The 72089-nt window shown below is 38.7% G+C and overlaps 4 protein-coding genes across 4 annotated transcripts; 3 read left to right on the plus strand and 1 right to left on the minus strand.

Annotated features, from left to right (window-relative positions):
* Positions 1–26982: 26982 nt before the first annotated feature.
* Positions 26983–27441, plus strand: LOC120632758. The gene has a single exon (XM_039902747.1). The coding sequence runs from the start codon at positions 26983–26985 to the stop codon at positions 27427–27429; it is 447 nt and encodes a 148-aa protein (XP_039758681.1). The 3' UTR covers positions 27430–27441.
* Positions 27442–31083, plus strand: LOC120632847. Its single transcript, XM_039902885.1, has 3 exons — positions 27442–27578; positions 27751–29862; positions 31080–31083. Exons 1-3 carry the CDS (start codon positions 27442–27444, stop codon positions 31081–31083), a joined length of 2253 nt encoding a protein of 750 aa, XP_039758819.1.
* A 1212-nt stretch (positions 31084–32295) lies between these two features.
* LOC120632848 lies at positions 32296–45957 on the plus strand. Its single transcript, XM_039902886.1, has 11 exons — positions 32296–33103; positions 33182–33291; positions 33363–33505; positions 35194–35359; positions 37670–37899; positions 39091–39389; positions 42595–43203; positions 43327–43449; positions 44337–44443; positions 45581–45746; positions 45779–45957. The coding sequence occupies exons 1-11, from the start codon at positions 32296–32298 to the stop codon at positions 45955–45957; spliced, it is 2940 nt and encodes a 979-aa protein (XP_039758820.1).
* A 3349-nt stretch (positions 45958–49306) lies between these two features.
* LOC120632849 lies at positions 49307–54839 on the minus strand. The gene is made up of 6 exons (XM_039902887.1): positions 54447–54839; positions 53891–54031; positions 52924–53017; positions 51796–51989; positions 50876–50981; positions 49307–49771 (listed from the first exon to the last, which is right to left on the minus strand). Exons 1-6 carry the CDS (start codon positions 54837–54839, stop codon positions 49608–49610), a joined length of 1092 nt encoding a protein of 363 aa, XP_039758821.1. The 3' UTR covers positions 49307–49607.
* Positions 54840–72089: the final 17250 nt, after the last annotated feature.

The following is a 72089-nucleotide window of genomic DNA, read 5'->3' on the forward strand; positions in this document are numbered from 1 at the left end:
GCCTGCATCCGTGGTGCTACGACCTTTAGTAAAACCGTACTGCTCCGGATGTAGTAAGTTATTTACATTGAAGTGATTCAAAAGTTGATTTAATATAATTTTTTCAAAGACCTTACTAAGAGCTGGTAAGATTGAAATGGGTCTGTAATTGTTAATGTCGTTTTTATTGCCAGATTTAAATAGAGGTATAAGTTTACTATGCTTCATTAAATTTGGAAAAGTACCTCTATCAACACATTCATTAAAAAGTATGGCTAAGTAAGGGGCAATAACGTCTATAATGTTAGATATTACCATTACAGACATACCCCATAAATCACCGGTTTTTTTCTGTTTCAACAACTTAAAATTCTTTATTATATCATATGCAGATATATGTTTAAAATTAAATAAAACGTTGCACTCATTAACGTTGTTCCTCAATAAACTCTGAGCTGCAGTAGGTGAAGAATTAAGTGAATCAGTCAACAAAATAGGAACACTCTGAAAAAAGTTTTCAAAGGTACTTGCAACCTCACTGTCAGCGGTAACTTTATTATCATTAATAATTAATTCAAAGTTTACGTTGCGAGATTTAGCTTTCCCAGTTTCATTATTAACAATTTTCCAGGTTGTTTGTACTTTGTTATCCGATTTTATGATTTGATCCTTAAAGTATAGCGACTTAGCATGAAAGCAAACGTTCTTAAACGTTTTAGAGTACATTTTTACGTGTTGTAGGAAAGCTGGAGTATGGTTATATTGTTTTTCACTATAGAGCTCATACAAATTATCTCTAGTTTTGTATATGCCAATAGTTGCCCAATCGCTAAACTTTATTTTTTTATTGAAATCTATATGTTTGAAATTGAATATTTTGTTAAATTCATTGTCTATGATATTAAAGAGCGTACCATAAATGCTGTCAGGATGACCGTTCTTAAAGACAAGGTATAATTATTAACATCATCAGTACTTCCCCCCTTATGGACCGGTGTTATAACGGTTTTTTTTTAAGATTTTAGGAAAACAACCCAAACTAAAGCAAAGATTGACAAAGTGCACAAGTATGGGAGTAATTATGCTGCTTGCAGGTTTTATAAATTTAGTTGGAATATTATCCCAACCTGGTGCACTTTCCGTCTTTAGACTCATTAGAATATTCCCTACTTCATTAGAATCCGTGTCAAGGAGACCAAATGATGAATAGTGTGAATAGGGCAATGTTACTGAGTCAGTTGCTAGATATTGACGACTATCCAGAGGAACGCTTTCCGCAAGTTTTTTTCCAATACTCGCAAAATAGGCATTAACATGATTAACAGATTCGATAGGGGTGGACTTAATATTTAGTAGATTTATACTTTTATTGTTTTGGTTTTGTTCAGTTAACCGTCGATAACTGGAGTTATCGACGGTTTAATTATTCGCTTACTTTTCGGAATCAGTATATTTTTTGTGTTTTCATCTAGAGAATCTTTAATTTGATTTGTTAACTGTTCAATAACTATCTCAGGTCTATTACAAGATAGAAGCACCTTTATGTATTAGCAAGACTCTTAACAGCTTCATTGAAATCTATAATTGTTTTTATTTTAGAGCATCTTGTTTCTGTATTTATGTTTGATAAGTTTAAAAGTATCATAGAGTGATCAGTAATAGTGGTATTCAGTACAGCTATAAATGCACTTAGTTTAGTGTTGTCCATTTTTAGAAGGAAATGATCAAGGCAATTATTTTCTCTTGTTGGTAATGAATGCCCCGGAAGTAGTCCATGGAGGGTGATCATGTTTAGGTAATTTATTCTATTATTGCGTTCATGGCCATGTTCTATAAGTTTTGGAATAATATTTATATTGATATCACCTGTAATTAATATATTTTTATACGATTTTATCTTTTCCAAATGTACGTTAAGAGATTCAATAAAGTCATCAGCGTTGGTCTTAGATGGTGAACGGTATATACCTAGAATTATGTAGTTATTATTTAAAGTTATTTGTAAGCAAGTGGCATGTAATAGTTGTATTTCATTAACTTTAGCTTTATGTACTTTTCTAATATAGGCAACCACACCATCATTTTGATTTGAGTTCAGAGTAGTTTCATAGCTAGTTTAGTGGTAAGGGTTTGCCTTGGTTCAGCCTGCATTCAGTTAAGATTACAATATCAGATTCAAAATGTAGCTGGGATAAAGACACCTGCAAATCGTCAAAATTTGAGTAAATACTTCTAATGTTTTGTGTAATAACCGTAATATCTTTCTTTTTTATGCAAATATGTTTAGAAATATCTACAATATCACATTGCACTGAGTGTGAAATTTCTGCATGGTCTAAATCTGTTTGTGTTAATAGTGTACTATTCATTATTAAGATAAAATCTAGGTCTGAAGGAAGTAGCTATACTTGAGAAATGTTTAATGGAATACAATTTGTCAAATTGCAGTTCTTTTAAGTTTGATGATTGAATATTGTTTATGTGATGGTACGTGGATAGTATTTTGATTGAATGAGGTGTCGTTTTTGCGTTATTTTGTATGAATTTGTTTGATGTGTTAGAGTAAGTTTTGTCGTTCTGAGAGTGGTTATAATAAAAAATGAAATCTAGTATCATTGGATGAAATACATTGTTAATTTGTTGTTTACTTAGGAAAAACATAAAAAGCTCTAGTAGGCACAGTCAAATTTTTTTCAGAAGGTATGATATTTGAGTTTCATTTTTTATTGTTATGATAGGAGAATTTTCATCCTTTCTCACGAGCACTTTGCCATAGGCTGTCCAACAAAATCGGTATGCTTTTGTTCTCACTAATTCGCGGGCAAGAAAGTAAAGGCGGGCCCCTTTAGGGGTGAGTTGTTCAGAAACAAATATGGGTGTGTCTTCTGAGGTGCGAAAACCTAAATGTTTGGCACACAGCTTCGATTTATGTTTCACGTTATAGTTTTAACACATCTTCAATAAATCAGTTTTAAATATAGCGGACGAAGTCTCTACAACAATAGGTGTATTGCTTATATCCTCTCTCTTGCCACGCACTCTGTATATATCTTTAATATCAGATACCGCAAAACTCGTACCAACGGACTTCGAAAGACAGTTCACCATTTTAATTAAATCTTCTTTGGTCTCGTTTACCTTTTTTGGCACATTTTTTATTTCAAAGTTGGCTTTTCGGTTTCCCCTTTAAAGATCTTCTAATTTCTCTTCCAGAACATCAATGTATTTTCGGTCTTCCTTAGCTTGAGATTCCAATTGCTCAATTTTTGCCTTAAATTCCTCACACTGCTAAGTCAGGCGCCGTGATATACCTATGGCCGATATCTTCAATATTGGTTTCTGAGAACGATTGTCCATCATATTAATTATTTTGAATACAAAATAAAAGCAGAAAAAATTTAAATAAAAATAATAATAATAATAATTGAAATAGAATAGTTTAAGTTGAAATTCAATTGTTAATTGCAGCACTGAGTGTTCATAATTGTAGTTAGTTCAGTTACATATCCATTCTTTTGTGTATCAGTGACACTGAGGTACCAATACGGCAGGCTGGCTCATTAAGAGCTGTGTCACTAGCCGGTAGAGATCAATGGAGGACTTCGGTTGTATAATGGCGGACAGTGTGTTTGTTGGCGCTCGCGCACCTTCAACGCCTCTAAACAAGATGGTTTCACAAGTGGGCGGAGTATATCTGGGCCCCAAGTCTGCTATTTTACAAGATTTGTCATTATGACACCATTCCATTGCAATCCAATTATCATTGTGCCCAAAGTCGGTAGTCTACTAAATTCACAATGGTCTTACAATTGGATTGTAATTGGATGATAATTGCATTGTGGTAGAAAGGGAATCAGTGTTGCCATTTGGTCAAACTGTGTTTGAGAAGTAAAATTAAAAAGACTACCATTAATTAATAATGTCCAATTAAGCGAATTTTTGATTAGAAATATTTTTAAATGTTATTGATTTGTGTACTAAAGACGAAATTTGTATCACATTTGGTAAAACAATCGAAGGAACCCAAAAAACAAATATTTTGTGTGCCAAATTTTGTCAAAAATAATTATATTTAATCTGTAACTGTCGAATTGACATTAAATTTCATTGACGTTATTTTGTGCTAGTGAAAATATATAAATTATAATCAAAACAAACAAAATGCTCCTCATCGAGCAAACTTCGCTGCTTTTGGAGAGTTAGACAGATCAGCCTGGACACTGCAGCTGTACCAATAACGGACGTTGCCCGGCGAAGCGACATTGGGTTGCGTACCTACGCTCAAATTTTATAAATAAATTCCCACTGAAGAGCGAAAGTAAGTAATGCAATTTTGTACTGTTTAAGCATGATATGAAGTCTAAGTAGGTATCAAATTGGTGTGTTTCCAACAGTATCTCTGGTAATTTAATTAAAAAAAACACAAATATGGGGAGTAATCAAAAATTTAATAAAATTCTTAAATTCTTTATTCATGTACGCTTATCACAGGTGCTAATTAACTTGTACTCATCATGGTGGTGCTAACTACATTTTTTAACTTAAAACTAAAGCTAGGAGGTTTTCATTCCATTCTATTTTCTTTAAAAAACTTTATCTTTTATTAACTTGTGGACCCATTTAAGGTATTGCACAAATTGTGACCAGCATCCCTGTAACAGAGTAAAAAATTGTTGTAGAATAATTAAAAACAATAGATTAATAGGACAAAACACTATGTTTAACCCTTGGAACACATATACTCATAATATATGCCTTTGTCCACAGTCTTTTGACAAGAGCCTGCTGCAGTGCCCAATCTTCAAGCAGACCCTGGTTTACTCGTTAAGTCTCTGTGAACCAAGTCCTTATGTGATAGAGCTTTCCAACTCGGCTCTAATCGCGAACAAAGTGATTTGCTGTTATCTGTTGAAGAATTCTGTCCTCTATCTATAAGGAACTTCATCAGATAAAATAAATAACTCTTGGAATGAATATAAAAAGGGTAACAATAAAGGTTTGGATTTCAAAATGAAATTTGCTAATTAAAGAAAAAATTATATCCTCCTGCTTTTATTGGAAGCCAGCTGAAGAGTCTTCATTTTTTACATGTATTCATTTGTAAACTAAATTACTGTAAATAAAAATCATTGTTCAGTGTCTTATCTTTATTAACTTGTATTATTTGTCTCCTCATAGATTTATAAAAATAATTTTAATAACACACAAAAGTTAAATGCCTCTTGCAGAAGATTTGCTTTAATTGTGTTGTGGCTTTTATATTGTGCTAAACACAACATGCATCTGCCAGCAGTAAAAGATATTTGGAAATAAAACACTTGACCATCAAACTATGTACATGATTTAGTACAGTTTTCAATCTAGGAGACCCTAACATGCTATCTAAAGCATTTTATTTACTTTACCTGAAACATTCTTCCAATATACTTTTACAGCACTCTACTGTATTGCATACAGTCACAAGTTTCATGCATAGAGTAGTGTGGTGTATCTCCCCTCTATAGTATTTAAGTTGTGGTCATCATAGATTTCCACAGAGGAAAAACTCACCTGAAAATCCAACCAATATTAACCTTGACGATTAAAAATCTATATTGGAATTAATTAAAAAAACCTAAAATAAGTAATACCTAAGAAAAACTCATGCCCCATTATCATTTAATGGAGTTAAGTGTTGGCTGAGTGGGTGACTCTGCCACACATTGGAGTTAAGAGCAGAGCCTGGGTTGCAGGCACAATATATTTAAATCTGCGTCACAGATTGTTAAATAAATTGAAGATTATTGGCTAGATATATCACATAATATTAAAATATGAGTTCAATATTAAAGTTATAACAGTTAGGGAATGGAATACCTTAGTGTTATAATATTGCCTTTCATGAACATTTGGCCTTATTATTGCCACATGTGTCCCATCTATGATATCTGAAGTAATTTTTTTCATAGAAGCTGAAAAAGTATTCTTCTTGGTAAAGTACTCAGCATATAACTGGTAAAATATAATTTCTTCCTTCATCCATCACTCCACTTCAGCATCCTTATCACTCTGGACATTTAACACTTTTTATTAAATTTGGTGTTAAGCACCTCCATTATTTGTCCCACAACTCTTGAGGCAGTGATCTGAGAAACATTGTGGGGGGCTCTCTGCCCAATCGTTATTTTTTAGAGCCAGATGCATAAAATGCTAGTGCTACCAGTAACTGCAACAGAAATACCAGCATTACAGCCATGCCATCATAACATATTCTGAGATATAGGTACTATACTTAATTAAAAAGCAACGAAAATTAAAGTTGTTTTCTTACCGTGGTTTGGGAATGCCTAAGTGGAGCGAGCTCCCACACTTGACTCATTACAGTCTGCTTCCCAAGCAACTCCTTTTTTTATAAATTCCGCATCGGGAATATCCTAAAGTAGTCTACATTGTTTCTTAGCAAGCTGCGGGCTCGACGGCGCCTGCTACGCTTAATCAAATGGTATTGAAGAACATCAATAGTCTTAGCCAACTTAAAAATATTCCACCTTAATCTGAATATTATGATCTCACACTTCACAATTTAATTGTAATCAACAATAATATTGCTAAAAGGCAATGACTGCAGAATTACGTCTCAATGGTCTCACAATGATCAATAGAACTGTCAAAATATTAGCAGACTACCAATTCGTGCGATCATTGAATTGTCATTGTGCAGCAGACTAGCAAATGTTCATTGAAGTGTCAGTGGTTTTCCATCGGAAAATCATAATGACACCATAATGACACCATTGTGTTAGCAGACTACCAAATATGCCAAAATTGACAATTATGAAGTCCGAGGGAAGAGGGCAATAAATAATGAACGTAAGTATAAAATGTACTTAAGTGTATAGTATATAATATATGGATTATAAATATGTTTATATAATGTGTTAGTGAACAAAAAAAAAATGTAAACATATTTAAATTGTTTTTTATATATTGAAATATGAATATGAAAACTATTGAAACTAATTGTTATTTTACAATATCTTCTAATATAAATAAGAGTACTTTGTAGTGGTACGTTTTGTTTTTTGTTTTTATTTTTTTTAAACGGAACTGAACTTAAGTTGGGCACCCGTCTTAGAATAGAATAGAATAGAAAAACTTTATTGCAACATAACAAAAAAAGGAAAATACAAGGAAAACAGTAATAGTACTTAGTGCTAGGGTGCAAAGGCGGCCTTATCACTAAAAGTGATCTTTTAAAGGCAACCTGAGCGTACGAAGCCGATAAAAGAGTGGAAAATGGATGGTGCATAAAGTAAGTTACAAAAAAAACAAAAAAAAAAGAAATGTAATATAAACTTACATGAACATACATACTACATTTACATATTAACTACACAAATACCAACATAAATTTATATATACTATGATAGATATATGTGATATATATTTATGCTATTATAAACTTACATACTACTCAATTACATAGATAAGTAATAATTCTTTAAGCGATGTTTAAACAGGTGAATGGTTTCGGAATGACGTATTTCCCAGGGGAGCGAGTTCCACAGTGTTACAGCTTTAACAGTGAATGACTCGTTATAGCGCTGAGAGCGAGATAAGGGAATCTCAAGCTTGTTGTCATTCGCCGACCGGAGACTGACAAGATGCTGAGAAAGGAAAAACGCTCTTTAAGGTAAAGCGGAAAGATAGGACTATATAGAAGAGAATAAAGTAAAGTAAGAATATGGGTATTTCGCCTATCATTAACAGTTACCCACTTGAGTTGCTGACGGTAATGAGTAATTTGGTCAAATTTCTTAAGCCCAAAGATAAATCTTATGATTAGATTTTGGAGCCGCTCAAGTTTATTAAGAAGGTACTGGGGTATATCAGAATAACACGTGTCTGCGTAGTCCACTATAGGAAGTAAAAGAGAGTGGGCCAGACAAATTTTGGTACGAATAGGTAAAAAGTATTTCCACCTTTTAAGCCTACCAATTACAGCGTAGATCTTGCGACTAAGCTCGGATATTTGAGGACCCCACCAGAGCGTATTATCCATGATAATACCCAAGTTTTTAACAGAACTGCTGAACTCAAGTATAGCGCCATCAAAGACTACAGAAGGAAGAGACGAGAAGCTAACTTTAGAGATTTGCTGCCGGCTGCCGATTAAGATGACCTGGGATTTACTAGCATTTATAGACAACCCACTCGATTTACTCCATGAACTAATTAAGTTCAGGTCCGAATTCAAACGAGTGATAGCCCCCGATATGTCATCAACAGAGGTTGACGTATAAATCTGCAAGTCATCAGCATAGAGACAGCGAAAGCAAATCTGTCAATGAGTTTATAAAAATGGAAAAAAGTAGTGGAGAAAGAACACCACCTTGTGGGACACCAGCACTGAGACTGCACCAAGAAGAACACTTACTATCAATACGTACACACTGTTTACGGTCATAGAGGTATGAACGAAACCAATTTAAATCATTACAGGATATATTTATGGAATCAAGAATAGCCAGAAGAATTTCAAAATCTACTGTATTGAAAGCATTAGAGAAATCGAGTAATGCTAAGACAGTTACTTTTTGTTCATCCATACCGCATCTAATATCATCGCAAATTTTAACAAGGGCTGTAGTAGTACTGTGTCCAGGACGAAATCCAGATTGATAGGGACTTAAAATGTTATTTTTCCTAAGAAATAGAGATAGTTGCCCATGAACAATGCGCTCCAGGACTTTTGACAGGAAAGGTAAAATAGAGATAGGCCTATAATGAGAAAAAGATGAAGGTTGGTTAATTTTCGAAATAGGTATGACATGTGCCAGCCGCCACACATTAGGGAAAGAGCAAGAGAAGAGAGAACTATTAAAGATATGGCAAAGTACAGGTAATACATAAGCAAGAGCTTAATAATAATCGCATAATCATCTTGCGACTAACACCATCACTACCAATGGCATCAGATTGGATAGCCATAATATGCTTTTTGACATCATCAGCAGTGACAGCGTCAAAATTGAATACTGCATGGTTAGGTTTAGGCTGCAAAGAAATTTTATTCAGGGTCCGAGCTCTGGTTACGTCATCTAATATTGTTACTGTGGATAAATGTTTGTTAAGGGCATCAGTATCAATATTGAAACCAGATAGGGATAATTTACGCTGTCGTCCAATGCCCATAGCGTCAAGAAATTTCCATATCTTGGCTGAATCCTTGCTATCCAAAGAAGTATGTATAAAGTTACGCTGAGCATCGCGACAAGTCTTGTTGCAAAGGTTACGTGCCTTTTTATATTTTTGTAAATTTTCAGGTGATGGATTGATTTTAAATTTCGACTTAGCAGCATTTCGCTTCGCCATCAAACCCCTTATTTCTACAGTGAGCCAAGGAGCTGGAAGATGTTTAAGTTTAATTGGCCGAAGAGGCGCATGCACATCAAAAAGATCAATAAGAAGAGAATTAAAGATTGAAATTTTATCATTTACATCCGGGGCATCCAAAATAACATCCCAGTCAATCCGGCTAAGATCATGCATAAACTTATCATTATCAAAGCTCTTGAAGCTTCGCCGCATCACGACTGTAGGTTTAACCCTGGGCGGGCGAATTTTATAGGATAAGAATACTAAGTCATGATATGAAAAAGCTTCGGCTGGAAGCTGACCATGCACATTAATACGCTCAGGTGAAGAGACGATCATTAAATCCAGTTGTGTGTCCGTCTTATTCATGTTCTAACCCAACTTAACCTATCCAAACCATTTAAAACTAGTTTGGATTCCTTTAACCTAAGCCCACCGGCAACTACGACTAACTAAACACTGATCTAGCAATCTGGCTTTCATCAGTGCATCAACACACAATGAACTTAAGTTAATTCAAATTCAAAGTCAAAAATATCTTTATTCAAGTAGGCCCACAGGTGGCACTTTTGATGCGTACATAAGAACCACACGGTAGTGAGATGATGGCGATAACCACATTCGTAAACTTAAAACTAAAGCTACGAGGGTTCCAAACGCGTCCTGGTCTAAGAAGAAGCCCACAACAAACTTAGCCGGGTGTTTTTTTTTTTGTTATCTCCATCTCACAATGTCATTTTAAATTATTAGAAGAGCAACCTGGTTAGAGCAATAATTTACACCCAAGCTTTTTTATCGTTTACGTAGTCCTTTATAATATAATAGGACTTTTCTATAAGCTTACGTTTAATACAAACTTTGAACTTTTTAAGAGACATCTCCAAGATGACAATTGGTAGTTTATTGTAGAATTGTATGCAATTTCCTTTAAACGAATTATGAATTTTATGTAACCTAGTATATTGCACTGGAAGTTTATTCTTACTTCTAATGTTTAAATTATTGCAGTCACATTTTTTCTTAAATTTAGAAATGTTTTTATGAACGTACATTAAATTTTCAAATATGTACTGACTACACATTATTTTAAAATCTTTAAATTTATCTCTCAATGACTCTCTCGGACCCATTTTGTAGATAGAACGAACAGCCCTCTTCTGCAGCACGAAAATAGTGCTAATATCAGCAGCATTACCCCAAAGTAAAATTCCATATGACATAATGCTGTGAAAGTAACTAAAATATACCAGTCTCGCAGTTTCTACGTCGGTCATATGGCGTATCTTCTTTACCGCATAGGCAGCAGAACTAAGCCTGTTCGATAAATTATTTACATGAGGGCCCCATTGAAGATTAGAATCTAACGTTATTCCTAGAAAAACTGTCGTATCCTCCAGTTTCAGTTCCTCATTTTTAAGTAGTACAGTGGTTTTCACGTGTTTAACATTAGGTAAAGTGAATTTTATACACTTGGTTTTTTTCCGTTAAGAACCAAATTATTAGCTTCAAACCACTGTACCACTTTAGCGAGAGAGTTGTTTACGTCGTCAAAAGCTAGTTCACGTCGATTTATTTTAAAAGTCAGTGATGTATCATCGGCAAACAGAACTATCCCGTGTTTGTCCTTGGCAAGGTAAGGAAGGTCATTAATGTAAATAAGGAACAGAAATGGTCCTAATATAGACCCCTGTGGGACACCTATTTTCATAACTGATCTATTAGACCGTTTTCCATTCACGTCGACTTTCTGAATTCTATCACATAGATAGTTACTCATTAAGTCTAGAGCTACACCCTGAATTCCATAGTGGTGTAGTTTCCTAACTAACGTTTCGTGTTGAACACAATCAAACGCCTTAGATAAGTCACAGAACACACCAAGTGCATCACGTTACTCCTCCCAGGCTTCAAATATGTTTTGTATTAGCTCAACACCTGCGTCGATTGTTGAGCGACCCCGTGTGAAACCAAATTGCTTAATATGAAGTAAATTATACTTATGAAAATGGTAAAGTAATTGATTTAAAATTAGTTTTTCAAAGATTTTACTGAAAGTGGGTAGTACGGATACTGGTCTAAAGTTAGTGGGGTCAGAAGTACTACCCGATTTAAACAATGGAACTATTTTACTAAGTTTCATTAAGTCAGGAAACACACCACAATCTATACAATTATTAAATATTAAGGCTAAATCGGGTGCAACAATATCAATTAATGATTTGACAACGTTTACGGAAATGCCCTACAGATCATTTGTTTTTTTATTAATTAATAATTTAAAGGCTTTAATAACGTCAGAGCCACTAACATGCGTGAATTTAAAAGAATGGTTTCACTCAGGCACATTTTCCTTTAATAGAGAGAGAGCCATATCTGGTGAAGAATTTAATGATTCTGTTGTGGAGACGGGAATGTTGGTAAAGAATGTTTCAAAAGCAGTAGCCACCTCGAAATCTGTTGTTAAGGCTTTATTATCTACATTAAGTTTAAAGTTAATATTTCGTGGTGTTACTCTTCCCGTCTCCTCATTAATTATGTTCCAAGTAGTTTTGATTGTATTGCTGCTATTTTTAATTTTATTTTTGATGTATCGCGTCTTTTCTAAGTGACAAGCGCGTTTAAAATTCTTGGAAAACAATTTAACATAATCCCCAAACTTATCACCAGTGTTAAATTGACGTTCAGCATACAATTCGTACAGCTTTTGCCTATTTTTATGAAGTTCAACTGTCGCCCACTCACTAAAATTTAATGTATCAGTAATCACAACCGACTTACTAGTAAATATAGAATGAAATAGTCTATTAAAGGTATTGAAAAAGGAGCTGTACATTGCATTTGGAGTCGCCCCTGAGGGTAGGAATGGGAGGTCATTTACTAGGCTAATTCTCATTTTCTCTATGCGGTTGGATGTTACAGGAACAAATGTTATTTTACGTTTAGAAACATTTTTCTTCACATTTTCAAATTGAATAATTTGACCACAATGATCAGAGTCTAATTTACTAATAATATTTTTGCTTATAGGAATTATATTTGTAAAGATGTTATCCAAACAGGTGGCGCTAGTAGCAGTTATTCTTGTGGGCTCCATGAATATATTTGATAGATTGTAAGTTTTAAATAAATTCAATAACTTGATACTTGAGTTATTTTCTAAAATGTTTACATTAAAATCTCCGCATATTATTAACTTTTTATTACACTTTGATATTTTAAATAACACTTCATCCATTACCTTTTCAAAAAGTTCAAAGTTTGACAAGGGTGGCCTATAAACAGTAACAATTATAAATTGCTCTAGTTCAACCGAGGCTAGCTCTATTGTCCGTTCAACAGAAAGGCTAACAATATCGTTTCTGTTTTTAAATTTTAAATTTTTATTTAATAAAATTAAAGAGCCTCCATGAATCGCTGTAACCCTGGTGAACGAACTACCAACCTGGTGGTTACCAAAATTAAACAAATATTCATGGGTTTTCAACCAGTGCTCAGTTATACATAAAATGCTAATGTTAAAATCATTTAAAAATAATTCAATCTCTAAGTCTTTTCCTCTAATACATTGAATATTTTGGTGTACGAAGTTGATATAATTAGAATTAGATTTTTTATTATATTTGGTTCATTGTGCGACCCCTTACTATAATTTTTTTCATATGTGCCTGAGGGAGACTCAGTTGTCTGCTTTTCTAAGCAAGAAAAAACCTTTGTTGTCTCCTTAACTAGTTTAAACTAAAATGACTTGGAATAATTTCCAAGGTTTTCATGTCAAAATTATTACACTGCTCAATAAAAGCAGCTGGTTTAGCCAAGTTCTGTTGTTTAAAATAGTGTGATAGGTAATATCTATCTCGGTACAAATTATAAGAAGGATTAGCACATTTGCTAAAGTCTATAACATGAAATTTCTTATTATATGTACATAAATTCTACAAAGTCATATTTAAATTATACCTAATAGTATTTGCTTGGTGTGGCAAGTTATGAAAATAAGGAAATGTGTATAATACAATACTATTTACATTTAATGTATTTAAAGAATCAATAAGTTTAATCAGCTCAGGTTTGTTAACATTCCCTCTATTTCCCATTATGATAATTAAATTAGTTTTACAGTCAAACATATTCCTATTTCTACAAATTGCAGCTACAATAGCTTTTAAATTTTAGTTGGGTAAACAGTAGTTCAAAACTGTGTGTCCATTCAACTGAGAGTTAAGATATAAGCCCATGTTACATCCAATTTCATCGCTGTACATAATTGTTTTTATTGAACTGCTACTATGAGCATTTGCTTCAATAAAGGAATTATTATTAATATTTATGTTTTGTGATTTTGAGTTACTTAACCTGACACACACCTTTCTCACATTAGAGGGTGAAGACACTGATGACACAGACTGGGGATGACTGCCTATACTATCAAAACTATGGGTAGATAGTGAAGTTAATTTACCACTGGGTTGTTCTGTCTTATGCCATTCATCTGAAGTCTGTGTGTACTCAGATATCATTTGCCTTTGATACATGTCAAACTTTACTGCCAGGGTACGTAAAGAAGTCTGTAATCTGGCTATTTGTGCTTCTAGGATTTGTGTGTCAGATTCATAACTTAATCTATTACTTTCTAACTGTGAACTATACATTTTAATTTCATTCAATAATTCTAAACGTTCTTTCTTTGGTTTCAGAGATTTAACAGAATTTTAATGTACTTTTAACAGTTTCTGTGTTTTTTAATATATCGGTTAACTTTGATATACTTTTTTAGTTTCCTACTGCTGCAGGGATTGACTACTGTATCTGATTTGACTATCAATAAATTAGAGAAGTTGGTATTAGCAGTAGACATGTCAGCAGCAGCAGTAACCAACTGCGGGGCCCTATCAACTAATTGGTCATGGTCGCTGTCAAGCTGACATGTCGTATAATCAGCTGCTCGTATTTTATTTATAATTTAAGTTTTAATTTTAGTCTTAATATTCGCAAAACTGTGTAAATTATTTGTAAATAAGTGTTTGTTCATTAGATAAATAGTCATAAAAAGTGTAATCAACTCAGCGAGCACAAAAAGCGAACTATCCATGTGACAGGAGGTTCGTTCGGCGAGAATTCAAAATCCAACATCTGTAACGACGTATGATTTACGTTCAAAGGATTTTACTGGGGAGTATTGCTTTTATTTTCTTTATCGTTCTCTGTTATCACGTTATAATATCCCGCTAGCTATTAAATACATTACTCCCTACACAGTACATTCTCGTTGATCACGAGACACGTCCCTATATACACTCTGACAAAATCATTCTTGCTTTACTTGACGGATTTGTGGAAGTGAAGAAAAAGAATTATTGAAACTGTCTCAGACAACATTTACAGCATCTACTCATGCACACCTTATGATATAGGTCACTGTTCTAGTAATCTACTTTAGTAATTAATACATTTTAGAAATAACTTCAATAGTCAGCGCAAAAAAATAGTATTTGTAACTGTTGGATATGCCAAACTAGTATGTTTTTAGATCTTTAATATTACTCTGTTTAATACTAATTTGAATCCTACTTTTATTCCTTTGGTCTCTCTCTTCTGTAGGTCATCTATTTTCCTTCACTTACATACACTGTTTGGTGTGTTTCAGAGACAAGTTCTATAAAATGGCTCCTCCAATGTTAACCAGAAGAGCGGCTGCATTGGAAGAGCAATTGAAACTAAAGAATGCCCTCCGTGAACTCAAGTCACTCAAACAAGTAAATGCTGACTTGGTGAGGGAACAAGATAACAGTGAAGTTGAACTGAGAGCAATTATAGCCAAGAACTCCCAACTGAAAGGTGAACTAGCAGAGTTAAACAGTGCACACAATCTGGTCATAGAGGAGCGCGACCAACTCCAGAAGGCAGTCAGCTCATTTGAACAATGCATATCAACCTATGAAGAAGCTCTAGGGAAAATTTCTATGTTGGAGGGAGAATTAAGTAGGGCATGTTCAACAATCAATGACCTTCAGTCACAATTACACAGTGCTGAAATACTATCAACAAATAATCTGTACGATGAACTTGTTGCTTCATCCTCAACAATGCCAATGTGTATCGATCTGACTTGTGATAGTCCTTGTATTAAAAACCCCAAGCCTCTGCAACATTCCTGTTCCTATTTAAATAGCCATAACAAAATAAAAAAATACATTAAAATAAGTAAAATAATTAAAAAAACTCAAACTTTAATAAAAAAACAAAGGGCTGGCACAAAAAACCTGGCATTAAGAAAGGAACGCTCAGTTTTAGTAAATAAATTAAACACCCTTTCATTATCCTCTCAGAGAAGTAGAGAAAACTATGAAAGTGAAATTCAAAGCCTCAATGATGTAATTAAACAATTGGAGGACTCACTTAAAACTGTAACCATTAAATATGAGCTATCACAAAGGCAGATTGATGAACAAATTCTGGCAGCTGATGAGTTGTTAGCCCTAGGTACCTACAACATGGCTCGCTTTGAGTCTTTAGCAAATAAATGTAACTGTACTCATGAGATACCTATGACTAACCTAAAATTATGTGATACAGTATCTTCCAACCAATTAGAAACATGCCTGGAGCAGTGCACAACTGTCATACCAGACCCTTCACCTTTATTAAAAAGTATGCCTGAAAAACAGACAATTATATTTTCCGACATGTTAGGTAAAGGTTTTGGACCTATTATGAACCATTACCTTGATCACTCAGTGACTAATAGATGTTCACCGGGGGCTAGTTTCGATTATCTTATTAATAGTTTGAATAGTGACTATTTAGATGTAAATAAAAATGTTGTTCTCTTGATAGGAGACAGTTTGAATGTCAAAAAGCATCAAATTATAAGATGCATTGATAAATTACTAGCTTTACATAGTAAAACTCAATGTAAATTCGTTATGTGTGCCTTTCCTTACTGTGGCACATTTAGTTCAAAGCAGAATGAACATATTTATAATTTAAATTTATTAATTTATAACCTGACATGCCGTCATAGTGACGCAGTTTTTTATTTTGACATCAATAAATCCATGTCATCCCTATTGTCTAGAGATAGTTTAATTTTATCTAAGAAAAGTAAGCATCACTTAGCATCTTTACTAGCTTACAACTTAAATGATACTGTTACAAGTATTGTAACTAAGTCTATTGACACCTCTACATATTGTACTTCAAGTACCACCAATATTTCTAATATTGACCCTAGTACTTGTTCTAGTACTATAATAAATAGTTATTTAAACTAGACAGTGAGACAACGGGGAAGCTCTGTAATATGAACATTGTACATCAAAACATACAGAGCTTCACCGGCAAAGAATTAGAAATAGAACTGTTTGTTGAAAAATTCAATATACACATATTGTGTATAACTGAGCATTGGCTCACTGGAGCACAAATATCAGTTAACATCAATAACTTCAAAATGTCAAGTGTGTTCTTTAGAAAGACTGCTATTCATGGTGGATCCTTAATTTTTGTACGCAATAATATAACATGTAAGGAGCGAAAATATATAGTTAGTCTTTCTGTAGAGCGCATAATTGAAGTGTCTTGTGTGGAGCTGGAGCGTTTTATAATAGTGTGTGTGTACCATCCCCCCTCAGGTGATTTCAACCAATTCGAGGATGTAATGGAAGATGTCCTTAAGCGATTGTGTATGTCTACTAAAAATGTAATAGTATGCGGGGATTTCAATGTTGATATCTTATTACATAATACTACTACGACTAGGTTGTTAAACTTATTTAAATGCTTTAATTTGAATAATGCTTTCGATGAACCTACTAGAATCACAGCAACTTCAGCATCTTGTTTAGATAATATTTTTTTTAACTGTGATATCTTAGGTAAATCGATATTAAACAATTTAAGGTCAGATCATTGTGGCCAACAAATTACTGTTGTTGGTACAAATAGAAATAAACGTATTGTTAAGTACAGGCCGATTACTCAGAGTAAACTGACGCGATTTGAAGGTGAAATATCAGCCCAAATTCCTGCTCTCCTTTTTGAAAACTGTCATCCCGACAATCTTTATCGTACGCTTTTCAATGAAATAGAAAGTGCATTTTATAAAGAATTTACTTTTAAATACATAGATTCTAATAAAAAAATGAGGTTTAGTGATTGGACGACAATAGGCATTTACAAAAGCAGGGATAAGTTGTATGAGCTATATGATGAAAAACAATACAATCAGACTCCAACTTTCCTTGAATATGTAAAAAGTTACTCCAAAACATTTAAAAATGTTTGTAGACAAGCTAAGTCGCTATACATTAAAGATCGGATAGTAAAATCTGAAAACAAAATACAAACAACCTGGAAAATTGTTAATAATGAATCTGGGAAAACTAAATCTCGAGACGGAAATTTTGAATTAATTATTAATAATAATATGGTAACTACTGATACAGAATTTGCTAGTACTTTTGAAAACTTTTTTCAGAATGTTCCTATTTTGTTAACAGATTCACTAAATTCCTCACCTACTGCAGCTCAGAATTTATTAAGAGGCAACATTAATGAGTGCAAAGTTTTATTTCATTTCATAGATGCATCGGATATCAGTAAAAACTTCAAGTTGTTAAAATTAAAGAAAACAGGTGATATATGGGGAATGTCGGTAAAGGTAATATTTCAAATTATTGACGTCATTGCTCCTCTTTTAGCCATAATTTTCAATGAGTGTGTTGATTTAGGTACTTTCCCGAACCTAATGAAACATAGTAAACTCATTCTTCTATTTAAATCTGGTAATAAAAATGATATAAACAATTACAGACCTATCTCAATCTTACCAGCTCTTAGTAAGATATTTGAAAAAATTATATTAAATCAACTCTTATATCATTTTAATGTAAATAACTTACTACACCCTGAGCAGTATGGCTTCACTAAAGGTCGTAGCACAACGGACGCAGGCGCTAAACTTATAAAACATGTTTATGATGCCTGGGAATGTTCACTGAACGCCATGGGTGTTTTTTGTGATCTATCTAAAGCTTTCGATTGTGTTGATCATAAAACCTTGCTTCTTAAGCTAAGCCACTATGGTATCCAAAACGTTGCACTAAATTTGGTTGCCTCTTATCTCAGCAATAGAACCCAAAGAGTTTGCATAAATGATGCAAAGTCTCAGGGTTCAAATACCTCAATGGGTGTCCCACAAGGCTCGATTTTGGGTCCTTTTCTATTTTTAGTTTATATAAATGATCTACCGTACCATGTCAGTGGAACATGCGACATTGTATTGTTTGCAGATGATACATCTCTAATTTTTAAGACTGATAGGAGTAAAGATAACTCTGACGAAGTAAACCGTGTTATGTCGCATGTGTCGCACTGGTTTACAGTTAACAACTTACTTTTAAATGCAAAAAAAACAAAGTGTGTCGAATTTATCTTACCAAATGTAAAGAAAATTGATAAAAATATAATGATAAATGGTGAATCACTAAAAATAGAGACTTCCACAGTTTTTCTGGGCGTGACCTTGGATAATAAGCTACAGTGGGGTGCCCATATAGATTCACTAGCGGGTAAACTAAGCTCGGCTGCCTACGCAGTCAGAAAAATTAGACAGATTACTGACGTTGAAATAGCTAGGCTAGTTTATTTTGCGTACTTTCATAGTGTTATGTCCTATGGAATCTTGTTATGGGGTAAAGCAGCTGATATCGAAACTATATTTATATTGCAGAAAAGAGCTGTACGGTCAATATATAAACTTAAATCACGCGAATCCCTCCGTGAGAAGTTTAAAGAAATAGGCATACTTACTGTAGTTTTACAATTTATTTATAACAATATAGTATTTGTAAGACAACATATTAGTCTTTATAAACAAAAAGTGGACATAAACAGTCGACTTACAAGAAATGGTCATAAATTAGTGTCATCTGCATATCGTCTGCGTAAGGTACAGGGATCATTTGTGGGATTGTATACGCTTTTATAATATGATTCCTAAGGTGATTTTGGACCTGCCAATGCACAAGTTTAAAGAATTTGTTAAAACACATTTATTAGAGCGAGGTTACTATACAATTGATGAATTTTTTAATGACAAGGTTGCTTGGAAGCATCCGGCTCCGCTTTCAGCTCTCACAAGATAGAAAAATGAATGCTAAAATACAAAATGTAAATTGTTGATGTTGGAAAAGAGCAACTGCTGAGTTTCTTGCCGGCTTCTTCTCGGTAGAATCTGCCTTCCGAACCGGTGGTAGAATCACTACAAACAGACAGACTTGAAGTTTTAAAAGTGCTTATATTAGGCCTACTTGAAATAAATGAATTTTGAATTTTGAATTTTTTGAATTTTGAATTTTTCATATAGGCGTTGAGTGTGTATTGCTGTTGTGTTATGGGCAGCATCTTCCAGTTCGGTGATCTGGTGGTGGGCATCACTTAGCTCCCGCTGCAGGGTAGTAATCTGGCTCAGAGCCTCCTCATACTCAGCACGGCACTCATCAAACCTATTTACTAATAACTGAAGTCTATCCCGCTCTTCTACAATGTCTACATACTTTATGTGCAAATCCGATAGTTCTAATTTTAGTCTATTATTATTCCCAAGGACGTCTAATAATTCCTTTTCGTTTTCGTCTCTTTCATTATTCAATTGGGTGCATAGCTCCTTACTTGCCTTTAACTCTTTCAGGGCCAATTGTAATTTGGATTGCTCCTGGCGCGCTAAGGCTCTGCGGGTCATCATTTTGTAATTAATTAATTAATGAAACAAGGAGTAATCACCCAAAGAATGCGAAATGACAGGTAGGTTTCGGTATTGTTATAACAATTGCAGCGTTACACTTGGATAACGGGCAATTGCATATACACGTATGTGTTTTTTATGCGCTAAATAGTTGTGTCAAAGCCAAAACAGCTACTAGCACTCTTTAAAAACACCAAAACAGAAGTTTAAAATTCAAGTTTTACTAACCTAACTGTCACTTGGTTTACATCGACGAAAACTTTTCTTACGCACTTTTAACACTTAAACTATTAATATATACTACTATTTATTATATAAATTAGGCGATTAAATTTGGGCACTAAAAACACAAAAAATTAATTAAAATAACAAAATAAAGTACAGAGATCTTTGAACAGCTGTTATAGGCGGTGTTGCCACACCAAGATAGTATGTTATGTACTTAAGTACATTATATACTAAGATACATTATTTACTAAATAATGTACTTAAGTAATTAATGTACTGAAGGGTCAGTGAAAATAAACACAACTTTCTTCTTTTAGTATTTTAATTGTAATTTTTCCTTTTTCTTCTTAATATTACACACTTTTTGTATTCGTCTTTCCACCTTCCTACTCGACTGCCCGTCATCAACGTCGATATCTTTATTTTTGTCGGTCCAATCACCCCACCGCCACCGCGGATTGTGATTGGTCGATGTTTTTCTGCATCGATGTCATTATTAGATGGTTAGTTGGCTGATTTTAATGAAACCAGCCAACTAACCATCTAATAATCTAATAAATATTCTTGACGTAGTTAAAATAAAAGTAACAAGTTCTACATTCTAAAAGTATTAAAACATTTTTAAATATTAATAATTTATGTAGGATGACGGTGATTTAAAATCCGTATTTAACCGATCCTAACAGTATTAACGTATATAATGTACTTAAGTAAATAATGTTCTTAAGTATATAAAGTACTTAAGTATATAACGTACTTAAGTATATAATGTACTTAAGTAAATAATGTATTTAAGTATATAATTTATTTAAGTAAATAATGTAGTTAAGTATGTAGGGGCCAGGGCAAGTGAAAACACATGGTTTCTTTAGGTGACTTGGCTGACAGATCGTGTGTAGCGGTTGGCAAAGTTTAAACGATGCGGCTGCGGTCGGTTGCGGTGAACGTCTACAATTTGAACCACCGCGGATGTCAGAATAATGGTTTGCCGCCCCCGCCACCTACGTTCCGTTTTTAGCACATTATTTATTAAAACCATAGACAATCATTTATTGCAGCGAAAATTATATAATATTAATTATTTATATTTTATTAATGAATAATTAACTAGAGGGCGTCGATAACATATTCCCCCCCAGTGCTGGGCTCAGCACTCTTCTCCAACAGGTAGGATTGTGACGCGTACTGCAGGTCTCCTTAGCAGCCCCGACTTCGTCCGCACGTCCACCACTCGCACGCGCTCGTCCCTTCCTGGCAGCACCGCCTCGATGATGCCTCGGGGCCAGACGCCTCGCGGCATATTGGGATCGACGATGACGACTAAGTCGCCGATCTGTAGTGGTTGGTCAGCCAGGAGCTGTGAGATGCGCCACTGCTTTCTCAGGAACAAGTCAGAGTCATCAAATGCCCCGAGCAATGGAAGATTCGAGGAAGTACCTAAAAGAAAATGGTTAGGGGTAATCGCCTCTGTGGTAGCAGGCTCAACAGAGACGTGAGTGAGAGGTCGACTGTTGACTATCTGTTCGACCTCTGCCATCAGAGTGATCAAGACTTCCTCTCTTGGAACTCTTTCTTTGAGGATAGCCTTGAGCGACGTTTTCACGCTTCTAGTGCATTTCAAGCATAGTGTAATTTTTCCTATAGTGACTACATATTCAGTGACATTTTGAACAGTTGGATTAGATATTAGCAGGTCTTCAGGCCAATCAGCTTCGTTGCAACATAGAAAACTAGGGCCGTACAGCCATGCGCCTTCTAATATAGCCATGTCGCATTCTTCCCTAGTGGCAGCGTCTGCGATGTTCAGCCTGGTAGGCACATAACGCCATTCGCTTGAGCAGGTAAGTTCATCAATCTCCCCTAATCGATGCGCTACGAACGTTTGGTAATTCCGAGCGTCGTTTTCTATCCAATGCAGTACAGTAGTTGAGTCACTCCAAAAGTATTTATTTCGTGGTTTTATTTTATGTTGTGTAACTATAGTGTCCGCCAATCTAGCGGCCAAAACTGCAGCCTGAAGTTCAAGCCGTGGTACCGATAGTGATTGTTTTATCGGCGCCACCTTATATTTGCTCGCGATGAAAGCAACGTATATTTTATTGGGCTTTTTGCGTCGCTAACACCCCCTACCTCCCCCCGTGCGGGGTACAATATTGATATGATATTAAAAAGTACCATTAATAAATAACATAATAAAAGACCACCACTTTTATAGAGACATAACGCCACATAATTATAAAAAGTATAGTGTGTGGATCTAATCAACCACCACTGGCACCAGACCCTCAATGCCCTTAAATTTTACCTCGTTAAAATATTTAAAGTGTACTCATTCCGATTGCGAGACCTCGTAAGAGTTATTTTTCGTCACTACCTACCCGTACCTCCCCCCTGTGCGGGGTACAATATTGATATGATATTAAAATAATACCATTAATAAATAACATAATAAAAGACCACCACTTTTATAGACACATAACGCCACTGTGTGGCGCCGCCATCAGTCTCCTTAGACTCGGTACTTTGTCGTCGCCGTCGACTTCGCACCTTCGCCCCATATAGTAGTGGCGCGGCGCGACGGGCCTAATGTGTAAGTGAAAAAAAAAAAAAAAAATTAAATTATTTGTTATCTTACAATATCTTCTAATATAAATAAGAGTACTTTGTATTGGTACGTTTTGTTTTTTGTTTTTTTTTTTTTTAAACGGAACTGAACCTAAGTGACCGGCCTGCGGCCGGGCACCCGTCTTATTCATGTTCTAACCTAACCTAACCTATCCAAACCTTTTAAAACTAGTTTGTATTCCTTTAGACCTCAGCCCACCGGCAACTACGACTACTAAACACTGATCTAGCTATCTGGCTTTCATCAGTGCATCAACAGCAGCATAACTAGTATTAAAATAGTAATGAGTTTTTATTAATGCATATATTCACATTAAATCTTGAATCTAAAGTCTAAAGGTGTCAAAACTAGATTTAGGTTAGGTTAGGTTAGAACATGAATACGAGGGGTGCCCGGCCGGCCCGGTATCAGACCATGCCGAGTGGAAGAACGGAAGCGAGGCCTTTGCCCAACAATAATCAGACTGCAAATAAATGATTAAATAAATTGAATTACTCCAGCGCATCGCTAGTACTCAACTGCAGCGGGCCTGGCGCGGGCGGCTCCAGGTCCCACACGGCCGCTGCGCCGTCATCGCTGGCCAGCAGTAAACGCAGCGGTCCCCGCGGGGACAGCCGCGCGTCCCGAACCCCTCCGCCCCCGCCGCCCCCGCCGCTCCCGGCCCCGCCGGCCCCCACCGCGCCGCTCAGCCCAGCCGCCGGAAGCACCGCCAGCGCGCAGCCCGACTGCCACAGAGTTGCACTGTTAAGCGACCGCATCCGCCTCCGCGTGCGTGTGTGCGACTTTCAAACAATTGCTTAATCCACACCTGGAACAAGGCCTTTAGTCGCAGCGACGTGCTACTAAGCTGGTGCCATAAATATATGAATGTCAAAAGGTACAGGTTATAATAAGTAAATAAATATACTACGACAATACATACATCGCCATCTAGCCCCAAAGTAAGTGTAGCTAGTGATATGGGTATTCAAATGGCTGATGAATATTTTTATGAAATTGAAACATAAATACATATAATATACAGAAACACTGAAAACATTCATGTTCATCCAGAAACATTCTCCAGTTGTGGGAATCAAACTCACAGCCTTGGACTCTGAAAGCACCCTGTCGCCGCCCACTGCGGTTATCGGCCGTCAAAAAAATTAAGGTTACAAAAGATACATTTGATTCTTTGTTGGTACGACGACAAAGGATATTTATTTGGATGCTGTTACGGATTTGACGACTGAAGCTTTTTTTTCAGCGTTTTAAAGGTTTGCAGCCCGTCGTGGCCGAAGCATTTCTCAATTCACGACCAATGTATGTGTTTTCAAATCAAGAGGATTCGTTACCTCTTACACCGGGTCATAGTGAATGAGCCGCTAGTGTCAATGACAACTCCCTGATAAGCTGAAGGCTCATTTGAAACGATGGCAGTTAATTTATAAACTCATTTTTTACAGAACATTTTTGCAATAAGTGCTCTGAGGAGTATCTTAGTACGCTTCACAAATGTTATTAATCTTGTGTGCCATATGAATTTATTCATTTCAATAGTCCACTTCTTTCGCGCACGGTTGTGGCCAGAGGTGGGTGCAGAATTTGTAGCGGTTGCCACCTGCACAACAATCTCTGGCCTAGATGAGTAAGATGATGAGGAGCTTAGACTACTTCAAATGAGTGTGGGGATGATAATGGAGAGTCAAATTATTATTATTATTATATATATCGATATCAGTTTAATGTGACCTATGAAAACGATTGAAACTAATTGTGATTTTACAATATCTTCTAATATAAATAAGAGTACTCTGTAGTGGTACGTTTTGTGTTTTGTTTTTGACGTGACAACGTCTTATAAATTGGTTTTCCGGGTGACACTTCAAGAAACTGCGTTACGCTCCGCTCACGTTATGCGCTCACAATGAGAGCGAGTGAGAAGCACGCGCCCGCCTAAGAGCGAGAGAAACAGACATAAAAAGTGAAAGGCACGCGTCCCTTTGTAGTAAACGCTGTTTCATTGTACGCAAATGTATTGCAAGTTATTGGATGTATATTTGTATATAAATACGTATGTATGTGTAAAGGTAAAAATAAAATTTTGTTAATATGAAATTCAGTGCGAGATTCTTTGTATAAATTAATGTTTTAAATATAATTCTTTGTATAAATAAATGTTTTAAATTGTTACTATTATTTCATCCTTCTTGCTACTATACGAATGAATATTCACATTAAAATTATTTTACCACTCAAAGTCGTTGTCACGTAAAACTTTCGCCCGTATACCGACTTTACAGGCAACCAATTTTTTTTTTAAACGGAACTGAACCTAAGTGCCCTTCTTATTCATGTTCTTACCTAACCTATTCAAACCTTTTAAAACTAGTTTTGATTCCTTTAGACCTAAGCCCACCGGCAACTACGACTAACTAAACACTGATCTAGCTATCTGGCTTTCATCGGTGCATCAACAACAGCATAACTAGTGTTAAAATAGCAATGAGTTTTTATTAATGCATATATTCCAGCGAACTAAATTATAAACTGTACCGCAAACGAATCTAGTTGACTCGCGACATTCGTCCGTAGTGGCGGCTAAACGAATTGCGTAAAACTAGATTTTAATAATTCAAAATGCCTTTATGTGTTGTGAAATTGTGTCGAAATCATACGGATCATTACCACAAGGATAGTGGAATAACTTTTCACGTGTAAGTACACCGATAACTATACTAAAATCTAAATAAATACAATTACGTATTATCCTTATGGATGGTGTTATGCCATATGTAGTTAACACGTTGGCTGCTGAAAACACAACGTTTGTGTTTCAAAACTACGTAACGCGTGTACGGCTCGAACACGCTAGGCGTGTTAAAATAAATGTACCTACAAGGATGCGGCCGAACACGCTGGGCGTGTTTTTCCGGCGTTCTGCGAGTGCGGCAAACACAAACGCTGTGTTGTTTTAAATATACTGCTAGAGCGGCATTTACGCAACAAGTGTGTTATACGTTACCGCAAGTATGTTTTATTAAATATTAGTTAAACGTTAACGCAATAACGTTTTATTATGTATTAGACAATATACCTACTTAAAATTTTTTGTTTTGTGAGTTATCTACTCATTATACATGAGTGTAGATTTCTTAATAAGTCTCATGCCATCGAGAGAATCAAGCATCACACGTATAACTATAATAATGTTATAATTACTATAATAAAATAAAAAACATGTTTTCGACCAAATATTTGAAACAATAGTAGGTATAATACCATCAATCACTAATAATACCTACCTAAACAATTGCATTGTTTTAAAATATTTTATAGGGACGCGAAATAGATATTGATATCGATATAGGATCGTCGTCGTATATTTTAGCATACTCTTAAATGTTTTTCTGCAATAAAGGTTTCCGCAACATAAGTTTGATGTCTATTTGTATATTTTTTAATATTAGTACACCTGAGTTCGTCTGCACTATTTTCACTGGTATTGTCGATAATTTATTTTATAAACATCGGTTTGCATTCCATTATACCGACAGAAGTACAAAACGATGCATCCGCATCCCTAATTTTTCTTATCGTCTTGAATAAACCTTATCGGTGCGGCCAGCGGTACCAATAAACTACTTAGTAATGAGCTACTATTGTTTGGAATTTAAAGTAAATTTAACAATGGTTCTGTATATTTACTGGAGGGATTATTATATTTAAATCGGCGTTTATTATGACGCTATTTTAATCTAATTTATTTTGCTCTCCTTATTGCATAAAATCATCCAACGATTCCAGAGACTGCTGATTGGTCCTGCGCAGCCGCGGCACTACGTAACTACCGGCCAATCACGCTTGGTCCCGTGTGTGTGTGTGACAAATAGAAGAACCTATTAAGAGCTCTTTGCGACTCAAGTTCAACTAACTGAATCTAATAAAATACAGGGTGGGTCACGGGAATAGGGCCAAAAGTAGGCGGGGTTTTCTTCGAACAGGAAAGGAGAAGGGAGGTCGGGGAGAGCTCATTCGAACCGTCAGGTCATGCCATTTAGTTACCAGTATGGAGCAGTGGGGTGTTGTTCACCGCGTGTTTGCATACGACGAATTTGTGAAGAGCAATGAATCAGTCGTGGCGGCGCAGCGTGCATTCAGACAACGCTTCAACATTGAACGTCATGGTGCTATTCCTAATCGGAAAACCGTTATGAGGTGGGTCAATGCTTTTAGAACAACTGGAAACATTATGAAAAAAAAACCACCGGGCCCCACTCGTACTGCTACAACTCCAGAGAATGTGGAGAGGGTGAGAGCAGCTGTCGTTCAGAGTCCAGGACGTTCGGTGCGCAAACAAGCTCAAGCCCTACGGATTGATCGTTCCTCTGTTCGTCGTATCATCAAACGTGAGTTGAAATTCCATCCTTACAAGTTGGCTATTGTTCAGCAACTGAAACCTACTGATTACCGTCAGCGTTCGGAATTTGCATTAGACATGTTGTCTTTATTCTAGGTGAATGACGACATGGTGCTTTTGATGAGTGATGAAGCACACTTTCACCTCAACGGTTATGTGAATAGGCAGAACTGCCGTTATTATGCTGCAGAGAACCCTCAAGGTCTGCACGAACGACCATTGCATAGCCCCAAAGTGACCGTTTGGTGTTCAGTTTCAAAATCATTTATCATTGGTCCCTTCTTCTTTGAAGAACAAGGAAACACTGTGACAGTCACTAGTGCCCGTTACATTGACATGATTAACAACTTCTTGGGACCCGAGCTGCGCAGAAGAAGGGCACTTGTCAATCAAACGTGACACAGCCCAGTGAAACAGCCCAAGCACTATATCATACACACCATCTTCACGCACATCGTCACCATCACTACCATCGTCCCCTCCTATAGCTATTTTAAATGCAAATCCATCCATACAGACCTTGAATGTTGCGCGGGAGGCAAGTACCTTCTTACCCGCGTCCACCAAGGCTGGGAAAGCAAGAGTTCGCATGAAATGGAGCAGAGAAGTAAACATATTCATCATGCGAAACTACCTATATATAACGAAATTAGAAACAGATTTGACCACCTACAGACAACGTTTACATGAACTCTTTAAAGAACAATACCCATCGATTATCGTTTCCGAACAAAGAATTTCAGATCAAAGAAGAGCCATAGTAAGAAATAAACTCCTACCTCAAGACATAATAGACCAACTTAAGATAGAGATACGTAGACAACTAGAAGAAGAATCGAAAAGTAATACAGACACTAACACTGCTGCACTAACACAAACCAGATCCCAGAATATTCAACAAATACAACCCTTACAACCTAATACACAACAGCAAACATACAATCAACTGCAACCATACTCACAAACATCACACACAGCTACACAAACTGAAACTATAATCTTGACGATAGAAAATGACGTTGAGCACTTAGATAACACAGATAGGAATACGATTTCAGAAAAATATGTACAAGAAATTCTTAACAAATTCAACACAGCGATCACACAATATTCTGGGATGGATCCAGCAGCTAGGCCAAAACTCCCTAAGCTAAAACACAGTCCTAACCTTTTTCGATTAGTAAATATCTTCAACGAAACTATACTTTACCAGTTTATGTCCATCGATACACAATTAATAGATATACACACCGTTATATACTGCACAGCGTTAGTCATATCTGAAGAGCTCAATTTTAAAATCACAGAATACACTGAAAAGTCTAGATCAAGACACAATAATAAACCACCATGGCAACAAAGATTAGAAAAAGACATTGAAAAATTAAGAGCAGACTGCGGTAGACTTACACAATACATTAACAATAACAGATCAAACAAAGTAGTTAAAAGAGTTGAAGCGATTTTTAAAAGCAATTTTATTCACACAAGACACGAAAATAGTAATACAAAACCTGAAGAATTCTTAGATACATTCAAACAAAAACTTGCCCTCAAGGTTCATAGGCTCAGAAGATACAAAAAAGCCCAACAACGCAAAAAAGATAACGCCATATTTGTTACAAATGAAAAAATGTTTTATAGGAACCTAAATAAACCACACACCGACACAATATCAGATGAAAAAATTGAAACACCTACTATAGAACATTTAGAAAATTTTTGGTCTGGCATATGGGAACAACAAGTGGAACATAACAATGAAGCAGCTTGGTTAACAGAAGAAGATTTTAAATGGAGAGGAATAGATGAAATGGAGTTTAAGGAGTTTACGGAATCTGATATCACAATTATTACAGCTAGATTACACAGTTGGAAATCACCTGGAATAGATAAAATACACAATTTTTGGTATAAAAAGTTAACCTCACTACACAAAATTATAGCAAAAGTTTTTACTGATATTGTATTAGGACGTCAAAATATACCTGAATTTATTGCAACAGGAATAACTTACATGCTACCTAAAACTAAGTACACAACACAACCTTCCCAATACAGACCAATTACATGCCTACCCACTATTTACAAAATTTTAACATCAGCAATCACAACTAAAATCAACTTGCACGTCGAACGCCACAATATAATAGCAGAAGAACAGAAAGGATGTAGGAGAGGCCACATGGGATGTAAGGAACAGTTAGTTATAGATTCAACTATTCATAAACTTGCAACAGCAAAAAATAGAAACCTTCATTGTACCTATATAGATTACCAAAAAGCATTCGATAGTATCCCACATTCTTGGTTAATAAAAGTTTTAGAAATTTATAAAGTTAATCCAAAAATAATCAATTTTTTGCGTAGTATCATGTCACATTGGAAAACTACATTACAGCTAAGTAACCGCCTCAATACACTTGTATCTCGACAAATATATATTAGGAAGGGTATCTACCAGGGCGACTCACTGAGCCCCTTGTGGTTTTGTCATGCTCTAAATCCCTTGTCAGACCTGCTGCATAAGTGCCGGGCTGGATATAGCTTTAAACACAACTCCAAGGAAACCATTATTTCACATCTTATAAACATGGATGACATTAAATTATATGCAAAATCCGAAAAAGAAATGAAAAACCTAATAAATATAACTACATAATTTAGTCAGGATATAAATATGCAATTTGGAATAGATAAGTGTAAGGCAGTACATATTATAAAAGGTAAAATAAAATCCGGTGATTATATAATTAACGAAAATGATACAATTTCCTCTATGGAAACAACAGATTTATATAAATATTTAGGTTACAAGCAACTGAAAGGAATCGACTATACAGCAGTCAAGCAAACACTTAATACAGAATATCGAAGGAGAATAAACGCCATTTGTAAAACACAACTATCAGGTAAGCATCTGATAAAAGCACTTAATACATTTGCCATACCAATTCTTACTTACTCATTCGGAGTAATCAAATGGTCTAAAACAGACATCGAACAAATAGAAAGGATTACACGCACTACACTAACAAAACACAACAACCATCATCCTAAATCGGCAGTTGAAAGACTCACGATCAAAAGGCAGAATGGAGGGAGAGGCCTCATTGACATTTATCACCTTTGGCAGAAACAAATATCTAGACTAAGAACATTTTTTCATTCAAAATCTCTCACTAGTGACATACATAAAGCTATTACTATAATGGATCTCAATTACACACCGCTAAACTTAAACGAAAAAATAGATACCCAGAACACAAGTATCACTGACCCGCAAAAACAAAAACTAGAAAACTGGAAAAAGAAAGTTGTTCATGAAAGGCATCGCCATGACTTAGAGCAACCCCATATAAACACAGTAGCCTCAAATAAGTGGTTAAAAATAGGAAACCTGTTTCCAGGAACCGAAGGATTCATTATAGCCATACAAGATCAAATCATCAATACCAAAAACTACAGGAAATATATCATCAAGGACTCTACCATTACAAGCGATAAATGCCGAAGATGCCACATTCAATCAGAAACCATTCAACACATTACAGGAGCATGCACAACACTCACTCAGACCGACTACACTCACAGACATAACCAAGTCGCCAACATCATTCATCAAAAACTGGCACTCAAGCACATGCTTACACAAAACACTAACACACCTTACTATAAATATACCCCTCAAACGATACTAGAAAATACCACATACAAACTTTATTATGATCGCGCTATTTTTACAGATAAGACCATACACTATAATAGACCAGATATAATTCTACAGGATAAATTAAGAAAAACCACTTACCTCATAGATATTGCAGTTCCTAATACCCATAATATACAGAAAACAGTAAGTGAAAAAATTAGCAAATACACTGAACTTAAAGAAGAAATTACGAGAATCTGGAAACAAGCCAAAGTGTATGTGGTACCTATTGTTATCTCTACTACAGGGGTTATTCCCAATAGTCTTCTACATAGCTTAAAAATAATAGGTCTGGAAGAATCTCTCTACATCGGTTTGCAAAAAGCTGCCATTTTAAATACGTGTAGAATAGTAAGAAAGTTTTTGCAGGTTGACGAAAGTATTGGTTTAACATAAAAACACACCACTGCATTTACTTGGTTAAGGCCCGTAAATGCAGTTAAAACCAGCCAAGAGCTGAGAAATACAAACACTTCCAAATAATAATCTCTTTATTAAGACAACTAAGGTCCACCTTTGTTAGTAATACAACTTAAACGACTATGTTAGTATTAATTAATTATATTATATTATAGAATTATATTATATTATAGGATAAATTCAATACAATTTGCTTCACCGTACAAGCACCGACATGAAGTGTTGCAAGATAAGTGAATCTAACTTTCCAGCTAACATATTCATGCCGTCTTTTTCCTTATAATGGCGTAAAAATCATCGATTCGCTCCTGAGCGAACATCCCAGACGCTGAACAGAACCTCGGCAAACCCAACTGGTCCCTCCCTAAACCCATTATTAGACTGTACCCGTAATGTGTTCAGTGCCCTTTGAGTATATTTAACCCACAGGCCTCCCGTGTACGTTTATGAAGGCACTGCACATACCTTCTCAAGCATCAGCCACAAACAAATGTCCTCTATGCAACCTAGATCATGGATTATTTTATTGTAAAAAGTTTCTAAGTATGGCAAACGATGAAAAGTTAAGTATGATTACGAAATTTACTGGTATTAATTAGGTTTTCGTTAACCTAGATTTATAAAATCTATTATATTCAGGTGCTGATTTAAATTCAAATTGAGTTTGAGCAAAACGAGTGTTATTCCTCCGTACTGGAAATTTGGCAACACTAGTACCGTTAACCTTAGCAGCTGCTACTCGGTCACTGCTAAATGGCTCACGAGGTGTCGCGTATACGTGACACGAGGTAGGTCGGCACTCAGTCTGACGCGCTGCCGTGTATCTCTGCATGAATAAGTCACAGCGGTGTCGCGACGCGTCCGAGGTCGCAGGCGATCGATCCGACGCGCGGCACCCGCGGGCGACACTCGGCGTGCGGCGCTCGGGGCGGCGGGCGACCCGAAGAACCCGTGGCATGCAGGGCGAGCCGGCGCTCGTGGCGACGCTGAGCGTGCCGCGCGACGTGGCGTGCGTGGCGGCCAGCGGCGCGTGGCTGGCGGCGGGCGGCGACTGCGGCGCGCTGCGCGTGTGGCGCTGGCGGCCCGCGCGCGGCTGGCGCCCGGCGGCCGAGCGGCGCGCGCACCGCACGGGCGTGGCGGCGCTGCAGTGGGCGCGCTCGGGGGCGCTGCTGCTGTCGGCGGGCGGCGACGGCGCGGCGCGCGTGTGGGCGGCCGCGGCGGCCGGCGAGCTGCGCGAGCGGCGCGTGCTGGCGGCGCCGGGCGCGGCGGCCGCGCGCGCCGCGTGCTGGGCGGCGGGCGAGCGCGCGTGCGTGGGCCACGCCGACGGCGCGCTGCGCGTGTGGGCCGTGCGCGCGGGCGAGCTGCTGGCGCACGTGCGCGCGCTGGACGGCGCGCTGGTGCGCGTGAGGCGCGTGCGGCGCGCGGGCGACGCGCGGGGCGTGGTGGCGGGCGGCGCGCTGGCGGGGCACGCGGCGGCGGTGACAGCGCTCCGGCGAGCACGCGGCGTGCTGGCGTCCGCGTCGCTGGACCGCACGTTGCGTCTGTGGGCCGCGGACGGCGCGTGCCTGCTAGTGCTGGCGCACGAGCGCTACGTCACGTGCGTCGCGCTCTCGGACGACCTACGCTTCGTGATCACAGGTCGCTAACGGCATCCGCACTCCAGATATTGCTTCATTTCGCGTTGCGATCGGTGATCGTCATGACCGATTCTTGCAGGTTCCAATGACAAATCGATACGCACGTGGTCTCTTCGCGACTTCTCGCTGGACGACGACCTCGAACCGCCTTGTACGCCTCTGCTTCACTTCGGCCTCGGCGATCTGGAAGTATGTGCTTACGTGAGATGTTTGTGTTTACAATCGCCATGCCGTTTCCACCGCACCTCTGTCCCGCGCAGGGCATCGGCCCGGTGCCCGACGCCGCCGCAGACGCGCCGCAGCCGGCCGAGGCCGCGGAGGCGCGCTGCGTGGGCCACGCGCCGCACGCCGCCGCGGTCAACTGCGTGGCCGCTGCGGGGGACCACGTGGCCACGGCTTGCAGGTAAGAACTTCAACAAAAGATAAACCAAGTTAAGTGGCCTTGTTTGAATTCCCAAAGATATATCCTGATATACAATTTTTCTTTATTAGTACTATTGTATATTTTTGCAGCGGCCAGCATAAAGAGGTATGAATAGACGAACGTGTAAGTTGTTGATGGATTAGTCTATCAACGCCTAGTTGTGGCCGAATTGTATAAACTGTTCACATGTCTTCTTTTGAACTCATTTTGACAAATACAATTACTTTTCAAATCCAATGACATACAACGAACAAGAATATTTTTTCTGATATTGATTATTTTTTTGTACTGCAGAAGAGGGCTGTTCGTGCAATATATAAAATCGGCCCGAAAGAGTCTTTTAAGAGATAAATTTAAAGAAGCTAAAATTTTTACGGTGCATATTTGAAATCGATACATAATTGAAAATTTAAAAGAAAGTTGACTTAACAATATTAATATTTTATTTTTGCAGTTTACTAGGCTACATTAAATTAGTAATTCATTTAAGGGTAAATATGATGAAATCCTATATCCAATAAATTAAAAGTTTATATAAAACGTAAGCTCATAGAAAAATCCGATTATAATATTAAGGATTACATTTAGGATAACAAAGCTTGGGTATATATATATAGGTATATAGGAGAAGGCGTCATGCCGTCGTTTAAAAAAAATGCTGAACCTAACTTGGGTCACCCGTTCTGCCGGTTACACTGTTCATCGATATTAAAATGTAGTTCAAAGCAAACGAGATTATTATTAATCATAAATTATAAACCAAAATACAACTTATTTGTTTCTTAGAATTATTATAATTATTCTATTGCGTCTATCACGTTTGCACATTTCTTCAATAATAATGTCACCGTGAGCGGGTCCGCCACTGCGCACCACGTCTTCTGTAAAAACTAGCGTAAGCGTGGTCAACTTCTATTGGTCGTACTCGTTCAATCAGTGGAAACAATTATTTTTGAAACTTACTTATTCTAAAATTAAACTAATTACAAATGACATCGAAACATCATTATAAATTAAAAAGTATTTATCCCAGATTTTGCTGCCAGACAAACAGCAAAGTTTTGACATGGAGTTATTAACATTTCACAACTAGTGCCGCCATCTATTGAAACGAAACAACGAGTTCTTCAAAAATTATAATCTTACTTATTTATTAAAAGTAAGTTATTGACAATTAAATTACATTAAAAATCATTAATAAAATGATGATTTTTGTTAGATCTGAATGGCAATCAGACATAAAATTCATTAAGAGTATTTTGTCGCTGATATTGCCATCTGTTGTTACAGCGTAGAACTATCTCACAAAGTGTAATAGTTATTTAAATAACATTACCAAAGCCAACATCAAACCAGTTGGCTTTATTAAATGAGGTTTTACGTTACAAAAAAAGTTGAGAGTTAAATTAATAAATAAAGTTCTTCAAATAAACGTCCGCTCAGCCTCCGCGGCGACATATATATATATATATATATCTAAGTTCATAGCTAAATATTAATTCGACTGTGGCTGTGGGTGGTATTAATGACAAACAAGGCTAAGTTTGTGGCTTGCCAAGCATATTTTTTGGCGTTCACGTTATACACATCCGCCGAGAATACAATTAATCATCTTCAATCAGTATCATCACGAGAACCCACCCACTACGGTGGGCATGTGCACGCAGCGACGGGCGGGTGCGCGTGTTCAGCCGGCGCGCGGCGGGCGCGGCGTGGCGGGCGCGGCTGGCGCTGGGCGGCGGGTACCCGGCGCTGGGCGTCGCCTTCGGCTCGGGCGGCGCGCGGCTGCTCAGCGCGGGGCTGGACGGCTGCGCGCGCCTGTGGGACGCGGAGGTGGAGCGACCGTCGCCTCTTGTGTTCTTACTAATTCTATGGCTAAAAAGTATACTCTTGCACAGAAATACTGAATATAATAATATTATTTTCCGCCAGTTATTTTTTTGACCAAAATGCTTGAAATAATCTTTGCTACAGTTTGGGAAAAACACATCATCTATTCATTCTAACTTTCAATTTTTTTTTTCCGACTGACCATTTTTATTGCATTTGTTTATCTATTTTTTTTATTTGGTGAAGATTTATGAAATCAAATTGGCGACAAAGGACTAACCTCCTCAACAGATATCAGCAAACCCTTCACATATGATTTAAGGATACATACTATGAATAAATTAGCAGGAAAATTGTTTCCTCTGCATCGATCGAGTCAACAAAGAATTAGTTTAGTTTGTAGCGGGCATCCGCTGGCAACCACTATAGGTCAAGGATCCTCATTCTGCGCACTGCTAATTAGAGGTTCAAATCATGCGTGATTAAAGCTTCCACTTTAGTTATATGTAGTTGATAGTAGTTTTTATTAATATTAGCTTTTTCACGACATCCGTGTACAAGTTTCGATAAGTTTCCCATTTAAACGTTATTTGCACAATATACTCCGAGAGAATCTTTATATGTCCTGAAATAAATACATTTTCAAAATTTATTCGAAATAAATACTTCGGGTACCGCGCCCATGAGTGAACAGTTGCACGGCTTATATTTGTTGTAAATTTTAATGTTAGTTTGTAATTATTATTATTCTAGACAAATTATTATTCATATCAGGTATTATAATAAATAAATCAGCTTGAAAAATGGATTACTTTCCTACAAACCCTCTGCTTAAAGCATCTGGGGTGTTTATAAACTTTAAAACCTTTTTAAAATTTAAACTTGCTTAAGTACGATAGCTTGTTAGTGAAAAATAAAACTTTACTACTCAAATGCCAAAAAATTAGTTAATTTATTTATATTTTGCCGCAACGGAATTTTTACATAACTTCTTTACTTTAATATGACTTAATTTATTTACCAGTCAATTCAATTCTTGTTTATGGCTTTTGTCTGTGCCAACTCTTGTAGATGGAGAACCGTAGGGGATTGATCGGTGAAACTAATGAAAAGTTAATTTTTAATATGTAGCTAGAAAGAATTGTTGTGATTAGTTTGTTAGTTCTTAACCTAAGACAGCACAGACAACACAAGTATGAATATGCTATAATATGGAACTTTGTATACATTATACTTTAATTTTTTACTTTCTATATATTTACATAAAAATCTATAATAATGACTGAACACAAACATTTAACGCTCAAAGAACGGGGTACTTTAGGAGAAAGAACGTTATAAAGAGGATAGGTAAGTTTGGGACAGTTTAAAATAATGTAAATTATAGTGCCCTTATCAGAGCCACATTCACAGGTAGAGTTGTCTGTCTGTGAGTGTGGATTTTGGAATAGGTCTTAAGTAACTACTAGAGTAATGTAGACTTTAATTGATTTGAATAAGACAACGTTAGCTATATTAAATTCTGGGGTAATCTTTGTGCATTAATATAATTTGTGAAGCGTACTAAGATACTCCTCAGACCACTTACTGCAAAAATGTTTTGTAAAAAATATAATAGTTTATAAATTAACTTCCATCGTTTTAAATGAGCCTTCAGCTTATCAGGGAGTTGTCATTGACACTAGCGGCTCATTCAATATGACCCGGTGTAAGAGGTAACGAATCCTCTTGATTTGAAAACACATACATTGGTCGTGAATTGAGAAATGCTTCGGCCACGACGGGCTGCAAACCAGCCAGTTAACTTCAGTCGTCAAATCCGTAACAGCATCCAAATAAATATCCTTTGTCGTCGTACCAACAAAGAATCAAATGTATCTTTTGTAACCTTAATTTTTTTGACGGCCGATAACCGCAGTGGGCGGCGACAGGGTGCTTTCAGAGTCCAAGGCTGTGAGTTTGATTCCCACAACTGGAGAATGTTTCTGGATGAACATGAATGTTTTCAGTGTTTCTGTATATTATATGTATTTATGTTTCAAATTCATAAAAATATTCATCAGCCATTTGAATACCCATATCACTAGCTACACTTACTTTGGGGCTAGATGGCGATGTATGTATTGTCGTAGTATATTTATTTACTTATTATAACCTGTACCTTTTGACATTCATATATTTATGGCACCAGCTTAGTAGCACGTCGCTGCGACTAAAGGCCTTGTTCCAGGTGTGGATTAAGCAATTGTTTGAAAGTCGCACACACGCACGCGGAGGCGGATGCGGTCGCTTAACAGTGCAACTCTGTGGCAGTCGGGCTGCGCGCTGGCGGTGCTTCCGGCGGCTGGGCTGAGCGGCGCGGTGGGGGCCGGCGGGGCCGGGAGCGGCGGGGGCGGCGGGGGCGGAGGGGTGCGGGACGCGCGGCTGTCCCCGCGGGGACCGCTGCGTTTACTGCTGGCCAGCGATGACGGCGCAGCGGCCGTGTGGGACCTGGAGCCGCCCGCGCCAGGCCCGCTGCAGTTGAGTACTAGCGATGCGCTGGAGTAATTCAATTTATTTAATCATTTATTTGCAGTCTGATTATTGTTGGGCAAAGGCCTCGTTTCCGTTCTTCCACTCGGCACGGTCTGTTGCTGTTTGTGACCAGCATTTAGATAGCCTGAATCGGCCTTGGCGTCTTTATCTGTTTCGTGGGACCCATGTTATGCGCATGACTGATGAATTATGGGCGAAGACCACCCCGGTGTTCGCCCATAATTCATCAGGCATGCGCATAATACGGCTTGCCTAGGCACACTTTAATTTGTAAGATTTTTGTCCCTCATCTATGGTTTGTTTTTTGTAGGGCAGTTTGGTGTTTTATTGCAATAAAATAAATATTAGGTGCTAGTAATAAAAGCCCATAAACGTAAGGAGTTCGAAAAACTACGCCATAGCTACCAATTGACGACCGACTTGAGCAGTGGGCAGCGATTTCTACGGTGCGGTTCGATCACTACCTACTGGAAAATGTGTGCGTATGATAAAAATGATTGTTTTTCAGTCTGGGTGTTTATCCGTATTTTATAACTATTTATGTATATTATGCATAAAAAAATTCATCATTCAAAGCCATGCCTTTGACATGGTTTCTATTTAAATGACGGAACAAAACAATCTCTGAAGCACTATAAGTATCAGTTGTATCAGCTTTCAAGAGTTTTGATGTGAATCCGTTATCACCTTGCAACATGCCCATAAAGGTAAAAACTACATTATTACTAACAAGATCTAATTCTTTAACGAGCACCTGTGTTGTGTTGTGTTGTGTTGTATAACTGTCCATAAAATTTCTTACCCATGATCTCAGAAAAAGAAATGAAACTGTTGACTTTCAATCTTGTCAACTCTCCGGTGACACTCATCTCGTGAACACTTCGGAGCCTCTGTTTTGCACAATTTTTCTTTAACCACGCAAGCAAGAATATGCAGGTCGTATATCTGTGATGCAAATATCTGTATATTGATCCGTCGGTAAGCAGATGCGTCTGCTGGAGACTGTTTTCTCATCTCTAATTTTTCTCGGTTCAGAAACATTCTTCAATTTTACGGTTCTTATAAAACTTAAAGTCGACCGTATAAACAGGTTTCACCAGCCTGGTATTCAAATCACCTGTTTTGTAGTTCCATAAGAAAGCTGTCGAGGTCTCAATATGAGCACGAGTCGGTCGTGTCATCAGTCTTATCCTTTTCAGCCGATACAACTTTGGGACTGTCGGTTATCCAACTGCAGGTGGTAGAATATGTTGCCGGATTCTAGGATTACCGAGACCTCACCCGCTCTTCAGACTGCAGACAATCCTACATGAAGTGCATCGGTTCCCATGGCCTGTGTGCAGCGTGTACGCGGCGCTGGCGGCGGGCGCGGCGTGCTGCGCGTGGGCGCCGGACGCGCGCGCGGGCGCCGTGGGCGGCGCGGCCGGCGACCTGCGCGTGCTGGCCGCCCCGCCGCGCGCCGCGCTGCTGGCTTCCCACGCGCACGCGCACGACCAAGGCGAGTGGCCACGCCCGCGCACCGAGCGGCTCGCGTGCACCTCTAGTTGCATCCCGCACTCTTGTGATGGAAAAGCAGGATTAGAACTATTTATACATAGAGACCTGCCAGATACGTTAAAATAATATTAACTCTGTTTGCTACTACAATATAGCAACATCGGTAAGTTAAAATAAAATATACAGCGACTGAGTTAAATACAATCTTAATCTAAATATTTAAAATCAAAATCACAGTGACTCACTCGCTGCCTGACCGATCATGAAATCTCAGGAACTATTAAGTCGACAAGCTCAAAATTTGAAAGGTAGGTTCTTTCTACATCGTAGACAAGTTTATATTATTGAAAACGTTTAAACGTTTTTAATCTCGGTTTCATAAACTGGGCTGAAGCTAAATCAAACTTAGCTATAACTTTTACCCAGCCAACTTATATTAACTCCAATTTAGGGCATCTTCTCACAGATTTTATCAACCTACATAATTTTAAGCAATATAACAGCATTGTCAACAAAGACAATAAAATCTTAGATTTAATTTTATGCAATGGGGCATTACAAGCTAGAGTATGCTCTGCAGATGTTTCGCTAAGCAAAATTGACCCGTATCATCCTCCATTGCTTTCTGTTGTAAATTTTCACAAAGATCAATTACTTAGTCCAAATAAAATTAAAAAGCTGATTTTTTACCGAGCTGACTATATAATTATAAACGAACGGTTGAGGGGCATAAATTGGGATACAATTTTTGATGGCACTGATACTGTTAATCAAATGGTAGATACATTCTATGACGTAGTTAAGTGGCTAATACTCAAACATGTACCTAAAACAGCAGCCAGGCGAAGTTGTTATCCTTCGTGGTATACTTTGAACCTAATTAGGTTAATAAAGGAGAAGGAGACTTACCGTCTTAAATACAAGAAAAACAAATGCCCGCTGGCCAAACTTGATTTTCAGGAAGCTAGAAAATTGTGTCACAATCTAATAGATCGTTGCTACGCTAATTACAAAAAAAGCATTGAAGATCATATTTGTAAAAATAACATGAAGATACTGTGGTCATTTTTAAAATCGAAAAGGAAAAGCCAGGGAACGATTCCAAATGTTATGACATTTAACGGAAAAAAAATATCATCTCCTTCAACGATTTGTGGCGCTTTCGCTGAACATTTTTCGGCCGTTTACACACAGCCTGTCTATACTGATGATAGAGCAAGAACAAGTGCTGCCCTCACAACAATCTCATGCCCAGTCACAAATAAAAATTCCTTACTTACAATATCTTTGGGTCTCAAGGCAGTAGAAAAAGCCTTGAAGAAATTGGATAAGAATAAAGGAGCAGGTCCTGATGAATTACCAGCCATTTTCATTAAAAATTGCGCCGCAACTCTGGCTTATCCACTTTACCTTATTTTTAATCGCTCTCTTGCCACTGGGATATTTCCAGACAAATGGAAATTTGCTAATGTTGTACCAATTCCTAAAAGTGGGCAAGCGGATGATATACTTAATTATAGACCAATTTCCCTGTTATCTCATGTAAGCAAAGTCTTCGAATCTTTAATATGTCCGTATCTTTCGTTTCAATTGCAGTCCATCCTAATTGCTCAACAACATGGTTTTCGAAATAAAATGTCAACAGTATCAAATTTGACTGAATACACGACTCAAATAATAGATAACATTGATAAGGGATATCAAGTCGATGCTATTTATATGGACGTAAATAAGGCATTCGATCGGGTCGACCATATGATTTTAATATCCAAATTGTATGATGCTGGTATTCAGGGAACTTTGCTCTTTTGGCTCTCATCTTATTTGTCGTGCAGGCAGCAGAAGGTTGTAGTTTGTGGCTACGAATCAGATCCGTTTAGGGTTCCATCTGGCGTCCCACAAGGGTCCCACCTTGGCCCTATGTTGTTTTTAGTGTATATTAACGATGTGTGCGATAACATTAAATCTTCCAATTTCACCTTGTTTGCTGATGATTTGAAAATTTTTAAAGCTATAAAAACTCCTTTAGACTCTGATTATCTTCAAAATGACTTAAATAGCATATCAAACTGGTCTGTTAAAAATAAATTGCCTCTTAATATTAAAAAATGCCAACATATTAAATTTACAAAAAAACGCATGCCTCTTCAAACTTCTTATTATCTTAATAATCTGTTGCTTGACGAGGTGTATACTGTTAGAGACCTAGGTGTTATTTTGGATAAAAAATTGTCATTCAATACACACATAAATCAATTAATCAGTAAATGCTACAAATTACTGGGGTTTGTTTGGCGAAATTGTAAAACATTCAATTCTTGTCTGGCTTGAGAGCTAAACAAACCGTCTACTTTGCATTAATTCGGGGTCTCTTAGAGTATTGCTCCAGCATTTGGAATCCACTATATAAGGATCCTATTCTAAGGATTGAAAGAATCCAAAAACGTTTTCTTTTCTTGTTGTCAGTTCATCAAAAAAAAACAATTAGTTTTAACCTCATATAGCGAAAGATTAAACTTCTTTAAATTAACTTCATTAGAAAGTCGTCGTTGGGTATCCGATCAAGTATTTCTCTACAAAATTTTAAATAATAAAATCAACTGTCCAAATATTTTGACCAAAATTAAATTTACTGTTCCGCGTAAAAATGCGCGCCTCGGTAACTTCAAACCGTTCGTTGGCAAGTTGTATAGAACTAATTTGGGCGCTCACAGTATCCTGGCTAGGATTTGCCGAGAGCACAACAAGCTATTCCAAGCTACTCGTGTGACGTCCACTCATGTTCTCTTCAGCAATACAAAACAATTCTGCAACAACATATTAGTACAGCTAGTAGATAATTGCCTCGTACATTTCTGTTTTGTTTTAATTTAAGTTATGTTTTTGTTTCCTGTTTTTAACTTCATCTTACAGTGTTTCCTTCGTTACAACAATAATATTATTGTAAACTTGCGAACCCGCACTTGTGTGTTTGTTTTTTTTCAGATACGCATGCCGGTTTGCCAGTAATTGGGTTTACACTACAACTTTATGTTTCTCAATTTTGTAGTTCCTAAGCTTGTTTCAGTGTATAATCTGTTGGTGAACCTAATAAATAAATAAATAAAAAAAACGGATTAAATAATAAGTCCTGATTATTGCAATTCTCATAACTTAAGCATTAAACTATTGAATCTGAGATAAATTTTAAATCCGGCGTAAACAAGTTTCTAGTAAGAAGAACGGGCAAGAAACTCAGCAGCGTCTGCGTTATAACTGCGTAGTATATTCTGACTGGGAGATAAACACTCAGTTCTACTTCCACGCAGGCGTTCTCAGCTGCGACTTCGACCCTTCCGAGGAGAACCTCAGCGACGACGCGGGCAGGCAGTCGTATCTGCTGGCGACGGGTGGACGGGACGCGCAACTGAAGTTGTGGTGGGTGGCGGTGGAGGGGGGCCAGTTGTCGGAGGCGTGCGCGCTAGTAGCGCACGAGGGCGCCGTGCAGTGCGTGCGCTGGGGTGACAGGAAGGGCGCGCGTGCGCTGTGCACGGGCGGCGCGGACAGATGGGCGCGCGTGTGGTGCGTGCGCACGGACGGTGGGCGCGTGGGCGTGATCGCGCGTGCGGCCGTGCCCACGCCCGCGGGCGGCGCGCCTGCCGCGTGCCTTCTGGGCGGCGAGCGCCAGCTGGCCGTGGGCGCGCAGGCGGGCGGGCTGGCCCTGTGGCGGCTGCCGGCGGGCGGGCCGCGCGAGCCCGACGAGGGCGCCGAGCCTCGCGCCTGGGGCCCGGCCGGGGTGGAGCGTTGGCTGCGCGAATACGTCACCGAGGCGCCAGGTATGTTTCATGCACAGCAATATTTTATTTCTTGGATATTTTTAACCTCTCGATGAACTTACCCATGTAGGGTATTCATTGTATAGCGTTACCGACTTTTCTCGCGTACGGTCCCGCGCACAGTTGCCCTACTCGCAGGCGCGGCGCCGGGCGCGGCGGCGCGGCTGTCGGGGCGCGGCGCGGGGCTGGCGGGCGCGCGCTTGCTCGACGCGCCGCTGGCCGAGCTGCTGCAGGACTTCGGATACGGTGCGGAATATCGTTTTGGAAATCTCGTGACAGTAAAATTAAACGCTAAAATATTGTATTTGTGCAATTTTATGTATTTTGAGCACCGTATTTTTGTTTGTATTAGATTGCATCTGCCATGACAGGTTGAACGTTGAATGATTTCACGTCTATATAAAAATATTTTTTTGCATATACCAAGTTTTATGTGGCTGCAAACACTCGGTTTGTTTCGTTTTTTCAATACTTTGGTATTGAAAAGGCGGCGGTGATTAAGGCGGTACACTTCAGCAGATAAGCACAAATCTAATCCACTAGAAAGCGGAGATTACAACTTTCTTCTCTCGAGTCATTACGTATTTATTCTGCTTCAAACGCTCGAACATTTCGTGCATTCTCGCCACACAGTACATAATAATATTAAACAATAGCAGTTAAGTTCCTTCATTATACTCAGATACTTTTAACTAACTAATTATTGTAATGCATCTAACAATGATTTGTTGAGTATACAGAGGTTATAAACGAATAAATAAATGAAATAATAAATACCGCGTATCTAGGGGGAACTATATATACATTTACAAACACTGGTGACGTAGTGCTGGCTGGCTCGTTTATAAACTTGTGTTTTGCATATAACAGGCCGCTCACTGTCAAACTATTATGTATAAAACATGAAGAGCATCAGTTGGCAACCTGGCGCAACATTTTTGGAACCGGGCAAGTGGAAGAAGGCTATCACCACAATTTCAGTAAATACGATGCCTTCGAAAAACCATGAACTACCGCGTTCCTACTTAGACTGCATAAACACTTCCCATCACGGTGATATCCGCTACAATCCGCTCAGGTCACTATCGTAGACTGCAGACTTTACAATATTCAGTGTACTCATTTTCATTTAGGATTGGAAGATGACGATACGGTCAAAGCAGAAGAAACAGACTTCACACTGGAGCGATTAAGAGATGAAATTCTGTGGTTGCGTCGGGACCCTCTGCCGGATGAGTTGGTTTGTATTTGTTGTATCGTCCTAATATATATACTATGCTACCTTATTTTACTACCACTCTACTATTTGTGCTCTTTCTATTTCTCTGTGGAGTACAATAAAACTCGGACACTAAGTGAACAATATACAAACAATACATTTAGAATTTGTGAGATTAGAAGGAAAATAAATGTGTACAACATAATGTGATACAAGTTACGACAGGATACCATGTACACATTTTCCATGTGATGTTTCATATTCGCACCAAAATTACCATAGTGAGGCCCGAGATCCGTAGAAGCCAGAGGTCCATAGAGGCCTACTTTTTTAAGAGGATATTTGTTTGTCCTTTAATAACTTTTATTATAAGTGCCCTGAAAACATTAAAACAATACTTAATTGTGTAAAAAAACTAATATCTTAATAATAAAACTGAGAAAGAGAAATTGCAAAAAGCTGAGTCAAAATGCGTGAGTCGTGACCCTAATAGAAAAAAAAAAAACCTAGATACTTTGGTAAAAGCAACTTAACAGCCGTCAAAGCTAGCTGATTGCTCAAGTATATAGAAGATGCGCACTCCTTGCTGATGCCACTGTGGCCGTCTTTCGTCAGATATTAGTCTTTTATCAAACCCAGACTCAGTAACGGATGCTGAGCAAAAAACTTAGTATAAAATCGAAATTTGAGACAACTTAAGACAAACTTCATACCACAAATTTACACAAACCTAACAAAGTTAATTTTCTAATGAAAATAAAGTATTAGATTTTAGTGAATTTGCGTATCTCAATAGCTATTTTCTTGGTCGCGTGAATACCAATTGTTTTGATGCCAAACATTATTTAAGGAGATATTATGCTATCCGTACCTTACCGGTGAGTATTGTTTTATTTAAATAAATTATGTTTAGTCTTACTGTACTTTGACTTCCAACATGCTCTTCATCTCTGAACCTTTCTGAGTACCCTGTATTTTATGATTTTTTGGTCTAGGTTTGAGCCGACTCCGGATCTGTCCGAGGGTGAACTTTTGTAGCACATTAGCAGCGTTGCCTTTGTGGTTGATACTATATAATATTCTGCGCGCTAGCATGGGGGCGGGGCGGCAAGTTGCCAAGGCACATGCGCAATGCCCAGCTGGGAACACTCTGCGCAGGAGGACGCGGCGCCGCACGCGCTGCGCTGCCCGCTGTCGCACCGCGTCATGCGCGAGCCGGCGCGCGCGGCCGACGGGTACACGTACGAGCGGCAGAGCTTCTTGCACTGGCAGCTAGCGAGCGGCACCGGTAACTGTGGCGCTCATGAAAGAAGGCTTAGAGAGAGTAAAAAGGATATGATTAGATTTGTTCTGCAGAGGAGCTGCGCTCGCCGGTGACGGGGCGGCCCCTGCTCAGCGCCGACGTGTCGCCCAACTACGGCGTGCGCGCCATGCTGCGCAGCTTCCTCGGCTGGCCGCCGCTGCACAAACCGCAGCCGCAGCCGCAGCCGCAGCCACAATCGCAGCTCAGCAGCGACCAAGAGTGCGACCAGTGACATGTTTTACAAGCTGATCTGATGAGAGGACTTCATCAAAGACTTTTGATCAGGGTACACAGGAGACCAGGAGGGGTTTTCGACCACATTAGATTAGGAGTTTGACCGATCCATCCATCAATGAGCCCGTTGACGGTCCTCACAACTGCAGAGGGTTCTTAATTTTACTAATTATATTTAAATTGTTTAAATTACTACGACTATTTTGTAGCACTTTTGGGTGAAATGGAGATATTTGTGTACCGAATTGAAACCAAGATTTCTGGCATTTCTTATTCTTATAGATATAGGATTATTCAAACATGTGGTTTTGAAAAACTATTCCTTCTATCATTGCTTACTTCACTCTTATTCATTTCACGGAATATACACGTATTCTCTTCTAGTTTACTTTTCTCCATATTATACGAGTATTTACATCAATTTGTTCCTGTTTGCCCGAGTCAAAAAGTTACAGTGATATATATATCGATCGGCGGGCAAACTACCTAATACATGCAAACCATTAAACATAACCACCTTAAACTGTGTGATAAACAATTTGGCTGTCGCAGCGATCCCTCCACGGCGCTCCAGCTAGCAAGGGGATTGCAGCACATTACCAGGAAATAAATAAATAGAGGACACTGCACCGCTGGGGTGTTTCGCGACACTGAGAAGACCTTCAACCGTGTGTGCGATGCCGGCTTCAAAATTGGCTCGAACGATACTGCAATGATTCGGCTGGTAGCTTTTTTTCTCGTGAGTCTTCTTTGTGGAAATAGAAGGCGCAAAGTCCTGACTACGTCACATCCAGGCCGGAGTACCCCAGGGCGGCTGGCAGCCAGATCAATGCTACACCAAGTCCTGACAACAAGACCTCCCTGAGCCTAAAAGTGAGGATATAGGTACAAGACGTACGTCCTCGGTGATAAACCCCCATCCCCTCCTACAACAATGCTAGTCCTCGCAAACAGAGACGAAAAGACACATCCACCACCTCCCACGCGAGCCAATATATAAAATTCGCCGGATATGTCGCCGCAGGCTCTGATGAAATAGAGCAGAACCAGCAGGCCCAAGTCATGAAGGCGGGCCTTAGCGCAAGCGCTAAAAGCACAACACCGGGGAAGCAAAGCTTTCCCGCGAAACCCGGCCCGGCTAGGGAGGCGATGGAGAGAACAAATGGAACAGAGCCAAAGCTTCTACGAAGCGAGCAAAATTTATACCTATTTTGGTAGGGTTGGCACAGGAGGATACAATTTAATAAACAATAATTATTCGTTCAACAAGATGGCAAAGTTTGTTTTTGTTGTGATTGCCTAGTTTAAATACCGAGCTAGTGAAGGATCTAGAAAGAATTAGGTAAATTAGAATCCTGAGTCTAGTGAGGCATTCCAAGGCACAAGGAATAAAAAACTTTAACAAAAAACAATAACGAGAATGTAAAAGAAATCTTTATTTAAACATTAAGGTATTTTTACATTTAGGATAGCTAAAAAATTATGTTTTTATTCTTTCTATTATTGTTCATACACTGACTGTACAGTAAGTACCATAGTTACACTTTTACTTTAAAACACTAGGTATTATAAAATTACATTTAAACACTATTTAAATTATTAAATTATTATCATTAACATTAAATAAAATGAAAAACACGACGCGCGACGTGTACCGCAGCCCCTGAGCTTGAGCACAGGCCGAGCCGGTATAAACCGAATTCTCTCCGTACGCGACGTAGCGCCTGTGCGCTAGTAGTAGTGTAGGTACCTATCGTAGCGCGCTTGTATGAAGCTTTGCCTCTGTTCCGTTTCTCCTCTGTGGCGATGCCTTGAGTCCTTGCGGCCGACCAGAGATGACCCCACTGCTGCCATTTTACATGCTGGCTTTCAATTCAGCAATGTTATCTTTACTATGATAATTATTTTGGAACTAAAGAACCTTTGTGTAAAGTGTGTTTCGATAATAAAGGCCTGATATTAATTGATATGTACAATTATTGAAGTGTGCAGACTGACTCGATTGATCTTAACGAAATAAACTTGATCATATATTTATTTTAATGTTAAATTAATGCTTGATCCATATTTTAGTACCTACTCACATAAATTTAGTTCTCCGTTTTTCTGTGGTTCATTAGAAATTGTGTTTGTTTGTCTCTCTCTCACGCCCTAATTAAGCAACTAGCAAACTCGACTTTTGTCTTAAAATTAGTTGAAGGGACGGAGGAGGAGGAGGACGCCATTTTTTATTCCAGGGAAACAAAAAGTTCCCAAAAACTCAGAATAAACACATACGAAGAACGCGGGCAACAGCTAGTGTCTCGCAAGAATAGAATATATTACGAAAAAACTTTTAGATAGAAACTTAACTTAAACTAGTTTTATTTATTCGCATAGACGTACGAAATGTTTTAAATATTATGGATTCTTCTCATTCCAAAACTCTTTAACTCATGATTTTACTACTTATAGGTATTTTCATTCTCTTTTGGAGGCAAAATAACTTTAATCAAACAAAATGTGGCGACACCTATGCTGTTAAGGTGAAATGGATCACAAGATTTATAAAAAAGATAGCCGCAAGATATTATTAAAACAAATATTTACTCACGTACGCATGTAAATATCGTGTTGCGTCTTTATAATAATATTATGTCATTATTCAGGTCTTGAATTGTTTTTTCTCTCTTTTTTACGATAACTGCAAGTAACATTACTTGGACTTATTATCTTATCTCTTTTGTCCTAGTACCCTCTTTGCATGTCACCTTGTGTTAACTCACACACTTAATATGTAAGTTCTTGTATACAATCACTTACTTATTAAGTATTAAATTAGCTACTTATGAATTTAAATACTCATTCTCAATTGTTTTGTATTCTTGTATGAATTAAATTATATTTAAATCAAAATGATTTTTCATTTCAGTACCTTAGGCAAACAGTAGAAACACCTAATTCTCTTCCTTTCTTTTCTCTATGTATAAAGAAGATTAGGATTTGTTCCTGGAGCCTTCCAATATGTTCTTAGGGTGGCTTCCGGGGGGGTCGAGTGGAACAAATCCAAAATTACCCAATCTTTTAAGTCCGGTATCTTTCAGAAGATTTGCTCCGATTACAAAAAAAGGTAACCAATTAAAAAAATGATTTAGTTAATTATAATTGTTCCTTTTAAATTTTATTGCACGCACCGAACATATTTTACTACAACACATCATCGATTTTGCAAAATACTTTCAATATTTCTAAGGATTCAAGGAAATTACGGCGCGAGGAAAAGTGATACTACAGTTGTAAATGTTTCAACGATCTCATCTTTATTTATATTACTTACATTTATATATTTACAAGTGAGGCAGTAACAGTGTCGACGAATCAAACTTACTTTAACTCCGTATCACTGCTCTTCGTCAAATTAACAAACGCTGACCGTCCCCGCCCTGCCGAGCCCGTGGCCCCACTGGCGGTCGCGGGCCACGAGCGCGGCGGGGCGTTCGGTGCCGGTACAAACTATAATACGAACTCAAGGTCACTGCGTGTCGCTCGGCGACATCGGATCGGAATTAAACGACTTCGATGTGAAGACGGCGCGTCCGGGAGCCGCGGACGCGGAACTTATCGCTAATGTTCTTTGTGGGAAATCACTATCGCCAGCGCAACGCTCCGCTATGACTGCCGACGGCACCGGGGGGGGGGCCGCGCGGGCGCAGTCGCGCTGCATCGACAGAGTTTGTATACTTCATCATTTATAGTAGTATTTACACATTGTACAGAGCGGCGGCGCGCGCGGCGGCCGCTATTGCGGCGCGGCGTCGTCGTGGCACTGCAGCCTGCAACGGGAAATCTCGCTTAGCGCCGGCGCCGGGGCGCGGGGCGGGCCGGGGTGCGGGGCGCGGGGCGGGCCGGGGCGCCGGGCGGGCTACTCACAGCACGAGCAGCGCCAGGGCGAGCGCGGCCAGCAGCGCGGGCGCGGCGCGCGGCGCGGCGGCGGCGTTGCCGTGCTGCATGGCGGCGGGCTGCTCGCCTGCGGGGACGCGGGCGTTACTCGAGAGAACAAGACTTGGTCTCTCGCAATCGAAAGTCGTTTTAGCATATCTAACTCTGTATCGCCCGAGTAAAATGGGCCTGATGTCACTCGTTTCAGAGTCGCAAATTCTGCAGTACTGATTTTTGTTTTACAAACTTTGTCAGAACCGGAGCTAAAGGAATGCAGGAAAATTTCTGCTTTAATGCAATGCATATAATATCCATTTTACTCCGATGTTAAAGTACTTCCATAATTATTCGCTCGCGATTGCGAGCGACCCAATATTTATAAAATTATATACGAGAATAGTTCCTTTCAAATGAGAGCCTCATTGGAAAAGACAATTTTATTAATGTAATAGAGTTATATTATGGTATAAGCTAAGGAAGGGTAACCCCACTCGGCTGGCACAACTGCCTCGTTAGCCTTTACACGACGCATTTTTCTCCACGGGGAAAGGACAAAATATTTATCTTCTCCCACAGTTTTATTATACCTCACACACGGGGATTGCCTTTCCAGCGATTATCTCTTACCAAATGGATAACGGTCAAGGCAACAGTGAATACTCTTTCTAATGTATCTAATGCTTGTAATAGTACCAGAGCTTGTTGTTACAGAGCTCGTCCGGGGAAGTTGTACCGTGCACATTTCTGCCGCAAAGCAGCATTGCAATGCTGTGGTGTAGTTTGAAGCGTGTCGTCGCCAGTGTAGTCACGGGCACACGATGCTTCAGCTTCGCGCCTCCTCGCTTGCTCCTTGCCGTTGGTCTGGTCACAGGCGATAGGTTTCCACTCACCTTGTGGGCCAGCAGCTTTGTTCTTGTCCGTCAATTAAAACTATAAAAAAAGAAACATGGGGCACGCGTAGGGTTCGCGATTGCCTCAAGGGCGGGGCGGGGTCTCACCGCTGAGCACGTGCAGCACGACGGAGGCGGAGTCGAGGTTGGAGGGCGAGCACGAGTAGTTGCCGGAGTCCTCGCGCCGCGGGTTGTAGATGATGAGGTTGCCGACCTGCAACAGCGCGCTCGTGAGACGGCGGCCATACTCAATGAGGAGGGTAGGGTAATGTAGTAGTCAGAGTCGGCGGCGATGTGTTGGATACGCAGCAATGTAATTAGTGTCAGGACTTTATAGCAAAGATATTAAACTTAAAATCGTCAAACTCTTCTGCCCAGTGTGGTGATTATGGGCATAGCTTCATGTATGGTAGGAAGTTTCGGCCGTGGCTAGTTACCGACAAGGACGTGCCGCTAAGCGATTTAGTGTCCCGCTAAGATGTGGTGTAGAAGCCTATTTGGGGTATTCAAGTTTAGGAAGAATACCTGAATATTGGATAGAAGCAGGCGTTACTTTGCTTAAATCCATGATATATTATAAAAATTAAGCTTAATTTGCTAGATTTAGTGGTGAGTATAAGGATTGAAGAAATTATAAATTACACCACACAGATTCGCCTGCTTTTCGCGGAGTATAGCAAATTAAGCTTCATTTTGATAAGAATACCTAATGTAGCCAAAATGTGTGTTGCATAATGTATGTGGTGTTGCTGTAGTAGGGAAATGCTAAGAACGTAAAAACATACTGAAATAATAATTGTTTTTACGTGATTTTATATCAACGCACAATCTCAAACATTTTTAAGCATATAAGACAAACTTAAAACTCCGTTTTTATGCCACTCGATGCCAGTATACCACGACATTGTAGTGATACGTTTTATAGAATATAATAAACTGCGTAACATGTTAGCCCGGTTCCGTCTTAGACTGCATCTTCCATCACCAAACGGTCAAGGGTTAGCGTGTAGGGGCCGGGGAGTACGCACCGTAGTGTCGGGCGCGCGCCGCTCCATGCGGATCTCGACGAGGCTGCGGTCGTAGTTGAGCACGCGCTCGTCGTTGTGGTACCAGAAGATGTAGGCGGGCTCCTCCAGCGCCTGCGTGATGACGCACTTGAGGCTCACCGTGCTGCCCGCCTTCACGTACAGGTCCGCCTCGCCCACGATCTCGATCTTGGGCACTGCAAAGTTCAGCGAAACCATCATCGAAGCGTCACTAGCCCGTAGTATTTAAATAAATAAATATACTACGACAGTACACCATTCTTTTTACTTTATTTATTTATTTACCTTCACTTTTTCACTTCCTGTTGTAGGAATCGAACCCACGTGTCGGACTCAGAAAGCATGGTATGTCAGAAATTAAGTTTGGGTGCTTTAAAATGCTTAACTATATAGTTCTGAAGATGATTGCGGCTAGACTGGACTGTCATTACCTCCGGCATTGCTGTGATAGGCGCGTTGCAATACCAATGCCGCTTAGACAGTATTAAGGGATTGTTCTCATTCTTCTTTTTATTTAAATTTGATTTTTGAATTGGTTTATTTGGATTAGATTTAATTTAGTTTTTTTTTGTACATGTATTTATTTTAATTGCATTCAACATTATGTCGTAACTGATCTTAAATTGTATAGGTAAAGCCTGAAAGAAATGATTATTGTTATTAACTAAGTTAATATTAGATTGGACTAGCGGACTCGGCAGGTTGCGTTATCCTGCGGAATTTGCTAAATTGCTGACCAATTTTTTTTCGGCTACACAATAAAAAAACCAAGCTCTGTATAGCGAAAATCAATGAACCAATATGCTTTACGCACAAATCACATACCTATCATATATACACTAAAAATCGTTTAAGCCGGTTCGGAGGAGTACGACCTCAAACAACTTGACATACTCTTTTTGTACAGAAGAATATTTTAATGTTACTGCCGTGGTCACGACACGTAGCGCGTGTTTTTTTTGTTTATACATATAAAGTTTTATGTTAGTGCTTTCGTAGCGGGTTTTGTTACTTCGTTGCTTAGCTAGGGCGTAAAGGAATAACGAAAAAACACACTTTCGCATTTAAAATTTGAGCGGAAGTCAAGATAAATGAGAACATGAGGCTCACCGACGACGTTGAGCTGCACGAAGTGGCTCATCTTGGGCTCCGTGCCCACCTGGCACTCGTACACGCCCGCGTCTCGTGCCTGTACGTACTTCACCTGGAACAGAGCGCGTGTACGCTGAGTACTATTCAGCTAATTCATTACAACTCGAACTTGAAATAAATTCAATTTCTTTAGGCTGATTACAGTCTTTCCGTATCTACTGCTAAGCGTTATAGAATTCCAATATAATGTCGCGGAGAAATTAATTAAGGGTATGGATTTAAGAATTGCTCAAACCCTACCTGTGTAGTGTTGTGTACTTTTCATATCAGAAGGTGTCCTTCTTATGTTACGCAACGGCTATAAGCAGGCATCTGAAACCTTTCCAATTCCCACAACTGGGCTCAGATCTCCTCTCTCATATAAATAATATAAAATTTCAATAATTAGAATGATATGCAAGTGACAACTTTTCAAAGTGCGCAGGAGATGTTTGATGTTTTTGCCATTGCTTCGGCTGCAGGAGGTTTGTGAGTAGACGAAGTATAATTTTGTAATTTTTATTAGTGTTTTTACCTACACTCAGAGGAAATATCAAATTTTACAAATTTTAAAACGCTTTAAAAAGTTTGACAGGATTTGAACCTTCGACTTTCTGGCATTTGCTTTGCATTAATATACCAGTGTTATAGCAACTGTAGCGCCGCCTAGGAAGACACATTGCAGTTTCAATCTAGTTTCCAAAGGTCCATATTACATTTTAGTGGAAAAGCACTCAGCCCGTGGTTCCCAGACAGTCGCCGGCTCAAACCCAGACAAAGTATGATTTATTTTGTGTTTATTTATGCGCTGTGAATACATTAGACATGCTTCCGACCATTTTGATTGAAACTTGTAGTATAATAGTCACAAATAATCGCTAAAATATTGTATTTAAAATTCTAACGCCAAATTAAAAATGCTTGAACTTGAAAAAGTATTATGTACCTGCAGCGTCCAGGTGTCCGTGGCCTCGACCAGGAAGGCCTGGAACCGCTCGTCCGCGATGAAGGTGAAGCGGTCCACGGTGAGGATGTGCGCGTCGCGGCGCCGGATCCACGACACCGACTTGTTGCTCAGCTGCCGCACCTGCGCGCAGAGCCGCGGTCAGACTGACTGGCCACGCCACGGCATGCACACATTCAACTAGCTCAGACTGCATTAAGAACTGGTGAACACTAGTTACTCCCCAAGTGCGTGTTGCCAGTAATGACTTGCGTCTTCGAAACGTGGTCGCTTAGGTATTATGGGCCACATAAAAAGGCTCAGAGACACTCAGCTTGTGATAGAAATAGCTATGCTGGGAGTATCTCTGAGTGATCTAATCAGATATGAAAAGATCCGTAGAAGAACTAGAATTACCGACGTAGCTTAAGGAGAAGCGATGGACACATAGCTCGTAGAACCGATGTATTCAGGGCAAACGTGGCGATCTATTACGTTCCGTTACGTGTTTCATGAAGTCGCGAAGGTCAGCAGGCAGCCGGGGGTAGGGCGTCGGTACCTTGCAGGGCAGGTAGGCGTGCGTGCCGAGCTGCGCCGTGAGGTTGTTGGGCGCGGAGGGGTCGAAGTAGGGCCCGGTGTACAGCCCCACGTAGCGCCGCGCCCGCCCGCCCGCGCGCGCGCCGCCGCCCGCCTCGCCGCACGACAGCACTGCAACACGGAGCGACACGTCAGGCCAGAGCAGCTTCGGCGGGAGCGTTTCATTAAATAATAATTTACAATATACAACACAGACAAAAGCAGTAGAGTGGTCACAGAGCTCGCCCGAGGAAGTACTACCACCGAGCTTATTTCTGCCGCCAAGCAGTTTGGCTGTGTTACGGTCTGAGCTCGGTAGCCGATGTAAAAAGTACATGAGGTTTAACACCTTAGGTTGATGGACACAAGGCGGCATTTTATAAGACGTGTTCCCTGCGAAGTGTTGACCGGCAATTGTTTCCGCCGGACCATGAGGGCCACTGCTATCAATTATTACTATGGATAAATTATTTTAGATTCTATTTAATTTGGAAGCAATAGAATCAATAAGCAAAATAATGCGGTAACACAAGTGGTATCAAACAAAATTGTAGTTATTTTAGCAACTCGATACTCCTTTCATCCCTATGTTGTTAATATCCCAAAAACTCGCTCGAAGTGATTTGTATCTTCTTTTCTTACACGCATGGCTGGAGTTTAAAACTCTGTTCCGAATTTTTTTTTTCCTAATTCTTACAACCAGCGTATCTTTCAAACAAGAGTGAATGGGCATCTTCATTAGTGTGACGTACAGGGACTGACCAGATGCTACGTCAGGTGTCAGATAGTATCAGAAGTTAGTGGTTCTTCTTCTGACACAATCACACCAGATCTTTCCCGTTCCTGTACACTTTCCATTAGTCGCTTTGGGAGATTCGATTTTGATGGTATCGGTCATCAAGCTCTTTGTATCGCCTAATACGTTGTGCATACACTTTCTGCTTCAGGATGTCAATGGGAATTTTATTTATTTATTTATTTTTATTTATACACTTTATTTGTAAACCACAAATAGTAAAAAAAAAAAAACAATGGACACAACAAAAATAAACTTAAAAAGTAGGATACAAAGGGCGGCCTTATCGCTTAGTAGCGATCTCTTCCAGGCAACCTTAGGATTAGGAAAACCAAGGGAAACCGATTGGTGGGGTGTATTATTATTATATACATACTTACGAACAATTACACACTAATACTTATCAAGATTACACACATAAAATACTTATAATAATAAATATAAAAAATAATAAACTAATATATACTAAAACATACTTAAATATGAGTAAGAGTTAATCACTGTCGTCTTTATTGTTTAAAATAATGGATAATGGGAATCTGCTTCATAGACTTAGTACTGGGACGGATGTATATCACTGCCAGCAAAAGGGTGATTATTACCCTCCCTAAAACAGGTTAGCTAAGCAATGGGAGTTCTAGCGAGGGTGATATCTAGCTACCTACCTAGGCCTTTCAATTCTAGTGCGCCCAACTAGAGCTGGTCGACCCGTCCTCTGCGCAGTCGTGCGGGTTTCAGAAAATTTTACACTTGCAATACGACACGCCATAACGGCTCCACAGAATAGAATTAAATGCGTATCATTTAGTTCCTCAAATGTAATGAGGTATTCACTTAATATCTGGTCTAGAACTCCCACTAAGGCCATATTTCGTCTATGTGTAGGTAACCGACGCAGTTTTGGTGTTAAATAAAGAGAATCACTCCTCAACTGCTCATTATCCTGGTCAGTACTTCATTCTGTAACACCATTCTGTAGATAAGATCGACACCATACTGTAACTCTTCTTGGATGTTGGTTTGCACTGTTTGCTGAGGTAATCTAGGTATATCTGTGGTAAGGCTAAGCGCAGCCACTCAAGAGGAGCCACAGCCAGCAGATTATGTCACTGAATAGCCCGCACCTGATCAGACAATCGATGGGTCACGGTCATTGTTGGTTCAAGATTAAGACAGCATCCTTGATCGGTACAAAATGGGGTTAGTTCCCCCCTCTGTCACTTCATAGTACGCACGTGTTAGGAAAAAGGGAATTACAGCACTTTATTAAATATATCAACAAACCGTAGTTTGTATACTCATTGATAGTGTTTTGAAAATATAAAAGTGTAGGATCTAAGGCGGGTGACTCGAGTTTGACAAGATAGATTGGCGGGAAAGAAAAGTTAGGATGGATTTGAATTAATGAATTGAGAAAAAAAGATTAAGTAAAGTATGGTGATAGAAAGTTATAAATTGGGAATAGATTATTTATAATGAAAACGATATACTTAACGAAATATTGTCGTGGCGGAACCAGAGTCGTATATACTGGTGAGTGGTGGGTGGTGGAGTTGAGATAAGTTGTTGGTGGCACTATGGTGGTGCCTGATGTTGCATCAGGTAAGTTTATCTCTAGTATCCTTTGGGTTATCTAGGAATCATATATGGAGCCCTAGCATTATTTTATACAGACGGTTTACGTAGCAGAGGTTGCTCTATACAAACAACCTGTTCCAAAGGTTCTGATGTTATAATAGTAGTTATGTTTGACCGTCTTATATGTCTCGTATCAAAGGGCCTAGCTTTATAACATATGACAATGTTGTAATTGTGTTTATAAGTCTTGTTTCAATTGATTGAATAAAAGAGCAACGGTAGAGTTTCTTGCCAGTGGTCTTCTCTGCCGAAGACAGCATTCCGAACTGGTAGTAGAGCCATTTAAGGGTAACAAGTAAGATGAATTATAGAGAAGTCGGTCCAGTTGTTTTATTTTACTCCTTGGGAAGACAGGGTTATAGAGTAAAAACCCACAACACTGCTGTAATGCAGGTTGGTGGGCTTTAATGATATCTTTTTAAAATTAATACTTTAATAGTATGTCATAAGAAAGGAAGAATAATACTTATGAGAATAAATACTTACTGCTAAGAAACTAGGTATTTAGCTTCAATAATACTATTAATTAATGAAAGATCTAAGTGCCCTCCTGAAAATTGTTAGTATTGAATTTATTACCTGTTCTATCCCCGTCACACTTTTTTAGCACACGCAAGACGCTCACATTGATGGATTGAGAGCATGCGGCGCACTACTAATAGTTAATTTTGAAATACATATGTAAGTGTTGTTAGTGAGTCTTTCTGCAACTGCGCACTGTGCAAGCTCTACCCTAAGACGCTATTCCCTAAATAGCGCAGAGAGTGCGGAGTGCGGGTGATCTCCCGTCGACGTAATCCTTCGCAGAGTTTTAATATCGGACGAGTGCATAAAGTCTTACTTCACGCCCGGGACTCTCGCATCAACTGGGGCGATATTACCGCTGCAGATATTAAATGAGGCGGTGTATTTGTGCTGTTCAATTCAATTCGTTTATGTTGTTTATTCGTTCTTTGAATTATGACAGTTTTAAAGTTATTCTTCTTTTGGCGCGTTAGGGAAAAATGATGAGAGTAAATATTACGATGCGCACTGTCATACAAAAACCAGTACCCTGAAGTTAGATATAGTCAACATTTTTGCTTTTAATTTGGGTTTTAATTGATTCAATTGTACAAAAACCTCAAACTTGGTTGTCCGATAGTGCGATAACTAGATAATGCGTTATAATAAAATATTTTCAATGTATTAAATACCATATTTTTAGTTTTAGTGTAGTTTTTTCTACAAACGTAGAATATGGTCAAAGAAGTAAAAAATTTTCACGTTTTTTTTTTCAGGTACTAAATTATTTTAGGGCATCAGTAGTTAACAAAAAATCCTATTTTAGGGTATTGCCAGTTGGGTGGTGGAAAGTAGTATAATTAGAGCCTAGACTTGTTGCATCGATTGAATCGTAAATACTACTATCGCCAAAATATTATTATCTTGAAACGACAGTTTATCTAATTAATAAAGCTTCACGTTCTAAAAATATAAATTCAATTTCTGGAACAATAGTCAGCAATCTAACAAATATTATATTGCGGATGGACGATTGTTACTCTTTTACTTAAAAAAATACATGTCACATGCAACAAAGTTATTAGTATCTCTGAGCTAGGTATGATAAGTGCGAGGCCAAATGTATACTCTCTTAAAATGAGACCACGACCGTCGCAAGCGAGCTCGCCGTGGCAGTTAGAGGTCGGATCGCGGTCACGGCCGCGCGGCGCAGCGGGGCAGCCAGAACAATGTGTCTTGAAGGGTGCCGTGCGCGAGACCGGACTGTTGTTAGTAATACACCCTCAGATAAGAAAATTAGTAAAGCGCATTTATTGGGCCAAACTACTTTGGATAGCTTTTTACTTGTTTTAGGATACCAGCCTAGGCATCGGATGGCCGTGCACTTATTTATGTGCATTACTCCAATTACGAGTTCATTTTATTTATTATTGATATCTGGCTCAAATCTAACACCAATTCGGAAGTGTTTAGATGTAGAAACTCTTGTTCGTAATATAGTAGGGCGTACGATCAACGTAGTTCCTTCTTCTTTATGTCCTTCAACACTATATGGCAAAGACTACTTTATCCCAGCCAGATCTATCCCGATCTGCAGACTTAAGCGTGAGCCAAGTCGTACACAACTTCCAATACCATCAACGTACCGAGCCAAAAAAGAAAAATTAAAAGAACTTCAAGGACTAAACGACTTTCAAAGAAGGAAAAAAATGTATGAAAAATAAATATATGTAAACATTGGATAGAAGCAGTTGTTACTTTGCGGAATTCCGTGATATGCAATAAAACATCAATTTGCTATAATCCGCGAAAACAATCGTTTGTATGGATTAAAACACTAGACTGTGCAGTGCTATGTGTGGAGCAGCCGTACCGTGGTCGCTGGCCAGTTGCCAGGACGGGTCGCGGGCGCGAATTCGAGATGTAAAAAAACCGTCTGTCCGAAAACGGTTTTTTTACATCTCGAATTCTTCAAGAATATTCTTCGAAAAATTCAAATTTCTGAAGGTTGTCGGTCAGCCAGTCAGTATAAAGCTTTTTATAGCTATAGATCATCATATCAACCCATTACCGGCCCACTACAGGCCCACTGCTGGGCACGGGTCTCCTCCCACAATGAGAATGGTTTACGCCGTAAACGGACACGCTGGCCCAGTTTGAACATTATGGAGAACTCTCAGGTATACACATATACTCACGATGCTTTTCTTCAACGTTGAAGCTAGTGATATTTTATTTGGTTAAAACGTACGTAGCTTAGAAAAGTTAAAGGTGCTTGCTGGGATTCGAACTTCCCCAAAAATGAAGTCAAAGTCATCTCAACTGGGCTATCACCGCAAGTTTTAGATAGATAGATCAAAGCGTGGAACTTGTTCTGTTTATTGGTAAAGGTCACGCTATTACGATACATTACTAGACAGACTTGGTTATAATGAAACTTTAGTAGCTTGTAGACTGTTTTGCACACATTTTATGACGTCTACTTTAGAACGACTTTTAAAAAAAGCAGTAGTATTTTCTTGTAAAGTTCGGTTCGGTTCTTGCGGTCGCTTTGTCTTATACCGTCGGCTCCTGATTCATAACTTAGTGAACTCTTGAAGTCTAAAAAAGTCACCTCTTTCACCAAGACTTTAAAATATCCTTTAAAGTCGTTGGAGACATCGTCATCATCATCAACCCGGGAGTCCTCTCACAATAAGATGGGTTGAGGCCGTAGTGAACCACGCTGACTCTAGTGTTCGTCATGTTTTCCTTCACCGTTGAAGCAAGTGATATTAAATTATTTTTGAGATGTAATACTGTTAATAGCTAAAGCCTGCCAACTCGGTCTAAAGCGTGGTGGGTTCGTGCTCTTGATTCCTCCCTCAGAGGAGTCCTGGGTGCAGCAGTCGATGATGGTGATTTTTATTTACTTGTGTGAACTTATGAAACCGTCAAGTGGCGACCTAGCGTTGGATGACACGCAATCGCTCGCATTGTATTTATTTGGCACAGACTGCGACAGCTTTATAGTATTCTTGCGTGAATAAATATACACATAGCTTCCATACTGATACAGCACCGACTCCTTACAATAAAATAGAAATATTGTTGATAACCATCAGCAGCGGGTGATCATAGCAATGATTTATATCGGCCTTATTCACTTTGCTAAGCGATAGCTCCTAACAGCGGCTTGGTTGTGGAACATTCCAGTTCCTATTGCTGAGACTGCAGAGAACAAATTCCCGCGCCGCTAGAGATGTCGAAGGCGCCGAGCGCTGGCGCCGCGCCAGCGTTGGGCGGAGGCCACGCCGGATAGCTCGTAACAACTATAGGTTGTTACGTGGTCATATTTAGTTTGTTATAAATTTATGTTTTTACATGCAAGTAATCCAATCCAACTAACTCAACAACAAGGATACCAATAATTATCTACACATATTATACTGTTTTTTTGTACCAAATAGGCTCCAAAAGTAAAGGACTGTTTTTAATAATTTTTACACGAAAAGAAAGTTAAATTATCAGGAAAAATAGGATAGAATAAAAAAAATGCAGATCCTTAAGATAATTGAAATAGCTATCATTAATTGGCGTGCGCGGAGAAAACTGTTGGTGATAAATGAAAATTATGTACTACATGGTTACCTACACATCATCGTCCGATTTTCCACCATTTCACGCAGATCCATGCAGAGGTTGAGCCAAGAATAATTAAACAAACTAAGGCCACGGGTTCGATTCCCACAACTGGAAAATGTTTGTGTGATGAGCTTGAATGTTTTTCAGTGTCTGGGTGTTTATATGTCTATTCTAAGTATTTATGTATATTATTCACCAGTCATCTTAGTACCCATAACACGCTTATTTTGGGGCTAGATGGCGATGTGTGTATTGTCGTAGTATATTTATTTATTTTTAAAATATATTGTTAAATCTATGTTGACCAAAGTGGCATGCGATTAGAAAACATTGCCATCGTCACACGAAGTTCAACGCCGGACAGGAACTTCAATCACATTGAAATCGTATCAAACTCGTTTCAGAAAATTCAAAAATTGTTTAGAAATTTAAACATGACGTCACAAATACTTGTGAACATCGTGCATAGGTCCTAGGATCGGAGAAACAGCTAAATCCAAACTTCAGAAGGGCGAGACCGTCGAGAGAAGATAAATACAAAATTAAAACAGAGAGATTTCCATTGCACGCTTTTCTCCAATTACTCCATTTCTATAATTTACGAATTTTCAAAATGCGCACGAATCAAATCATAGAAACGTTTTAACTGTGATGTTAAGTGCAGGCATAAAACTATTTAATCATGTTTCAGCGCAGCGAAGCTTCAAGCGCTCGCCGTAGATGGCGGGCGGACTGCGGCGCTTTTACTCAGAGGGGACTAACTTTTCATACGACTCTAAATTATAATAATATGACAGCACCGCTTACGCTTTTAGAGTTAACTGGCGTAACAGAAGGGCGGCGGCTGCACGGCTGGGGGCCGCCAACTGTATTATCCAACTTTTGTACTATCAATTCTGTATTCGCAAGCCGCAGCGGAGTGGCGGGCTGAGGTCACGGGCCGGGAAAGAGTTAAAGGACCGCAGGACCCCCCACTTAAAACAGCACACACAACTGCACCAGGGAAGTAGGCTACAACTTTAAAAATTCAAATTCATAATTTCTTTATTCATGTAGGCTTATCACAGGCACTTACGAAGCGTTAGAACTTCGTCCGCTAACTAAACCTACAGCTACGAGGGTTCCAAACGCGCCCTGGTCTAAGAGGAGCCCACAACAAAATTAGCCGGGTAATTTTTTTTTTAGTTATCACCATCTCACAGTAAATTAATATTAAGCTATGAAGTTAGAGCAATTCACACCCAAGCTTTTTTGATCGTTTAAGCGTAATAGTGTCCTGTTTTGCGACCATAATTAATTATTGCTGTCCAGGATTTATTACTCCGTATGTTTGTTTAATGTCTTTCATCGGTAGAGCAATTAATTTACAAATTTTGATTTCTGAACCAACCAACATTGCCGTGTTTTGTTCGCGCCAGTTCGTTTTTTGTAACTAGCCCTGCGCCCCGGCTTTGCACAGTTGCAGTGAAAATAATTGTCCGGGCAAATTTGAGTATCTAATAATACAACGAATTTAATTTATCTAGTAAAGTTTAACACGCGATTTAAATGTAAGTGCACAATAATATGTTTGTTACACCACGTTACAAATCTTTTAATTTCCTTTCCTTCTCTACTATTCATTTTTACCGTACGTAAACCATCGTCTTGAACCATTATATTTATTGCTCAAATCTGCATTAAAATCCGGTCAGCATTTTTAAAGATTTAAGCGTACAAACAGCGGGAGCGAATTAGTGTCGTACTATATATATAAAGATTGCTATTTCTGCGCCTCCACTCCCCGCTCGTGACTTGAACCCGACACGAGCCGCACCAGAGAAGTAGCCGAGCAGGAGACAGTCTTCATCAAGCGAGGTGTATTTGACTAGGCGAGTGAAACAATTTATCTTATTTACATTGCTTATTATACACGAGACGCGCCGCGCCGCGCCGTGGTTCAGGCGTAATGGATCGGTGCTGCTCCTCATCTTTCTAAATTATGTAAGATCAAATAAGGAAATTGTAAAAAAAATTGCCCACTTTATGCTGCTATTCCAATAAATTTTAGGAAATCATTATAATTTTCAGTGGCTATAAAGATTGATTTTAGTTAATTCTTTTGTTCAAACACAATTTTGAAAATTACAAAGATATGAGTTTACAATGTTTAACTGTCCCCTAAACCTATCATAAAATAAATGCATTTTTAAATGGGACACCAATTTGGATAAAGCTTGAATTAGGTTGTCAAAAGAATGCAAAAAAAAATCTTTGAACCACTTTTTGTCTCGCTATTATTAATTTCACCTGTGTCTGTGTACGTATGTTTGTATCTTTTGAACGTGCCTTTCAGCTATTTCAAACCGTCTGAATGAGTTGAAATTTAGCACGCACTTTGTCCCTTAATCCTGCCCCGTTAGGAACTATGAAATATAAGTTTTCGGGTAAAAAGCAAAAGGAACAGTTCCGCGTGTCGAAGTCCTCAGAGAAAATCCCTACAATTTCCCCACTGTGGAATTTTTCACAACTATTGACGGTTGTTTCGATTTAAATATTTGTTTTAGGTTTGCATTGCGCACCTCAGCACAGGTGCGATTTAATTCCTTTTTATTATTACTTAACAGAGCTTACGTAACATATTGCAATTATCAATCTTCTTTGGTCATTGACACGAATAGGTAAACAGGTTACGTTCAGTATTGGTTTAATGTTGCGTATCAAAAAAATCTTTTTACTCTTTGGTTTAAATGTACCTACCTACCTACAAATAATAATTTTAAACAAAAAAAGGATTCAGGACAAATATTATAGCTTTTGAATTTTTTTCACACTTGGAAAGTCTCGCTAATGAGATGAAGCCGCCGCAACCCGCAGTCATTATTTTTATTGCGAAGCCTTCAGGAAAGGACTTCTGTGTCGCGTCTAACTCGCATCGAGTGCATTTTATTTAATCATTTTTGAAGCACAAAGGTCCTGCTTTTGAAACTGCAATGAAGCGATGCTGTGAAACTCTACATAACTATAAATTTATATTTGCCAGTAATTTTATTAAATTGGTAGGGTTTCTCAATGCGCAAATGCGAAATGTGCTAATAAAAAGTATTTAATTAATAAATAGTTTTAAAGAAACAATCACACTGAATAAGATACTAAAACGTCTAGAAGTAACTCGTTATGAATGTGGTCTTCTAATCAACAGGGACAAAACCTATTGGTTTAATATGATGATAGATAAAAGAGCCAAAAATAACTGACTCGAAATGGAAATCATTGCCGACTGTGAGGTACAAGACTGCATTTATCTTAGTCTTCTGATCCTCGGGGATGTGGTCTCGAAATTCGTGGATTTTGTATAATTACTAATTCAGTGAAAAAACTTAATAGGATTCGGAAAATAAAAGGATTCCCAAAACCACTAAGGGCACTTACCAGTTCCCTAGTCTTTACAATAATTTTATACGGTCACTAAGAATACAAAAACGTCAAAAAATCGATGCCTTCGAGATGTGCTGGAAAGGTTTAAAGATCCCTTAGTCTGCATTCCGCATCAACAAGTCCGTTTGACAACAAACTATACGTGATTAAATCATAAATGAGGAGATCTGTAGAATAACTGGAAGCTAAAGTGGTAATAGGCGGGGCTCGTGACTTGGAGTAGCAATTGACGTTTGTATCCCCAAGTGCTGGAATGGCTACCCTGCACAGGTAAACGCAGTGTTGGTCATCTCCCAACCAGGTGGACAGACGACGTCAAGAAAGTCGCTGGAAGCCGCTGGAAGTTTTTTGGTCACATTCCAAGGAATAAGGGGTCGATTGAGCGATTGTTGGTGCATGGACAGGTTGAAGAAGCCTGAAGCCTAAATTAGGGCTACTTCATTTCAAGAAAACTCGACTGAGAAGTAGAAGAAGAATCTAAGAAATACTTCGCACAAATAAGAATAATCCCGACAATAAGTGGACTACAGATGTAAATGCATGCTATCCGAAATATAATACAAGAAAGAGAGGAAAACTAACCTGTAGAGTGAGAGTGAGAGAGTAAGAGTGTTCAGGCCAATCGAGGTACAAAGCTGCTCGAGATTTCAATACGTGGAAGAGATTAGGGGATAACATTATCCGAAAATGGGATGGGTTCTAGTGTCAATACACTGTGACTATACAATCAAAATAATAATAATGTTGAATAATGTTATCAAGAATACGGGCTGTGTATACCATGGCTGGCTCGAATGAGGCGCAATCGAGATGTCCAATTGTTTATCACTTTAACAGGAGGTCAGTTCTCTTTGCTATTACGCTATTATATCCCTTCAATGTTTGCGCTACGTTAATGAATGGGGTCATCAGTTGTGTACTGCGATGAGTTTGGGTTAACATTACACATTTAAATTAACAATAATAAGTTTGTTGAAAATGAAAAATTATATACAAAATTGAACTTCAGTCAAAAGTCAATATAGCAAGTTAAAAGTAGCTTCTTTGACGATTGTTTCTATCATGAATGTTGATTGAGAGGGATCTCACAATGCTTATGATTTGGCGTGATGAGTGTGAGGTTTTAGATTCTATACTCGGCTATACAAATTGAGAATTTGGCTTTGGTCTTTGGCGAGCCGGCAGCCGCGGGTAGTGGCCACGTGAGGGCAAGGCCGCGCCACGCATTGGCGATCTAAAAGAGTAGTGGGCAATCAAAGTTATGGGTAATACGCTCCCATAATTTTCTGATTACTGCATTCACATCGACTGTATCCTCACTCACCAGAACATAGCTATCAATCCTTATCGCAAAAAAAAGAAGCACCGAATCAACATTCAAAACTAATTCCTTCCAAGTAAGCTTACGTCTAGTAGTGACTCTAGTACAGTTTCTGTTACAACCCTAGCTATCGGCCGCATATTTATTTTGACTTGCTATTTCCAAATCTAAAAAGGCGAAAAGTATCGATTTTGTATGCAGACTAGCAGACCCTCGCGACTTCGTTCGCGTATGAGTCAATCGAGAATCTTGAATAGATCTTATGGTAACATCATAATCATCGTTTCTAGCTATTACCTACTATTATTTTACGTGGTATACTGAGTTAGTAAGTTGTCATTGTTTTAGTTGATACATCCTTCCATACGTCCATCCTCACAAACTTTCGCATTTATAATCTTAGTAGGATGATACGCACGTGTTAGAAAATAGTCAGAGACTATAAGAATGTATACTTATTTCCGTAATAAAATATTGGAATATTATTGTTTACATAATTCTACAAAGTTCTGTCAATGTTACTCTGTGGTATTATTGAGTATGGCATCTCTATTCAGTTGTACAAGTGTCTCAACACTTGTACTGTTTTATCTTTGCAGTTGGTAGACCATAACTGTAGTAGTTTATGACTTTATTTATTCTTATTATTGTTATTTATAAACATTTAAAATACAGCAACTGCTTGGATATTATTTAAATAAATAATAATTAATATAGAGATAGTTTTAATAATTTATAATCATTTAAGAAATACTTTGATTTCAATGAGCCATAATATTATGTACTGGTTAAGATTTAAGGATATAAATATCAAATAGTTAAAGTAACTATTTGATAAATCATATCATATTTAATTATGATTTATCGAAAAAGCATATCTCTGGTAAAGTTATTATAATATTAAACAATTACTTGTTATTGTGGCTTTTAGGTTACCACCTTGTTTAATAAAATATATTCAATGGGAAGATGGTGGGACGTAGTTTCCCACCTACCTTCAAAGTTATAAAATACGGTGCCACTCTAAAATGTCATCGAGTATTGTGTTATAATTGGGTGAGCTATGTCGCCATGCTGCTAGAATAAAGATAAGTTTTCTTAGTGTTTCCTAAATGTTACTATGATGTAATTTATGTTTAAATATTTGTGTGTACCCAATTGTGTATTTTATATTTATTAATAATGTGTGGGGTACACATCACGTCTTTACATTTTAGTGAACTGTTTGAGAAGTTACTTTGTTGTTGTGTATAAGATCCCAGATCTTATTGTAGGTCAGATAATTGGCTACATGATGAATGTTCTTATTATCATGTTTTATTAAAAGATATTATAAAATAGGTATCTTGATTTGAATAATTGTTAGAGACAAACTCTTAGGTTTTGTGTATTTTATAAAGTAGCTGAGAATTTACTTTATAACTAATGTTTGTAAGATCTTATTGCAGTTCAGATAATTTGCTATATGATTTCCCTTAATGCCCGGACAGACAGCCAAAAATTAAACAACAATCTGCTTTGGACTCCGTATCGATTATAGAGCATCCCCCGGTAATTTTTTTTAACATATATTAACTTTTTTTCGAGCCCAACTACGGACCTGGTTGCTGCCCGCCGGTTAGCTTTCGACATAGATACTAGAGGTTAGGGTACGTCGGTTCGAATAAACCCTTCATTAGTGTACCGCGGTATACAGTATAACTCCAGTAAACAACAAAGCAGTTAAAGTGTATATAAAAACTTTAATGATGCTATGTTAAAAAGTGGTGTTAGTAGCAGTTGGTGTTTTTTTAAAAACACCGATTTTTCCATTCTAATAGTTTGAAAGAAAGATTCTACCGAGAAGAGGCTGGTAAACCATTCAAGTAGGACTCTTACATAATTAGTTACAGTTTACCAATTCTAGCGCTCCGCTCCATGCTCCAGCTCGCGCACCGGCCTACCTCGAGACTCCACTGTCACTTCGACGGCGCATCCCTCACGTGCTGTTAATGGCGCCGGTTAATCTCCCGCTGATCCGCCGTCAGCGGGAGGCGTGATTAATCTCTCGACACGCTCGCGGCCGCAGCCGTCACGCCGTGATCTCGAGACGATATCTCGCGGCCGCCGACTTGACTAATAGATGAATAATTAATAAGCTAACTTAGACCGCAAATTGTCTATGTCGGCATGTATTCCACAGACTGATGGTGGCCTGCTAATAAATTCTGGATCGCGACAGTAGCGCCCCTACACAACTTTAGCTAGTATTCATCAAAATTAAGTACCAAAACAACCTCAAAATCAGTGAAACCATTAACAGGAAAAGAATTACGAACGTGTGAACAGCGGAATTATTTAAAAATATATGAAGATTAGGGGGAATAGTTTGATCATTATTTAAGAATGTACCAGTAAAGGCATTGCCGGTATTGCTCTTTGTACAATATTATTATTGTTCATCGGCTTACTCACAGCATTGTAAGATAACCTTTAATCTGTTTTTTTATTTTTATTTTATTAGGATTGTCACTCAGCTCATAGATGAATCTATATAACGAAAACACAACCCCAGTAGAGTTTACAAAACGGCGTCTGCATAGAGAGTAATCTTAGGAAAATCTGAAACGATATCGCTTTGCGCTTTTGCGCGAACAAAGTCGCGTGCAACTGCTGCTGCATTTAAATTTGTATTATATCTTTTCGAAGCGTATTTGAGCTTTTTTTCAGTCCCTCCATTATCCTATTTCTGTATTTTGTTCACAGTTCATTTACTTTCCTTCGTTACCTGTCCGTCTACTACTTTGAAAGGCATATCTTAGAGGCTGTAACTTTAGCTAGGCCACTTTTACACTAATAGCAATTTATTCTTAAACAAAATTAAATTTACTGCTATCATAAAAGCGAAAGTACGTTTATTTGTCCTTCCTTTACACCTTAACTTAGCAACCAATCAACTTGACTTTTTTTCATGGAGTTTATTGAAAAGACGGAGAGTAACGGGTTATGGATTTGCAACAAACGCGGACAGAACGCTAGTTTCCTATAAAAATTTCTCCCTTCCTGAGTCCGCGTTTTCCATAAAAGATAGTGGATTGCACAATGTTGATAAGACAGCTTATACGTCGCAGCTCCTCTGAGTCGGTAGACAATGTCGCGAACACGCCGCGTAATCAAACACTCGGCCGCAGCCTAATGAAGAACAAGCAGCGCTCCGTCGCTGTCTCGCTAATGTAGTTTATGGCGGGAGCGAGCGGCGCGGCAGATGTTGACGCTCCGAGCAAATATAGAGACATTCATTAAACTGATAAAATAACAAAGCTTGTTCGCCACGTATATAATACTCTTAATTTTAACACAGAACAGAGCTTGCTTCGCTTTTAACTGAAAGATCGAGACATTTCTATGATATGTTATCAAGTTTCGCGCTACATGTAACTCGAGGCTAGAACTCTCATAGCGCAATAACGAGGAGGCACGCTCAACAAAAGACAGGTCTTTCGGGATGGTGAGGAAACCTCTGTAACCTTTTTAAATGCTGGAAAATGCATTTACGCATCCGTTACGTTACACGGAGTCTGCTACCAATCGTGGCAAAGTGCACTCCAGTACACCTTAAACTGCATCATCATTATCAGAGTAAGTTGTATGTAGTTTAGAGTGAGAGTTCCCAAGTTCGGTCCCAGGTAGAAATAATTTAGGAATTTATGATTTCTAAATTTTCTCTACTCTGCTCTGGTGGGAGGCTTCGGCTGCGGTTAGTTTCCACCCTACCGACAAAGAAGTGCCGCTAAGCAATTTGGCATAATATCGCGTAGAAACGATTCGGGTATTGTATAATTGCCATACCGCTGACAGGTTAGCCCTCTACTGTCTAAGACAGCATCATCACTTACCAGAAGGTGAGATTCAGTAGAGCCTTACATGTAGTGGTACAAGATATTTCATTAATATCACCATCATCAAGCCGTGACCGGCCCACTATCGGGCACCTGTTTCCCCCAGGATGAGAAGGGTTTAGGCCGTACTCCAAACGCCCTTGAGAATATGATGGAGAACTGTCAGACACGCAGGTTTCCTTACAATGTTTTCATTTAAATTATTATTATATTTAAATACACATAACTCAGAAAAAAATTAGTACTGCGTGCCGGGAATCGGACTCAGTCGCTACGAAAAGAAGGTAAGGCTACCTAGCACTAGGCTATCAATTCTTATTTAAAAACCAACAAAATTAATAACCTTTTAAATGCAAATATTTCTATTACACAAATTTATGTCGGAAGCGCTCGACTGAAATATGAAAATCTCCGTGAATGCTTTGAAGCATCGCCCGCTGTCGCCTCAGACTCCGCAGATCCGTCATCTCATCCCGCGGCGATGCGAGCGGTGAAACTGCTTCCCGTTCAAAGCGGGCAAAGTGCACTCCGAGTTTGAGAGCGAGAGGTATTAAATAACACTACCGATGTAACTTAATATTCTACTAACCAAACGCTGATATCTGTATCTATACTAGTATTATAAAGAGGTAAAGTTTGTGAGGTTGTAAGTGGTACTGTCAGGATATCATGAACCGCTTTTGAAATTCATTTGTGTTGGATTGGCCGTTTATCGAGGAAGAGTATCGGCATATAACATCAAGTTACTATCAATAAGAGCCGAGCATCAATGAAAAATGTTGTCAATACGGGAATAAAGACTGTTTTTGAGAGCTTTCCTTACGCCAGAGTTACGCCAAAACAATGTATGACAGAATTGTCCTTCGTTAAAAGTTCATGACTTGTACGCGGACGGAATCGCGTGGGACCCTCAGTCTTCTGTATTTCAATAATTTAACCATTGGGTTTATTCCGTTGAACAGTTCTGTTCATATGACTAGTGAGAATAAACATTTGGTTGTTCGAACCTACTAACCTTTCAAAACCGGTTGGGTGGCCGTATTTTAGAATAACAGATGAAAGTTTATAAGGGAAACTTATGCAAAGTTGTACGCCTGCAAAGTAGCATGGATTTGACTAATAGCGAGGCGTAAAACAATAGAACACCTTCGTAAAACATACATCAGTGGGCGGCCCGCGCCTGAGTGACGTTGAGCTGATCCTAGCGACTGATAAAATAGACGGGGACGGTAGATCCAAATCAGATAGGTGAGGTTATTGACGACAAATACCCTGGCACAATTTAATTTACAACTCAACCCTGGCTACTAACTAACTATCTACTTTTTCAATCAACTGCCTTGCTTTTTCTTTGTTATCAGATTTATATATTTTCAAATTCACAAAATGAGAAATGCTTTCCATTGTCAATACAGTGAACTTCTTACTTTTATTCCGGAGTTTAGTTTCGCCGGTCCTATCTCTTTATATGCTATCTATATTAATACTCTATATAATATTTATATACAACGTGTAACTGAATAACGAAATAATGTTGAAGGATGCATAAGTATATTTCATAAGAAATACCCCGTAAAAATATTAAATCTATAGAAGCAGGTTTATTTTTACATATAAACGAATTCAAAACATTCTAGATATTTACTTATGAACACCCAATTGAAGATAAAAAACCAACACGCGCACAGTACGTACGCTACGTGACTCGTGCCTAATTAAGTGACAGGAGTCACATGATTCTAATTTTGCATGTGATGTTAGGGCTGTATCTGCACGTACGACGCACGGTTTAGGCCAACCAATTAAAAAACGGCCCAGGAACAGACGAGAGGGCTGAATCTGATTTCTTTTAGTAAAAAACTATGGCATTGATTTACTCACAAACTATTAGGATTTCGGTTTCACAGATAAGTCTCAGAGACACTAGGTACACCTCGGGTAGGGGTGCCTCAAAAGACTGTGATTGATTTTCCATGTACATATTCGTATACGGAGTTGAAAAGTTCAGTGCTATCGACAACCGCATTAGGGATGCAATGCAGATTGCCGATTGACTTATTGGTTGCGGATATATTAATGGCCTATCAAAAGTTAAAAGTTCCTGTTAAAAGCTAATAATGACCTCATAATGGATCTGTTCAGTTGGGGTCAATTACGCGTAACAAGTCATACTTTACCATGAATTCCGCGCTGTAACTGCGCAAGAGGGAGTGCACGGGTGTTCGCATATTCCGCGTACTTGGAAAATCTCTCTGGGGATTGACCATCGTGACCGAAATCGGTCAGGGAAACTGTTTTAATGCAATGTATTTTTTGAATACGACCAAAGATTACTCCTATATAAAAAGTTTGTATTATTACAAACTTTGGTGTCATACAGACTCAGGATCCCAGTACTCAACATAGGTGCGCGACACACCGCATCAATATAAGGTAAACATTGTGACA

This window comes from Pararge aegeria, chromosome 20 (genome assembly GCF_905163445.1).
Source record: "Pararge aegeria chromosome 20, ilParAegt1.1, whole genome shotgun sequence".
NCBI classification, from domain to species: Eukaryota; Metazoa; Arthropoda; class Insecta; order Lepidoptera; family Nymphalidae; genus Pararge; species Pararge aegeria.

What these genes read in the sequence shown, in the direction of transcription:
- LOC120632847 (XM_039902885.1), top strand. Translation starts at nt 27,442, where the DNA reads ATGGTGCTTTTGATGAGTGATGAAGCACACTTTCACCTCAACGGTTAT. An exon ending in AGCCCCAAAGTGACCGTTTG is followed by an intron (nt 27,579 to 27,750) that starts GTGTTCAGTTTC and finishes CCAGTGAAACAG; the next exon opens with CCCAAGCACTATATCATACA.
- LOC120632758 (XM_039902747.1), top strand. Translation starts at nt 26,983, where the DNA reads ATGGAGCAGTGGGGTGTTGTTCACCGCGTGTTTGCATACGACGAATTT.
- LOC120632849 (XM_039902887.1), bottom strand. Translation starts at nt 54,839, where the DNA reads ATGCCGCCTTGTGTCCATCAACCTAAGGTGTTAAACCTCATGTACTTT. An exon ending in CGGACACCTGGACGCTGCAG is followed by an intron (nt 53,018 to 53,890) that starts GTACATAATACT and finishes GCTCTGTTCCAG; the next exon opens with GTGAAGTACGTACAGGCACG. An exon ending in CGTGCTGCACGTGCTCAGCG is followed by an intron (nt 49,772 to 50,875) that starts GTGAGACCCCGC and finishes TTCCCGTTGCAG; the next exon opens with GCTGCAGTGCCACGACGACG.
- LOC120632848 (XM_039902886.1), top strand. Translation starts at nt 32,296, where the DNA reads ATGAATAAGTCACAGCGGTGTCGCGACGCGTCCGAGGTCGCAGGCGAT. An exon ending in CGCGCCTGTGGGACGCGGAG is followed by an intron (nt 35,360 to 37,669) that starts GTGGAGCGACCG and finishes ACTCTGTGGCAG; the next exon opens with TCGGGCTGCGCGCTGGCGGT. An exon ending in AGTACTAGCGATGCGCTGGA is followed by an intron (nt 37,900 to 39,090) that starts GTAATTCAATTT and finishes TATCCTTTTCAG; the next exon opens with CCGATACAACTTTGGGACTG.